This window comes from Callorhinus ursinus, unplaced genomic scaffold, assembly GCF_003265705.2.
Source record: "Callorhinus ursinus isolate GAN/ISIS: 27379988/994484 unplaced genomic scaffold, GSC_fseal_2.0 scaffold18, whole genome shotgun sequence".
Taxonomy (NCBI): Eukaryota; Metazoa; Chordata; class Mammalia; order Carnivora; family Otariidae; genus Callorhinus; species Callorhinus ursinus.
In genome coordinates, this window is record NW_027397080.1 from 36744497 (window position 1) to 36811739 (window position 67243).

The following is a 67243-nucleotide window of genomic DNA, read 5'->3' on the forward strand; positions in this document are numbered from 1 at the left end:
AGGGGAGGGGCTGCCTCAGCGCCAATCTCGGGAGCACTCTGACATTCCTCAATGTGGAGGGGCCAACGTTCAGGTCCTGAGAACCGCATTTCAGCACCTCCCTGAGAAAGGGCCCAGAGTCTCACGGGCACAACAGAATGGCCTGGGGCAGTGGTCTAGGATGGCCGCCCACTGGACAGGGATGCCACCTGCAGGCCGGCTTGAGAATGTGCCGTTCCCGGGGGAGTGGGCAATCAATCGGGTGCTGGCTACAGCGATCCCATGGCCCAAGTGCAAAGCTGCCCCAGCCCAAGGGGAGGAAGTGGTCCCCTTTCAGCCTTGCAGCAGGTGACCGGGTGAGGCCCTGCAGACTGAGGATGGAGGTCACCAGGGCTCTCCTGCAATGTGCCCGGGCCCCAGCTCGGGGGTGACCGAGCCCTAAAGGCAGCGTGACCTTGGTCTTAGTCCACCATGGAGGTGGGACATATGCTACAGAGGTTTGCTGATAACAAACAGGATTACTGGCTTCCCTGCAAGGCTGGTTTCTTGGGAGTTCCGAGAACATTCCAGTAAAGGCTGAAATGCTCTTTGGCGTTCAGCTGTGAGCAGGGAGCGTTCAGGGCCCAGGGGCTCAGCCTGGCAGGCACAGCGTCATGAGGCCAGCACCCTCGAGGGCCCATCCCCACCCAGCCCTGTGGCCAACTCAAGCCCTCTTTTTGTGCTTTGCCAGGTGACAGGTATTCACACTGTGTCCTCATAGCCCATGGCTATGAGCACCCCGGGGTGTGTGTGTGTGTGTGTGTGTGTGTGTGTGTGTGTGTGCGCGCGCGCGCGCGTGTGTGTGTGTGTGTGTGTGTGTGTGTGTGTGCGCGCGCTGTGTGCTGGGTTCCTGCAGCAGGTCCCAGGCCTGCTGGTGGCCACAGGTGAGTACACATGGGTCCCCTGGCAAGGCCTTCCCTTACACACCTGAAAAGCAAGGATAAGGTAGGGCAGTCTGGGGCATCCAGCTTGGCTTCCCCCCAGGGTCTCTGCACAGATGTCCACCACACATCCCACAGCCTAGGGAAATGGGCCTGGTTGAGGACGGGGTGGGGGGGAGTTGTAAATGTGACAATTAAGGCCTCCTTCTAATTGCAGGCAATTAATTAGTTGATAATTGAGCCTCCCCCAGCATTAGGTTGTTTGGGAAGAGCTAACGACCTTCACCTGCTCCCTGTGCTGTGCTCCTGCAGGTGGAGGGTGGATGGGGACACCAGGCAGGCTGAGGGTCCTGAGCCTGCCTGCATCAGCGCACGTCCCTGAACAGCTGTGTGGAAGTTAGAGCACCTTCCCACCTTCCCAGTAACTGCGGAGAACACTCCCAAAGGAGCCGAGGAGCTGGGCGGCAGGGTGCGGTTGGGGGGGGGGGGGGAGGCCTGCTCCCACCCACCAGGAGGAGGAGCGGTGAGCTCAGGCACCCCTCCTTCCTCAGGCTGGCCCAGGAACCTGCCTTCCTGGCAACATCAGAAAGGCCTCAGATGGGAAGCTGGCTGTTCCGCTCAGGCTCCTCTGGGACAATCCTGGCCCCAGAGAGTGTGGCTAGTCTGGGGCTCTGTTGGCAGCTCCGTGAGGCTTTCTCCTCTTTCAGAAGCTGCAGGCCCCCTTTGTCTGAACAGCCACGTTATAGGAAAAAGCTGAGCCTGAGCAATGTCCCTCGGTGTCAGGAGACAGGACAGAAACCAAAGACCCAGAGGGTAGATAAGCAGCAGACCTTACGGAGTCCTGCGTGCTGGCCACTCAGGTTCCCCCCGACAGAAATAGCTTCCTAAAGACGTAGTGCACATCACTGTTGAGAGGGCACAGTGCCGAGGCTCCTCCGCCGTCCCCCGTCCCTGGAGTGTGGGTTGCGCTGGCCTTCCCTGCTCCCAGAGGTGGCTCCAGGACACAGCTTAGAGATGGCGAGGTGTTGACAACAGCCGCAGGGTAGGTGTGACTGAGCCCATTTAAGGCCTCTGCGTGAACTTTGGAAGATCTGGTGCACCGGTGGGGGGTGGGGGGGGCATCCATCTTGCTGCCGCCCAAGACCAGCCTCATGTGTAAGTTCCTTTGTTTATTCAATCTGCCACCTGCCAACCTGGAGCGTCCTGCCTCTTTCTTCTCTCTCCTGCCCTCCACACTTGGGGCCGGTTTCAGATTTCAGCAGGGAGGCTCCTAGGAGCTGGGGTGCCAACCATCACCACTGGGGTGCGACACTGGCACACAGTGTGTGTATTCTGCCGTTTGATCCCCGTGTGGTTCCTGTGACCACCCTGCCATCAAGATTCGGGCTGCTCCACCCCACAGAGACACGTCTTGCTGCCCCTTCTCGCCACCCCCCACCATCCCTAGCCCCTGGCGACCACTCTTGTCAGTTCTCCACATCCATAATTCTATTTCAAGAATATTAGGTAAGTGGAATCACAGCATATTGGACTGGATTTTTGAGATTGGATTTATTTCACCCAGCAAATGTCCATGAGATCCATCCAAGTTGTATTCAGCATATACATGGGTTATTCCAAAGTGTCTCTTAACTTTTCCAACACTGTTGGGTTTCACCTTATAACACCAAGTCTAAGAAGTTTCCTCTTGTGAACAATGACTCAGTGGGAAAGCTGACCCTGTCACCCGATGAGTTCTCTTCCGCATTACAAGCATAGAATGTAAAAACAAAACAAAACAAATGTAGAATGTGTCCTGATTCCATTTCAATGCCACAAACATTCGTGTGGCTTATTGACTCTCCCAACCTTCCCCATACTGAATTTGAAATCTCTGCAGGGTAGAATGGTGTCCATGCAGGGACATAGCCAGCCCAGCAGGCCAAGGCGGTGCCCCTGACCCCGAGATTTCTGCGGGATGCTGGCGGGATCCCCTCCCTGACCATGGTGGGTTTCTGTGGGCACCAGCCCATGTCCCATATTGTGTTGCTCCCTGTGGCCTGCAGGGAGCGTCCCCCACATGACTGCTGAATGGGATTTTGCATTTTTGTGGCCCTTGAGATAGTCAAGTAAATATATTTTTTGTTTTAGTCTAGAGAATTTTAACTTGATGGGCTCCTTAAGAGATGTCCTTATATTATGCACTTAACCTAATAAAATCTTGCATTCTTTCATCTTCTCGGCACCATCTAGCTCATAGGGTTACTTAGAATGTTCTAAGAACATCTCTCTTAGCCTTTTCTGGGCCACAGGGGGCCACCCACCATCAGAACATTTACCTGATGCAGACTTTTCCTCCATGTTTTCTGGGTGCCCTCACTGACAACAGCTTCACAGGTCTTGTTGGGCTGCCCCTGCCTGCCTTACACAGTACACAAGAGGGAGTGGCACTGGGAGGGGGTGGGGGGGGACAGCTGTGCACCACCAGGCAGTTTCGTGGCAAGGGGTACAACAGCCTGGGGTAGCCCAGCCCCGACACTGGGGAGAAGACCTCCCTGAGTGCCTGAATGAGGGAGGAGACAGGAGATACTTGGACAGCAACGTCTAGGCCACGCCAGGACACATGGGGGACAAGAGAGTCACCCAGGACCCCAGCCAGAGGGCAGGGGGCGAGGGGCAGATGTAAGTTGACCCCCTCTTGGGGGTCAGGCTCCCAAGGGATGCCCAGGAAGGCTGGGGAGGAGGTTTGAGTTGGGAGGTGGGGTCTGAATTTAGGAGATGAGCTGAGGGGGTGGGGGCAGAGAAACAGTCAGTCCTGAGCTCTGTCCTGCCACTCTTGGGAACACGTGAGCAAAGGGAGCACCTGTGGGGACCAGCAGTGATGGGGCTGGGGTTGACTGGGTGACGGGGGCTCCTGCAGGTCAGGACCCAGCTGGCTGGTTGGGAGTCGGCCTGGCTTACAGCACAGCCCCTGCCAGGGTCCCTAAGGCCAGTTCCTGCCCTTGGGATCCTGCCCTCAGAGCCCTAAGCCTTAGGTGGATCCTGGGTATGGCTCCTGCATGGGACCCCTCCCCCCACACCTGCAGCAGCTTCCTGGAGGTGTGAGCCTAAAAGGGTTTAGGCCCTCCCTGGGCCTGATCTCGCCCCCCAAGCCTGGAACCAATCAGAACCAGAATGGACAGAAAGGTGGAAGCCCACCACTAGGCCCAGTAGGAACTTTCCCATGGCAGCCTCCCTGGCCAGCTCCATCAGCCCCCAGGGCTCTTGTGGCAAGCCGTGTCCCCCAGTCTCCCTGGAACACTGGCCTGCTTAGCTAACAGCCAGGCCTGTGACAACTCCTGCCACAGAGGCCCCCAAGGGGCAGCCTGGGCAGCACTCCCACCTCCCATTAAAGAAGCTGAGTGAGTGCTGTCCTCCAAGATAGAAACACAGACATGACTCTCCCTGCCGTTCCCAATACTCTTCTTGGAAATATCCCTATGCTGCAAGGCTGGCACCCTATTTCCACTGAAGACTCTGGATGTTCAAACTTGGGAGGGATGTCCTCAGGTGTGTGCCAAAGGGAAGCGAACCCCCAGGACTCAGGCACAGAGGCCAGCTGGGAAGGAGGCCACATGGACATCCCAGAGTTAGGGAGCCCTGGGTGCCAGAGGCCAGTGGTACCCACGCCCCAGCACACTTGCAACTCCTAACCCTAACCCACACTCACCTCTCACTCAGATACCCCCAGGGAGGCTGACAGGCTCCAAACCCTTTTATTAACACACAAGAGACTTATTGAATAATCGCAAAACTATGAATGCTGCAGGATGCACACAACTGTTCTTTTTGTCCAGGGGCAGCTCAGAAGCAGAGCCTGAGACCACACTCGTGGAAATTCCACGAGCCACGGTGTCATCCTGTTGGGACAAAGCCAAGCCTAGGTTGCTAGACAGCTCAGTCACCTACATAGACCCCGGGGACTTTGGAACTAATTGTGGGGAGCATTCACAGCCCCCTCCCCATCCCTGAGGCCTCATGGCTCCAGGCGTAGTTCCGTGTGAAGACAACCCGCCTGACCGGCCCCGCCAGCTCAGAGGAACCCAGGTCACACCTGTCTCCTTCCCATCCATCCCTATTGATACGGAAGTGCCAAGTGCAGGTGAGACCTGAAAAGCCTGTGTCAAAGCCCGCGCTGGAGGGTCTGCTCAGGCACCTCCTTGTGCTGGGCTATGGCTGCCCTTTCTGGTTCAGGCCAAGGTCACGGATCTCTCTGCTCACTTACAGGCCCTCGAGGAGGGCCAGCGCCAGCCCCACGGCACCGACAGCGGCCGCTCTTTACTCACAATGACACCCCCGAGCGCACCCAGCGCCCGTGCCTGTCTGCGGAGCTCCGCGGGGCCAGCGCATCCCCGGGAAGGTGTCCCCGCGCCGGCCACGCAGGGCGGGGTGCGCAGTCGTACTCTCCGTTCCCTGGCGCCCACGAGGTGCTGCCAGGCCAGCCCTGCCGCGGGCCGGGCACCGGGCACCCTAGTCCATCCCGACCCCACCCCGCGCGAAAAGCTGCCGCGGGTCTCCGAAGTGGCAGAGCCGGTCGGCAAGGTGAGCCAAGGCCGCAGCTTCCTTCCCAGCGCCGCACACCGACGCTTCCGCGAACGGCGACCGCTGCGCGCTCCTCGCCGGGACGCAGCGCTGGCCTCTCGCGCAGGCAGCCAGGCTCTGGGGTCGCCCCGCGCCTGAGGCGGGCAGCTAGGTTTCACGGCCGGCTTCTGAGACACGCCTCGCCTCCCGGAGGGGCTTCCGCTCTGCCGGGGGTAGGGGCTCCTCCCCAGGCACGGGGTGAAGCGGCCCCGTCCTGTAACACCGAGCGGGAGACCGCGAGTCGCCGCGGACGGGGGCTTTCCACCCGCGCCTACAACCAGCAGAACGCGATAAACGCCGTGGCCTCGGCGCGGGCCTGCGCTCTTCTTTTCCGGGCTGAAGCCCCGGTTGTGTCCCTGACTCCGGGCGCCGGTCCGGGCTGGCGCCGCGCCGCCGCGAACACCGCCTTTCGGGCGCCGCCCCCTGCTGGCCGGCGCGCCCCGGCTTCCCGGGCTCCCGGCAACGCCAAGGCCGGCCGGCGCGCGTGGGCTCCTGGGGAGCGCGGCTCTTCCCCTTGCCAGCTTGGTCTGCGGCCCCGCTCTCGGGGCCGAGGCGGCCTCGCCTACACTTCCTAGGTTGCTCCGCGCGCGCCTCCCACGGCCTCGCGAGAACCCTGTGCCGGAACCCCTCTGGAGAGAGGGTTTTTCTCGCGGGCACCGCCGGGAGTTGTAGTTTGAAGCTGGGAGTCGCGCGGCCTGGTACCGGGGTTGAGGTGGCAGAGAGACTACAAATCCCAGGGAGCGCGGCGCGACCGCCCGCAGGGCGGGGGGTACGAAAGAGGAACGCGAAGGGCGCCGGGGTGAGTGAGGGGCCGGGGGCGGGCGCGCGGGCGGCCGGGGCCGGGGGCGGACCGGGGGCGGACCGGGGGCGGGGGCAGGGCCTCGCGGGGCGGCCTGGGGGCGCGGACGCCGGGGCCGGGCGGCCTCGGGCGCGGCGCGGGGCTCGGAGCCGGCACAAAGGTCCGCCGAACGTCCCGCAGGCGCAGCCGCTGGGAGAGCCCGTCGGTCGCCAGCCTCAGGCACACGCCCCCGCGTCCCCGAAGCCGCGGCGCCCGGCGGCCTCGCCCTCAGGCCCGAGCCCGGGCGGGGCGAGCGGGAGGCCCCCGGATGCCCTGGAAGCCCTCTCCCTGGAGGCGTCGGCCCTGAGTCCGTTTATCGCCGTGAAGGTTGAGGCGTAACGTGGGTTTTCGAGGAGCGTGTCGCCACCGTAACTGTCCGATACGTTAGTTCCGCTGGAACTTAAGACCAGGCCGTTTGGATACGTTTGGATAGGGCTTTTCAAGGGTTTCAGGGAATAGCATTTTGGCAAATGCAGCTTCTCCCCCAAAGAACTGTTTTGTGACCCTTCTTAACCGCTTCGTCCTGTTGAATTCGAAGGTGTCAAACTTGGCCCCGTTTTCTTCTTGTTTTTCGTAGTACGACTACGCTCTGCGGAGAAGGCTGACTTGGGGCCTCGTGCTTCTCGTGGTTTTTAACCCCGGGGGGGCCCTGGAAGAGGCCCGGGCTGGGGAAGTTTAATAGCCCACCTGGATTGTTCCCGTCCCACTCCCGGCTGAGAGCCACCGGATAGTAGTCTGTGTTCAGCCAGAATCTTAATGGCCACATTGTTTTCAGAAGTTCCTAAAAGGAAATAAAATCTGAATTATCCGGAAAGTTTGTTTTCCTGGCACACACACACTCCCGCCCCTGTGCTGGTATATTCCTCCCCAAAGCAGAGCGAACAGATGTCTTGGTGGGCTGGTGCACAGGCAGCGCCCCAGGACCCCAAAGGCACCTCCCCAGCCTTCACTTACTCTTGTACTTAAGGTAAGCTGTGATTTGTCGTCTAACTCATTGGAAGAATGACTTTAGTCACCGTAGCACTGAGAATTCCGCATCCCCACGGCCAGGGATGCCTTTGAGTGGTTTTCCAGCATGCAGACCCCTCAGGTAGGCTCCAGGGGCTGCACACCCCTCTCGGGTGTGTGGAGTCCACACGGTGGTGCGCAGTGGGGGCCCACGTGCCGTTCCTGGCATCTGCCATACATGTCAGCTGGCTGGGATGTTTCCTTTACGTCCAGTCAAGTCATCACCGTTGATTTTCCATCCCAGCATGAGATGGGATTTTTAGATCGAGAAGCATGTTCTTATTTTTTTTCCTGAGAGTCAGATTCCATGTCTGCTTCCTTTGCTTGCTGAGAAAATAACCAGCAGTACCTCCTTTGATGGGGGGAGGCCCAGTGGGCCTGTGTCGTGCTCCCATCAGTGCATCAGACCCAGAGCTGAGGACCAGCCGTCCCCCGCTGTCCTGTCCAGCCACAGCTGCCTGAAGGCTGGGGGCCAGGGCTGCAATGAATATTGGTGTGGTCACTCGGGCAAGGCTTCCGGCTGGAGGGCCTGTTTACAAGGTTGTCCTGTCAGCAGTAACCCCTTATTTACCCACCACACATAATTCCACCCAGGTACGGGGCGTCTGGGTGACTCAGTCGTTGGGCGTCTGCCTTCGGCTCGGGTCATGGCCCCAGGGTCCTGGGATCGAGCCCCGCATCGGGCTCCCTGCTCGGCGGGAAGCCTGCTTCTCCGTCTCCCACTCCCCCTGCTTGTGTTCCCTCTCTCGCTGTGTCTCTCTCTGTCACATAAATAAATAAAATCTTTTAAAAAAAAAAAATTCCACCCGGGTAACCAGGATGCATTACTTGTTTAGAATCACAGCAACCTGGAGGCTTTATTTCTTCATTGAAACCAATTCTAAGGAAAAAGGAATTGTGAGACAACATATAGTACAATTTAAATTCTCACCAAATTTTTCATTACCATGTAGGAATATTTTTACCCAATTATTTAACTTTTTGGCTCCAGGACGATTTTCAAAATGAATCCCACCTATTCAGTTATTGAGGTGTGATTCACATGCAGTGAAATGCATAGGTCCAGTCTGGCCAATTTTGACAAATGCATCCAGCTATGTAACCTGCACACCTGTCATGATAGAAAACATTTCTGTCATCCCTGAAAGGTCCCTTGTGTTGTGGGCTGAATGGTCGTGTCCCCCAAATCCGTAGGTTGGAACCCTAACTCCCAGTGTTTTGATCTTTGGAGGAGTCTTTGGGAGGTGGTTATGGTTACATGAGGTCATGAGGATGGGCCCCATGGTGGGATTAGTGCCTTTATGAGAAGAGAGAGAGCAGTCTGCTCACAGGCCCAGGGAAGGGCTATGGGACGCAGCAAGCAGGCACCACCTGCAAGCCGGGAGCAGCCCACGCCAGACAGAGTCTCTGGAATCTCCCCGCACCTGGACGTCTTGGCCTCAGACCCTGGGTGTTGCTGTGTTGGCACTCCTGGGATGTGCCACCGTGCACCTATAAGTCCTGTGATGGCACTTGGTGGGGTTTCTTGGGTTTGGTTTGTGTGACTAAAGAGGTTATGGACAGTCTTGTACACATTTTCTGTGGGTGTGTTTTCCTTTCTCTTGGGAAAATCCCTGCGAGTGACCCTGCAGAGCAGTGTTTTCGTGGTGGCTTTAATTTGCATTTCCTAGAGCTTAGTGATGCTGAGCACTTTTCCACCTGTCACCATTCATACCTCTTTTCTGAAATGTCCAATCAAGTCTTTTGTCCTTTTTTAAAATTATCAAGTTGTAAAAGCCCTTTTTATCTTCTGGATACATGGCTTGTCAGATACATATTGCAAATATTATCTCCCATTCTTTGACTTGCTTATTCATTTTATTAATGGTATATTTTAGAAATGCACTTAAAATTTTTTGGAGTAGTATTAGAGTTACAGAAAAGTGGCAGAGATGGCCGGTTTTCCCTCATACCGACATTTAGGTAACCACGGTGCATTTGTGGAAACTGAGAAACAGCAGTGCTATGTTCCTGCTGTCTACACTGCAGATGTGAGATTTCACTCGGTTTGCCAACATCCCTGTCCAGGTCCCACACCGCGTTGAGTGTCACAGCTCCTTTGTTCCCTGTGGGGTGGGCTGGTGTCTCAGACTCTCTTCCTTTTTCATGACCCTGACTGTTTTGAGGAGGACTGCAGAGGTGTTGTGTCGCATGTCCCTCATTTTGGGTTTGTCTGCTGTGTTTTCTGGTGCTTAGAGTGGTGTCGTGGGTTTGGGAGAGAACACCCCAGCGGTGGTGAGGTGGCCCTCTCATCACATGCTGTCGGGGGCGCTGGCATCTGTAGGACAGCACGGGGCACGTTGGCCTGGCCACGTTGGCCTGGCCACCTGGTCCAGGTGGTGCGTGCCAGGTGTCTCCTCGCTCCCTCCTGTCTTCTCTAGTGGCCGCTCAGTGAGGCAGTCGCCCTGCAGGGGGTGGGAATGAGCCGGGCCTCCCGCGGTGTGGGGGTGGCAGGGGAGATCCACTGTATCATTTGGAATTCTGTAAGGAGGCTTTCTCTGTCCCCCATGTGTGGATTTATCGGTCGTTTCCTTCCGTCAGCTGGGGCTCCTGGATGTTTGTCGTGTACTTTGGGTCCGGTCCAGCCCTGCGTGGTTTTGCTGCGCACATTGTTGGGAGCTCTTTCATTTGTTTGTTTTGGGGGCACTTCCTTTCTTGTTGGCGCTTCCAGATGCTCCAGGTTCATCTTGTGTGCCTGCCTCCGCCCTGAAATCAGCCATTTCTCCAAGGAGCCCTGGTTTCTTTCATTGGAGGATGGTGTTTAGAAGCTGGGATCTGGGCACTGGTGTCCGGGCCTGAGGTCCTCCCGGTGGGCGGGGCTAGATGACGTGTGTGTCTGTAACCTGTAATCTGTAACATGCTTATTTGTAACCTTCCTGTCAGAACCTACTTCCCACCATCCACTGTCCATTTTCTTTTCTTTTCTTTCTTTTTTTCTTCCTTTCCTTTCCTTTCCTTTTTTTTTTTAACTGAGGGAGAGAGCGGTGGGGGGTAGGAGGCAGAGGGAGGGAGAGAATCCCAAGCAGGCTCTACACCCCACACGGGGCTTGATTCCAGGACTCTGAGACCACGACCTGGGAAACCAAGGTTGGGTGCTTAACCAACTGTACCACCGAGGCACCCCCCCCACTATCCATTTTCATATCTGTCCAGCCCAGCCCCAGTGTGCACATAAAGCAGTTTCAGAATTGTTCGCCCACATTCCATCCCCACACGAGACAAATTTATCAACTAGAGTACAGTGTTTATGTGTGGTTCTTTCTGTCTTTAGCCTCCCAGTCAAACATCATTTTCCAGAGGTGCTGAGGTCAGCTCCTTCTTTCCCACCCCCTTCAGTGTGTTGATGTCATACGCTTCTGACACAGTTGAAATCAGTGGTCACAGTCTGTGTTTCATCTTGAGATCCCTGACATTCTGTTTAATTTTTTTTTGCATACATTATACTTTATTCTCTGTGCTATATGCTTCTATGGGTTTTGAAAAACGCATAGTCTTGTATCCACCATAATGGTATATTTTGATGAGACGTTTTTGTTATTGATAAAGTTTAATTTATGAATTGGTTTTCTTTTTCAGTTCATGCTTTCAGTGTCCTTTCTAAAAGTCTTTGCCTAAGCAAGTCACAAAGATATTCTCCTGTATTTTCTTCCAGAAGCTTTATAGATTTTGTTTTTGCATTTAGCTTCATGATCCATCTCTAATTTTTTCGTATGATCTGAGTCTAGTTTTTATTCCATGTGAGTAGCCAGTTGTCTGGCACCATTTGTTGAAAAACTATTTTTCTCCATTGAATTGCTTTGGCATCTTGTCAAAAATCATCTATGTTATGTCTGGATTCTCTGTTTTGTTACATAGATCTGTTTATACTCTCATCAATCCAACTGTCTTGTGACTTTATAAGTCTTCAAGTAAGGTCATGTAAATCCTCCATCTTCTTTTTAAAAACTGCTTTGGCTCTCCTAGGTTCTAAGCATTTTCTTATACATTTTAGAAACAGCTTGTGAAAAAAAAAAAGAATCAGCTTGTGAATTTCTCAAAACAAAAGGCTTCTGTAATTTTGATTGGTATTGAGTTAAGTATAAGATCATGTAGGGACAATTTACATCTTAATAATATTGAATTCTCTAGTCTACTGACATGGATTAATGGATATTTCCATTACATATAAAATGGTGTGTGTAATATATGCCATTATGGTATGTCTTTCCCTTATTTAGATCTTGAATTTCAGCAGTGTTTTATAGTGTTCAGTATACAGGTCTTACATATATATATTTTTTTAAAGCAGGGGAGAAGGGGAGGGACAGAGGGGGAGGGAGAAGCAGACTCCCTGCTGAGCAGGGAGCCCAACGTAGGACTCACGAGACTCGACCCCAGGACCGTGAGATCACGACCTGAGCCAAAGGCAAATGCTTAACTGACTGAGCCACCCAGGCGCCCCAGGTCTTACATATTTTAAAATAAACTTATCCCCAGGAACTAGCAAATTATGTTTTTGAATGCCACTGTAAATATTTAAGTTTCATTTTCCAATTAGTTGTTACAATTAGTAGAAATAACAATTGATTTGTATATTGACTTTATATTCTTGGAACATTGCTAAATTCACTCATAAATTATACTAGTTTTTTCCTGTAGGGTTCTTAGGATTCTCCATGTAAATAGTCATGCCATCTGCACAGAGACAGTTTCTTGGTTTTCTCTCCTTATTGCATTGGCTAGCACCTATAGGACAACATTGAATAGAAATGCTAAGATTGGATATCCTTGATTTCTTCAATCTTTAGGGGGAAATGTTCTATACTTCATTGTTAGTATGATGTTAGCCACAGGTTTTTTTTTTTTTTTAAAGATTTTATTTATTTATTTGAGAGACAGAGAGAAAGAGAGAGAGAAAGCACATGAGAAGGGGGGAGGGTCAGAGGGAGAAGCAGACTCCCTGCTGAGCAGGGAGCCCGATGCGGGACTTGATCCAGGGACTCCAGGATTATGACCTGAGCCGAAGGCGGTCGCTTAACCAACTGAGCCACCCAGGTGCCCCTAGCCACAGATTTTTTTATAGATGTCTTTTATCAGGTTTGCTGTATTTCCTTCTATTTTTAGTTTGCTGAGAGTTTTTAGCATTAACTTTCTTCAGAGGAATGTAATCAAATCTAGAGTCTCCACAACATAACATTTGCAGTTTATAGGATACAACCCAAAATTACTGAACACATGAAGAACCACAATAATATGAGCCATTCTCAAGGGAAAAGATAATCAGTAGATGCTAATTATATTATGACCCAGGTGCTGGATGATCAAACACACACTTTTTTTTTTTCAATTTTTTATTTACATTCTAGTTAGTTAACATACAGTACAATATTGGTTTCAGGAGTAGAATTTGGTGGCTCATCACCAAATACAGCACCCAGTGCTCATCGTAACAAGTGCCCTCCTTAATACCCATCCCCCATCTAGCCCATTCTCCACCCACCTCCCTTCACCAACCCTCAGTTTGTTCTCTCGTTAAGAGTCTCTTATGGTTTGTTTCTCTCTCTTTTTTCCCCTCTCCCATATGTTTCTATGTTTTGTTTCTTAAATTCCACACGGGTAAAATCATATGGTATTTGTCTTTCCTCTGACTGACTTATTTTGCTTAGCATAATACATTCTAGCTCCATCCATGTCATTGCGAATGGCAAAATTTCATTCTTTTTGATGGCTGAGTAATATCCTATTGTATATACACCACATCTTTATCCATTCATCAGCTGATGGATGTTTGGGCTCTTTTCATAGTTTGTCTATTGTTGATAATGCTGCTATAATATCAGAGTGCATGTATCCCTTTGAATCTGTATTTTTGTATGCTTTGGGTAAATAGTCGTCCAATTTCTAGATCATAGGGCAGTTCTATTTTTAACTTTTTAAAAAAAGATTTATTTATTTATTCAAGGGGGAGAGGGGCAGAGGGAGAGAGAGAATCTCAAGCAGACCCCCCTGAGCATTAAGCCCAACACGGGGCTCGATCTCATGACCCATGAGATCATGACCTGAGCCAAAACTACAAGTCAGATGCTTAACCAGCTGAGCCACCCAGGCCTCCCGCTATTTTTAACTTTTTGAAGAACCTCCATACTGTTTTCCAGAGTGGTTGCACCAGCTTGCATTCCCACCAACAGTGTAGGAGGGTTCTCCTTTCTCTGCATCCTCGCCAACATCTATCGTTTCTTGACGTTAATTTTAGCCATTCTGACTGGTGTGAGGTGGGATCTCATTGTGGTTTTGATTTGTATTTCCCTGATGATGAGTGATGTTGAGTATTTTCATGTGTCTGTTGGCCATCTGGGTGTCTTCTTTGGAAAAATGTCTGTTCATGTCTTCTGCCCATTTCTTAACTGGATTCTTTGTTTTTGGGGTGTTGAGTTTGATTAAGTTCTTTATAGATTTTGGTCAAACACTTTAAAGCAGACTTAATAACTATATTCAGTGAGGTAAAGGAAAATACACTCATCATGAACAAAAATATAGGAAATCTCTGTGAGGAGATAATATATATATACACACGCATGCGTGCGCACACACACACACACACACTTTTTTTAAAAAGATTTTTATTTATTTTTTTGACAGAGAGAGAGAGCACAAGTAGGCAGAGTGGCAGGCAGATGGAGAGGGAGAAACAGGCTCTCCGCTGAGCAGGGAGCCGGATGTGGGGCTCGATCCCAAGACCCCAGGATCATGACCTGAGCCGAAGGCAGCCGCTTAACAGACTGAGCCACCCAGGCGCCTCCACACACATACTTTTAATGAGCCAGATGGAAATTTGAGAACTGAAAAACATAGCATCTGAAATGAGAACTTTACTGAATGGTCATAGTGGGAGTGACAGGAAATAGTTGGTGACATCAAAGATTAATAGAAATCATCTAGTCTAAAGGAAAACGGGGGATTGATTGGGGTAAATGTCTAGCACATGGGTAATTATAGACTCCAGAAGGAGAGGAGAGACACATGGTGGGGCAGAAGAAATACATGAAGAAATAATGACTAAAACCTTTCCAAATTTGGTGAAAGACATATAGGATAAATATGAATAAAGTCACACTTAGACACATCATTTTCAAATTAATGAAAACTCAAGATTAACTTTGAAAATCTTGAAAGCAGCGAAAAGCAACGGATCACGTACAGTATAGCATTGTAAAGTCTGTGAATCGGGGACCGTGGAGGTGAGAAGCGAGCGGGACTGCACCCTAAAATACTAAACGAATCCTGTACCCTCTAAGAGTGAATGCTAAGTAAAAGTGTTTTCAGAGAAAGAGAAACTGATAAAATTTGTTGCCATCAAGTGCGCAATGCTAAAAATGCTAAAGAAGTTTTTGTAGACTGCAGGTGAGTACCGAAGTGAAATTCAGATTTTATGAATGAGTGACGATCATCAAGAACAGTACGTATCTGGGGGAGATGTTTTCTTTCAAGTGCTTGTGTTTTGAAAAATTCAAACATTTCTTGTGTATGTAATGTATGCAGATGTAATAGGTATGACCATTGTAGCACAAAGAATAGTAAAGGAGACATGAAACTATAGAGTTTCAAGGCTTCTACATGTTAGAAGAAGCAGTGCCATATTCTAAGTAGGCTATGAAAAAGAGAGGGTGTATATTGCAATCTCTAGAGCAACAGTTATAAAAATATGCAAAGAAGTATAACCAAAGAACCAAAAGATAAATTGAAAGGGAATTTTTAAAATAAATAATATAAAATAAAGCAGGAAAGAGAGAACAGAGGGCCAAAATACCAGAGAGGCCAAAAGAAAACAATAGTAGCCCTAAATCCACCCATAGTGCCCTTGGACATTTGCCAAAGCCCATCTATACAACGTCAAGGGTGACCATAGTGTAAATATGGACTTTGGGTGACAGTGGTGTGTCACTATAGGTTCACTGATTATAACAAACGTACAGGATGTTGGAGGGGGCTCTGCTTGTGTGGGGGGTATGGGAACTCTTACTTCCTGCTCAGTTTTGCTGTGAACCTGAAACTGCTCTAAAAAAATTTTGTATATTATAAGCACCTGGATGGCTCAGTCAGTTGAGCATCCAACTTGGTTTCAGCTCAGGTCATGATCTCAGGGTCCTGGGGTCAAGCCCTGAGTTGGGCTCTGTGCTCAGTGGGGAGTCTGCTTGAAGATTCTCTCCCTCTCCCTCTGCCCTTCCCCCTGCGCTTGCTTACTCACTCTCTCTCAAGTAAATAAATAAATCTTTAAAAAATATAAAAATATTGTATATATTAAGACAAAACAAAACAGAGGGACAAGTAGAAAACAAGTAATAAAATGGTAGACCTAAGTCTAACCATAGTGATAATTACATAAATGTTAATGGACCAAACTCTCCAATTAAAAGACAGAGATTGTCACAATGAATAAATAAGCAAGACCTACTGCATACTGTATATAGGAGATTCACTTTATTTTTTATTTTTTATTTTTTTTTAAAGAATTTATTTATTTGAGAGAGAGAGAATGAGAGATAGAGAGCACGAGAGGGAAGAGGGTCAGAGGGAGAAGCAGACTTCCCGCTGAGCAGGGAGCCCGATGTGGGACTCGATCCCGGGACTCCAGGATCATGACCTGAGCCGAAGGCAGTTGCTTAACCAACTGAGCCACCCAGGCGCCCAGGAGATTCACTTTAAATATAAAAAACACAGGTTGAAAATAAGATATATAGATGCAAAATATATCTGTAGATCTAAGATCTATCCATCTATCTATCTTGCAAACAGTGAACATAAGAAGATTGGAGTAGCTGTATTTATATCAGATAAAATAGATTTCAGGAGGTTGAGTATCACCAAAGATAAAGGGGAAATGTCTAATGATAAAAGGCTCGTTTCATCAAGAAGACTTATCAATTATAAATGTGTCTAATAACAGAGCCTCGAAATAAATGAAGCAAAATTGACAGAACTAGAGAGATAATTAGGCAGTTCCACAATTATAATAAGAGATTTTAACATCTCTTTCTCCCACCAAATATTAGAACAAAAACCCAAAAGAAATTAGTAAAGACATAGAGGATCTGAACACTACTCTCAGGCATCCTGACCTAATTGCTATTTGTAGAAAGCTACACCCATCAAAGCAGAATACAAATTCCTACTAAGTGCATATTGTACATTCTCTAACATAGACCAAGTGCTGTGCCCTAAAACAAGTTTCAAAAAAAACTAAAGAAGTAAAGCTGGATTTTTTTGCAGATGACATAATTATTTATGTAGAATATCCTAAGAAATCTACAAAAAGTGCTAGAACTATCAAGTGAATTTCATAAAATTTCAGAAACTAAGACTAATAGACAAATTTTAATTGTATTTTTATGTACTGGCAGCAGACTATTGGAAAGTGAAATTAGAAATTCAGTTCTATTTACAATAATACCAAAAAATAAAATATTTAGTAATAAGTTTAACAAACTTATTTGTTGAGTAGTCTGAGCTTGTGTATAGGACTGGCTTGTGCAGAACCCCTTTCTGCTCAGGACCACCTCTTCACTGCAAACTTCAGAAGACAGCTGAAGGGAAAACTTGAAGAAATGGGAAGTGATAGCACATTCATAGATTGGAAGACTCAATATTGTTAAAATGTTGATTATCCCAGCCAAAATTCCAGCAGGCTTTTTTTTTTTTTTAAGATTTTATTTATTTATTTGACAGACAGAGAGAGAGAGAGAGAGAGAGAGAGCACAAGCAGGCAGAGCGGCACGGAGTGGGAGAGGGAGAAGCAGGCTTCCCGCTGAGCAGGGAGCCTGATGCGGGGCTCGATCCCAGGACCCCGGGATCACGAACTGAGCCGAAGGCAGACGCTCAACCGACTGAGCCACCCAGGAGCCCCAGCCCAGCAGGCTCTTTTGTAGAAACTGGGAAAGTGGTTCTAAAATATGGAAATGCACATAACCTAGACTTGACAGCAATTAAACAAAGCAAAGCTTATGCTACCAGTTTTCAAGATTTCAGTAAAGCTTTAGTAATTGAGACTGTGATGTTGGTGAAGGATAGACACATAGGTGAGTGGAGCAGAACAGAAAGTCTGGAAATAGACCCACATACATACACTCAGTTGATTTTCAACAAAGATGTCATGATAACATGAAAAGGAAAGTCTTAACAGTGCTACAACTCCTGGACATGCATATGGAAAAAATAAACTTTGATCTTTACTTCATACCATATACAAAAGTAACTCAAAGTGTAAAAGCTAAAACTCTAAAACTTCTAGAATAAAACATAGGAATGACCATGAGGTCAAGGCAGAGATTAACCCTAGGACACAAAAAAGCAAGAATCATAAAAGAAAAAATTGATGGGTTTGATTTTATTGAGTGAAAACACTCTTCTGGATACTCATGTGAAAATGAAAAGGCAAGTCACAGATGGGAGAAAATATTTGCAAAATATTTATATCTGAAAAATGCATATATCTGACAAAGAACATGTGAAGAACTATTACAACTCAATAATAGAAAGCCAATTAAACAAAATGGGCAAATGGTTGAAGAAGACATAAACACATGAGAGCTAAGAGCCATCATTGATCATCAGGGAAATGCAAATTAAAGCAACAGTGGGTTACCACCGCGCACCCACGGGTGCCATGCCAAGTGCCGGTGGGGGCGTGCTTGGGATCACCGCTGTGGGGGACAGATCGCAGGTTAGAAAGGTAAGTACACACTGACTTTGACCCAGCCGTTCCAGTCCTAAGTACCTACCCAAGAGAAATTAAACAAATGTCCACACAAAGACACATAAACAAATGTCCACAGCAGGTTTATTTATAGCCATTAAAATCCAGAAACAATCCAGGCGTCCATCAGCAGGTGGGTGGGTAAAAGCAACGTTGTACACCCTCACCATGGAATTATCATTCAGCCATAAAAGGAATGAAGTGCAGATGAATCTAAGGATCATTAGTTCAAGTAGAAGGAGCCAGGCACAAAAGTGTATATACTGTATGGTTCATTTACATAAAATTGTAGACAATGCAGGCTGATCTGCAGTGATAAAGAGCCTGTGGATGCATGAAGCCAGGCTTGGGAGGACTGCAGAGGGGCTCAAGCTTCCTCTGCGGGTGACAGAGACATCCCGCACAGTGTCTGAATTCACTGAATGTGTGCTTTACATGGATGCAGTTTATTGTGTGTAAATTATACCCCAATAACATCGCCTAACTGGCAGATGAAAGTGTTGATTAAAATCTGGGACTTCTGAGGGGCGCCTGGGTGGCTCAGTCTGCTAAGCATCTGCTTCTGCTCAGGGTCCTGAGATCAAGCCCCATGTTGGGCTCCCTGCTCGGTGGAGAGTCTGCCCCCCTCCCTCTCTGCCCCTCCCCAGACTTGTGCTCATGCTCTCTCTTCTCCCTCCCTCCCTCCCTCTGTCGCAAATAAATAAAATCTTTAAAAAAAAATCTTGGATTTCTGATTCCTGAATTGAAAGGGTAATTTATGACTTAATGTGACCGTGGGGATGCCCTCTTAACACAGAGTGAGCTGAAGGGTCCGTGACTTTTAGGGTTTCCACAAGGCAGAGAGAGATGGGCTCTGCTGAGCACACATGGAATACACAAAAGGGAAAAGTTTTGATCACACCCTGTAGGTGAGGGTCAGCGTGTCTATGACGTCCGCAGTTGCTGTCCTAGAAAGGAGAAGGTGCGTTTTGAATAAAGCATGCATTTCAAATGGGATGGCATGAATAAGGGGTGGGGAGGGGGCTCATAACAAGGCCTCATAAGTTGTTCCTGCTTCTGCAGGGCTCCTAGCATGAAGTGTATAACAGGACAAAGCCCCAGCCCCTGTCCCAGTATTGCTGTCATGCATGTGTCCCCTCCCCATGCTCGGAAGTCTGGGGCCCACAGCCTAAGGAGGCTGTCTGACATCCTCGGCAGTGGGGCTCATCCCCAGGACCCCCAGGCTGGAACTCTCCCACCACCTGGTCCTGCTGGTCCTGAGGCCAGATGAAGGAGTGGTTTCTCATTCCCCAGCCCAAAATGTGTTCCTTGCTGACCCACCTTGCCACCATGGAAGCTTCATCTCCAGGAACCTGAACAGGTTCCCTGAGTAACAGCTCTTTTTGTCCAGTAAGAAGTCTTTATAGAGGTGACTTTTATATGTCAAAATATTTAGCCAGCTGCATTTCGGACAGGTAATTATGGTTACCATGTTGCATGTTAACAGAAATTTGTTTAAAACTTTAACAATTTACTGCAGGGTTTGTGCAGGTTAGTTTTCTCTGGTCACACTGGAAATGTGACAGCTTAAGTCCTAAATCACATGGGCTGCCGAGTTTTGAGTTTGCTAGTGTGGGGAAATGCACTTGCAGTGTGTGGCGCTGTCTGCTGTTCCTTCTGCCTGTTACTCCATCAGAAGTCCTCTGCTCTGGGGTTTTCCTCAGTCGTGGCTTTAGATGGTACTTTTATCACCCAAGATGACATTGTTCCTGCAGTTTCCATGACAAGAGCAGGGTGAATAGTAGAAAATTATAAGGCTGAGGGTCCCTGACTGGCCTGTGTTGGCCCCAGAGGTGTTTCACTGCCTAGGTGTTCTGTCTCTTGGTGAAAATGCTTGAATTGGGGTTTTCCTAGGACAGAGCAAGATGGCAGATGGACAAGTCCCGTCCAAGCTCATGAGCAGAACCCCCTTCTGCTTCATCCTTTCAGGAGGCAATGAATGGCTGAAAGCTTTGGAGGAAGGAGTAGTCCATCTAGATCCAGATCCAGATCCAGATGGGTTGAGCACAGACCCTCCAGTCCCTCAGCTCTGGGGGCTCCTTATGGTAAGTCAGTTGAGCCTACCAACAATGGGCCTCACCAACTGCCTTGATTTGCAGGCCTGGGACCAGGGATCTGCGGTTTCTTAGCAGCCCCGCCCTGCCAGCTAAGCCCTGGGCTCCGCCTCTGGATGTCTGCAGCTCCCATCCCAGAGGGCCAGGTAAGGGTCCTGCACCTCGGCCCCCACCTGGTGCCCTGGAAGGAGGCGCCCACATCTGCACAGTGCCCCTATCTGTTGCAGACCCTGTGTTCTGGAACATGGCGCTCCAGCGTGCCGTCCTCCTGGCAGGCCTTCTGGTGGAAGTTGCCAGCAAATCCTCAGAAAGTGTGGTAGGTGTCTGGTCACACAGCGGCGTGGGTGCCAGGAAGTAAAGTCAAAACCCTCTCTTCCCAGCCCCTCATGGAGGCAGTGGGCCCTTCACCTGGCAACCTTCGGGGGTCACCCTTGCCCTGGCCCCAGGGACAACCAACTGTGCCTGCTGTTGGGGTCAGGGAAACCTGTGCCTCACGGAGAAAAGCAAACACATGCCCCCCAACTGGCACCTGCTCTGTGACGTCCCCTAGAAGCTTCTTTTTCTCTTTGCCAAACTGAACCTGTTACTGTAGCTGGAAAAGGGTCTCTGCACAATTGCCCCCACTGGCACCGAGGGGAGCCTGCAAGCTGCCTGCCCAACTTGGGGTGGATGGAGACTGCGTGTCCAGGCAAGCAGCAGCATTAGGCAGGGTCTGCTGCAGGCCTCCTGTGGCCAGGTACCCTGGCTCTCCCAGGCCGCTGACACGGGTATGCTGTGCCCTGGCCATGCCCACGTGCACCCAGCTGCACATCATCCAGGCCTTCCAGAGGGCGAGGCCTTCCAGCCGCTCTGCCTGTGCCAGGGTTGGGTGGGATGGGATGTGGCTGGAGTGTCCCTCGTGGGCTTGACCTCAGCCACGAACTGGCCTTGGACCCCTCCTGTGGTGGCACAGAGTGTCCATGCCGTTCCTTAGACACCCCTCACTGTTCACTGTGTTCTCGGCACAAGAAACAAAAGCTCGGCTGTGATAAACACACACTGAGCCAAACTCCCACGGGAAGCCCCTCGAGTTTGGTCCTGTAAATGCCAGCACTTGGCACATCTGTTCCCCACTCAGTACCCCCCCCTGCATATGCACACAGCAGGCATGAGTTCCTGCCCCACAACCTGCCCTGCTCTGGGCACTTCCTCTGCAGGGGCCCTGCTAGAAACCCCTTGTGGAGGGCAGCCACAGAACGCTGAGAAGAGCAACCAGGCAGGACCCATGGGGTGACTTTTCTGGGGCACAAAGGGCAGACACGCCTCACCGGGGAGGCCATGGATGTCTGGGTTTATCTTCATATTTTATTACAGTCTAGAAAAACGTGTGTTTCCTTTTCCTGGGAAGGAGTCCACTTGTGGCGCTGGGGTAGGGTTTAGCACCTGTAATTGTTTAATTTTCAAAGCCACTGTCTGGCAAGTGGTGAGCAACATACAGGCACACGTCGTTCTCACAGCCTCTGTGCCACGTGTTGGTAATCTTCGCAACATTTCAGACGTTTTCATGACTATCCTATTTGTTAATGGTGACCTCTGATCAGTGATTATGACCCGCTGAAAGCTCAGGTGATGGTCAGCATTTTGTAGTGGTAAAGTATTTTAAATTAAGGCACGTACATTGTGTTTTAGACACAATGCAGTTATACACTTCAGAGACTATAGCATAAGCGTAACTTTTACATACACTGGAAAACAAAAAATTCACTTGATTCACTTTATCCTGTACTGGGACCGAATCCACAGTATCACTGAGGTATGCCTATAAATAATTTTTTGGATTGAAGTGCCCCACCCTATATCCACTTGTGTCCATGGGGCTGAGCAGCAGTAGCTCTGCCCCGAACCCAAGAGACCCACCTTCGGAAAGCGCCACAGCTCCTACCAGCTCCCAGGCGAGGCCGTGTGGTCAGGCAGGCAGGCAGGCAGGGGAGGGAAGTGGCTGCATAGACCGCCGAGCACCCACAGGCTGGCAAGTGTCCCCAGGACCACTCCCTGCCCCACCAGGCTGCCCCAGCCCAGTCCCCTGGTCAGAATCTCTGGGTGGGCCCCCAAGGGATCCCCCTTCCTTGCTTTTGGGAATCTGAGTGCTTAGGAACATGCTTGTGTTTATTCAGTCATCAAACACTCACTGGGCACATGAAGTTCTGTCCCGGGAAGTGTTCATGTGGTGTGACTGTGTCCTCACCTCGCTCTGGGTAAGCAAGAGATGGTCACCTGATTCGGAATTTTGTTTTTTTTTTATTTGGAATTTAGAAGAGGCCAGGGCCATGGGCGTTGGGTCAAGCTTGTGAGGTACCCCTTCTGCGGATGCCATTCTCAGCCTGGCCTGCTTGTCCTGCCCGAGCCCCAGCTGTGGGGTCTGCAAACTCACTGCCCTCTCCCCTCTAGGGCCAGCAGCCTGAATGTTGTGTGGATGTGGTGGATGTCAACACCACCTGCGGGGGCACAAGCCTGTGTGGTCCAGGTAAGCTGCTTTGGCACCAGCCAACCTTGACCAGCCTTGGTGATGAGGACAGTGCTCTTGCGAACCCTGTGGGGGTCAACATAGCTGGTGTGAGCAGGCGGGCACACAGGCCCCTCGGGAAGGATGCTGGAGATGCCTGGGAGGTAGGCGAGGGGCTGGGAGAATGGGCAGAAGCAGCAGGAAAGTGACAGGACCCCATCTGAGCCTCCCTCCTGGCTGGCAGCCTGTCCGCCTCTTCTTGGGTGGAGGTGGGTAAGTCCGCCTGGCCGTCGGTCTCTGGCAGTGAGTGTGTTTCTTTCCTCCTGCTGTGTGGGTGACCTTCATGTGGGGCCTTTGTCTCCTGCTTCTCAGGGAGAAAAAGGGAGGTCCAGGCCCTTCTTGCTCCTGCTGTTTTTTAAGAGTCTTTAGCTGGAAATATTTTTGTGTGTGAAGAGGCATATTCTGGTTTCCCTCGGTCCCCCATTTGAAACTTTACCCTCAGAAAGTTTTACATATTAAAAGCCAAGCTGCAAAGAGAATTGGGTTGGAAGTTGGGAGATAAGGGACCGGCAAAGGGGGAGAGAGGCGTAGATGGAACCAGAAGAAAAGAACAGGTCTGAGCACGCTGTCCTGCGCCTCACCAGAGGGGCCTCTAGTCCTGGCAGTGGTCAGTCCGGTGAAGCTGATGTGCAGGTGTCAGGAGCCGGTGTGGCAGGTGGGCCTCCCCGAGAGTGACGCCTCTGTGGTGGGAGCAATCGGGTATTTAGTAAGAGGCATTTCTATGGAAACCAAAGAAAAACAAATGTTAATGGTTGCAGCAAATTTTAAGTCTAGTTTCTCAATCTAGAGGGCAGTCAGCTAAGTACCCTTCTAGATGGTGGACTCAACGCCCATTTAGGTGGAGTGAGGATGGCAGAGGCGGTGTCTGACAAATTCCGGGGTTGTACTGCGAATGTGCTGAGGCCGTGGGGCTGCTTGTGAACTTTCTGAGAGGCCCACACGGGAACAGGCGTGAGGCTGTGTCCACACGTGAGGTGTCGAGGTGATTTCTCCGAAGTTCATACCCACACATCCAGCCTCCACTTGCAGGGCTTTGGGGAAAGGGCAGTTTTAGTTCTTAGTGATTCCAAGTCAGGAGGGTGGGAGGGAGGAAAGTGGAAATGTTAGTTTGAAGAGTCATAGCCAAATATTGGAAGAGACTGGAAGGTTTCAGGCGCCGGTGCAGCTTACAGGTAGGTAACAAAACCTCAGACACGAACAGGAGTGGAGTCTGATACCCACATAGATGCGTTACAGACACCGTCACCCCCACTTCTACCAAAGACAATCACAGCGAGACGTGAATTGGCTTTTAAAATAAGTCTAGCCTCACTAAATGTGGCCTGATCATCTACATAGTGCAGCAAGAATAGTGATTGACCATTCAGACTCTTTTTAAGTCTGCCTTGCTGGACCTTTCCACAAGGAATCTTAGATTGGACTCCCGAGGCCGGGAAGCCAAGCCAAGGACTCGCCATCAGCCCTAACCCTAATACATACAGATTTTGGTGAATCCCTCTCTTCTCAAGGTCCGAATACCCTCATTTCCTGGACTTCCCCGTAAGTGACCTTCCTTGCTCACCTGTGAGGCTGGGAAGCCAGTAAGCCAGGTGTCAGGTGGTTTTTCAAAGGGGCTTCATAAAGTCAACCTTAGCTCCTTAGTCTTTCTGGTCACTGGTCCTGGCTCTCTAGCTGTCCCTTGTCCCTGCACACAACAGCCCAGCCCGGGGCCTCCCAGTTACCTTGGAGCCAGCCAGAGGGGTGCTTTTCGGGAGAACTGCTGCATGGGCGCCAGGTGCATGCCAGGCCCCCCGGTTCCCAGGCCCCCTGGTGTGGTGCTAGGCCTGTCTGCCCACAGCATCACAGGCACTGTCACTGGTCAGTCTTCGGGCCCTGCCGTCCACTTGGTGTCCCTGCAGAAAGGCCTTCACCTCACAGTGACATTGTGTGTGGATTAAACATCAGTACAATTCATCATGAAGGACGTGTCCCTGGACACTGCCCCAGGGGCCAGCGCTAGCATTCAGGGCCAGCTCAGTACCTGCACTCAGTATTGATCGAGCATGTGTTTGCTCAGCCGCTGTGCTCTATGTTGGGGATGTTAAGAAGCAATAAAGGTTATAACACACAATTCCTGCCCTTAAGGGGTGCCCTGGCTAGTTGGCAAAATGGACTGTCTGCAAACCACTGGCCAGTGGGAGCTGCACTGCTCCCAGCGCCGGGGGAGCCTGGGGCTTTGGGCAGTGGCGTCAGTCTGGGACCTCCCAGGGAAGGGGACGGCAGAGGGCAAGTGTCACAGCTGGGCTGGAGACAGTGCCTCTGAAGGGGGTGGCCGTGTCCCTGTGGCACCTGTGGAGGCAGGGTGAGGGGCCGGTGGTCAGGCTGCTGGGGTCCTCCCCGGAGCATGGGGCCGCGCACGGCACCTGCCTGCCTTGGGTTCCCTGCCTCTCCGACTGTTTTACAAGACGTCCAAGAAAGGATCCCACAGAGCCCCTGGGTGAGAGCTCGCTGCGGCTCCCGCCAAGTTTGTGTCTTTTTCTGAAATCAAACCTGCCCTTCCGTCCAGACTTCCAGAACGAGCTAATTAGCATTCTTGAGCGAATTCTCAATTTCACAAACTCAGGATATGGGAAAGCCCCCCGAAGGCAGAGCTGAGTCACTGTCTCCCGCACAGGCTGCTACAGGCACCGGAACGAGAACGGGAGTGTCAGCTGCGTCCGCTGCAGGAACAGCACCTTCAGCCCCCACTGCCGCGGCCGCCCCGTGGCCCCGCCCGCCAGGCCCACCTGGCCCGCTTCCCACCGAGGGGCCACGTCTCCAAGTTCAGGAGGAACGGGTGGGAGTTGCCCTTCTTGTCCCCACAGCAGCGGGCGGCCCACGGTTCCCTGGACCACCGTCCGTCGAGGGGATACCCCCCCCACCCGGTCCCCTCTCTCCCTGAGTCCTGGTGTCCATGTGGACGGCTGTGGGGTGAGGGCGGCTCTTGTCTCCAGGCCTCCTCCCTTTCTGGTTTCTGGCCCGTGATTCCCCACTGGGCTGCGTCTCTGGCTCCCTGGGAGTCTCAGCGGCGTCCCCGTGCGTGGTCCAGACCTGCCCGGGGAGCCGGCCGCACTGACGTCTCTGCTTCCCCACAGTCGCTGGCTGGGGCGCCCAGTTCCCACTGAACAGGAGCACAGGAACGCCCGGGCAGCCAAATCTCGGTGAGTCTCTGGCTCACCAGTTGGGAGCAGGGCCTCTGCCCAGGTCCTGGTGGAGGAGGGGGTCATCATCTGCCATTGCCAGTGCACACAACCACTTATGCTGGCCTCAGTAGGGCCACAGCCACGGCCAAGGTCACGCTGCACCCCAGGCAAGAGATGCATGGACAGGGACCCAGCCTGACCACAGAGCAGGGCTGGTGGAGTCGGTGGCCCCCAGGCCGGGGCTTACTGGGCACAGGCAGGAGGCCCTCGCACATGCCCCTGAGCAGTTCTAGTGAGTGGAAATGCTCACAGCTGCACAGCTCACCCCTTGCCACAGTCCTGGCCCACCCAGCACCTCGGTGCACGGGAACTTGGGACGTACGGTTGTCTGGAGGTGGGAGGGTGCCCTGAGGCCCCCTGGCCCCCATCCCCTGAGGCTCTTCTGAGGATATAGGGCTCAGACTGCAAACACTGCTTGCCAGGCAGAAGAGCCCACCACACCGCCTGGTCCTCATGGGGAAGACACAGGGCCCACCTCCTGCAGACTCTGTCCTCAGCTTGCATCCCATCCTATCTGAGATGTGGTCCGCCAGCCGCGGAGGCTTAGCTCCGCCACAGGGGCCACTGCAGTCAGGGAGCAGGACCGACCCCAGGAGTGGTCACCTCCTGTCAGGTGACCAGGTTGTGATGGGGGTTGTGTGTCCCCCAGACACTGGGCCTTCAGCAGAGGGCATGTTGGACCTGGACTGAGGGCTCCTGCTTTCTGCACAAGTTTCAGGACCAGAAGCGTGTGGCCTTGTGCTGACCTGGAGCACCAACGCCGGCCACCAGAGCAGCAGAGTTTTAGGGTGGGGTCAGCACAGACGGCCCCGACCTCCTGTGACACCATGCTGGGTCTGGCAGTGGGGGTACCGATGGAGGAAGACCGGCTAGTCTGGCTCTAGAGCCCATTTTCATTGTGGCAAACTTGGGTCAGGACATGCCAAATTAGCCGGAATTCATCCCCCCCTCTAGGTTCCAACGTAGCCATGGCCACACCTCCTGCCTGTGTCTCAGGGTCAGAAAGCCACCTCCCCACAGGTATCTAAGAGCACTTTTCCCACAATTACCATCCAGAGCCCCCAGCCATGGGCCCGCCAGCCCATCCTGACCCCGTGTAGGTAAAGATGGGCAAGCATCATGGTGCTAGGAAGGCCAGCTAGGGGCAAGGAACGAGCTCCCACGAGGTGAGGGTGTAGTGGCAACCCCTGCCTCTGAGTTGAAGGTCTGACCTGGCATGCCAGGGATATGGGACCCCATAGTCTGTGCTGAGCCTTCAGGAGGGAGATGGGGACCCCAGGGCCTGCTGTTCTTAGGGGCTGGAATCTTGAGCCCCCTCAGTGCCCCACCTTCCTGTGACAAGCCGGAGGCCTAGGAAACTCGAGCACCTCAGACCCCACAGCCAGGTTCTGGGTCTGCGGGGCACCCGAGCCCTGAGTGTGGAACCCCGTGAGGGCCCAGGCATGTTCGGGGAGCAGGGGCCTGGGAGGTCCTCTGAGGCCCGCCCAGGCTTGCCACTGGCTGCCATGCACTCTGCTCACAGGGAGCCCTCAGGTGGCAGCCTCCCTCTTCCTGGGGACGCTCTTCGTCAGCTCTGGCCTCATCCTGTCCGTGGCTGGGTTCTTCTACCTGAAGCGCACCAGCAAACTCCCCAAGGTCTTCTACGGGAGAAACAAAGGTATTCCGGCCAGAAGGGTGCCGGCCAGTGCACACCCCCGGGGAGCCACGGGGACTGCCTGGGGGGCAATGGGGGCTGGGGCTGGGGTGCAAGACGCAGGCTGTGCAGCCGTGAAGACTCCTCACAAAACAACAGGAAGGGGACTGGGTTGCCACGTGGCTCTCGTGTCAAGAGTAAGAGGGGCGGCCACGTCCTAGGGAAGCTCCCACGTGGATTCTGTGGGGCTCTCAGAGTAAAGGTGCTGGTGTGACTCCATCGTGGGGCATCCTGGCGGGGTTGCTGATGAGGGGGGTGGGGAGGAGATGACACCCCTGGTCTGGTGGCCGCCTGCCCGCAGCTCCCCTGCCCCCCTGGGAGTGGGGGTAGGCAGGCTGGTGCAGGGACCGTGGGGCCCCCGGCCACCCCAGCTTACCCTGGGCCTGGATGCCGGATCCGCCCCCCTCCGGAAGAGACGGGCATCACCCCTGCTGTGCCCCCGGGTGTGCCAGGCAGGTGGTCCGGCCACCAGATCGGACCCATCCGTGGACCGAGCTAGTGGGTGATTAGCCAGAGCCTCCTCACCTGGCCTCTGTGAGAGCCCTGTCCACCCACCCGGAGCCAATGCTGGGTGCCTCAGTGGGGTTGTTAGAGCTCCCAGATCCTGACCCACGCCAGTCAGGGTGGGCCCTTCCGGGTCAGCTGTGGGGGGCTGCTCCTCAGCAGTGGCCACAGGGGTCCTGGTGTGTCAGTGCAGGGGCTGGGGCAGACCCACTCAGTGTCTCCTCCCGAACACCCCCAGAGCTGGGCTTGGTCAGCCTAGGTGGCCACCAAGAGTGCAGGGATGCATAGCAACCTCCCCAGTGGAGGTCTCCCTGAGGCCTGCCCCCAACGCTGGGCCTCCCCTGGGGCTGAAGGCATGCTCTTGCCTGTTTTCCTGGTGGTGCTGGAGACCCAACAGCACTGTACCTTCTGAGGGCTGGCTTGTCGCTCTGCCAAAGGGCCTAGGACGGCGGCTCCCCCTGGGGTGCTTGGGGGCCCACCACCCCAAGAGCAGGTGGGAAATGTGGCAGGACAGACAGCTGGGCCCCGGGCACTGCTGGGCAGTCGGGGAGGTGGGACTGGGCTGAGCCTGGAGTGGGGGAAGAGCCTCTGCAGGCCCCGTGGACCCCCTCCCCAGGCGAGGGACCCCTGCCCCAGGTGACACCCGTGTTTGCCCGCAGCCCCTGCCCTGCAGCCTGGCGAAGCCGTAAGTAACCTGGAAGGATGGGCCAAGTGCCCCCGTGTCGTGGGCCTCTGTGCTGGGGGCCGCCCGCTGTTCTCACTGTGCCTTTTCTCCTTTTCAAGGCTGCCATGATTCCCCCGCCACAGCCCTCAGGTATGTCAGCCCTCATCTCAGGGTGAAAATTTCAAAATGATCTTGCCCATGGGATCGGCCACTCTCCAGCGACACTGCAGGGCTGGGCTCTGCGGGCACCTGGCCCTGCAACTCTTGGGACATGGGCCAGGTCCTCCCCCAGTCAGCCACAGCTCTCCTGCCTTTTCCCATTTGTCCCTTTTTGTCCCTGACATGCTGAGTCTGTTGGGGGAGAATGAGAACCCCCCCAGCACAGCGTCTGGGGCCACCCTTGAAGCCTTCGCTTGGCCCTCACCAAGTCCCAGCTCTACCTGGGTGGTGGGTGTGGGGAGCAGGCTGGCCCAGGCATAAGGCCTTCCCGTGGTCCCTCCTGAGTGGCTGGCACTTCAGTTTTGCTAGGTCAGGCGTGCCCCACCTCAGATGATTCCAGGAATAGGCGCCCATATCAACCCCGTTACAGATGACACATGAGCACAGAGAGGTTAAGTGACTGGCCCACGGTTACACAGCTACAGGCCTTGGAGTAGGAGCCTCCCGGCTTCCCCAGTCTGTGTTGTTGGCACTGTGCAGAGGTCTGGAGTGGGGACAGGGGAACATGTCCCTCTTCTTTGGGGACAAAGAGGTTATTGGCCGAGGCTGGATCTGCTCTGTTCTGTAGAATACTTGTCTCTGATGTCTCTAAAGCAGTACCATCTACAAGCATCTTGAATTTCCCTGCCTTAGTCTCCGAGGGCCGCCGTAACAAATGACCACAAACTGGGGGCTTGGAAACAACAGAAGTGTATTCTCTCACAGTCCAGGAGGCCAGAAGTCAGAAGTCAAGGTGGGGGTTGGGGGGCACTCCCTCCAGAGTCTCTAGGGGAGGGTCCTTCCTGCCTCCTCCGGCCTCTGGTGGGCTTGTGACCACACCACCCCAGTCTCTGCCCCCATCTTCACGTGGCTTCTCCCGGGTCTCCTCTCTCTGCCTCCCTCTTGTGAGGACGCTGGTCACTGGATTTAGGGCCCCCCAGATAATCCAGGAGGATCCTTAATCCCATCTGCAAATACCCTTTTTCCAAGTAAGGTCGCATCTGCTGGCTCTGGGGCTTCAGACATGGACTCATTTGGGGGCCACCGTCCAGCTCTGCTGTGCATCATGGGACCTGTTGCCTCTGTGTCTCTTGAGAGCAAGGCCCTCACCCAGGCCAAGGTGCTTGGGGTGCAGGGGCACCGAGTGTCTGCAATGAGTGGAGCATTCATCAGACACTCTCTGTGCACAAGCTGGGGCTCAGTGGGATCTCCTCCCCCGGGCTGCTCCACACCCCACTCCCAGGAGCTCTGGGGAGGGCTGGGCCCTGGGGCCATCGCGCCTGTCCCCGGCCCCACTCTGACCCTGCCTGTCTCTGACCCTGTTTCAGTGCGGAAGCCGCGCTATGTCAGGCGCGAGCGGCCCTTGGACAGGGACACGGGCCCCACTGCCGTCTCCTCGGTGGAGGCCCGGGTCAGCAACGTCTGACCCGGGGACCCACCCACAACTCTGCACACCGCCTTGGAGAGAACCCAGCACACAAAGGACAGGCACTGCCCAGCAAGGCCTCAGGACAGGTCTGGACACAGCCCCTGACTCAGCGTGACTATCTCCCAGCAGCAGGTGCTGCCCGAGGGTGCTTCTTCCCTCCCCACAGCTGCTCAGTGTGATGGACTGGGAGCCGCGTCCTTGAGCCAGGCTCGGGAGTGTGGCCAGGTGGGGTCTGGGCCCCTCGGGAGAGACCACTCCCAGCGGCCAAGAGCCTACAGGGACTGCTGGGCTGCTCCATGCCCCTCCGCCTTTCCGAGCCCGCAGTGGGCAGACATCCCCCACCACCAGGCCGGTTGGCCTCCTGGCATCCCCTCCGGGACGGTGTCCAGACAAGGGGAGGCGTGGCACGAGCACCGGCCCCTCCGAGGGTGAGGGGCCCACAGGACTGTCCTGTAGCCAAGACCCCCCACCCTCACTCCCCCAAGCCCAAGACCACACATTTCCAGGAGCTGCAGAGGCGAGGTTCCTGGTTTCTTACTGACTTCTGTCAGTTTTAAGCAGAAAAGCCAGAGAGACACTGCTTTCCTCCTCTGTCGCCTGCCCCTGACCCGCTCCCCACGTTGGGTCCAGGTGCTGCAGGTTCTCGTCCACCCAAGGAACGGACGCTGGCCTGAAGCTGTTGGAGATCAGGGCCATGGCCGTCCAGGATCACATTCGCCTGTGACTCCTGCCCGGCTAGCCTGGTCTCCATGGACCTGTGGAGGGCTGGGCTGCCCGTGGTCCTATCCCAGCTCCCTCAGGCCTGGAGACGCATTGCTGGCCCTGGCTGGTTACAGATAGACGGGGGTTCCCAAGAGAAAGGAGCATTCGTGGCCACCTCTCACGCACTGGGCCCAACACTGACCTTCCCAGGTTCTCAGTCGGGACTGGTGTCTCTCCTTCAGCGTCCACATCCCAGGGGCCCGAGGCAGGCCCCGTGTCCCTTCCACACCGTGGTGCCTGTCCCAAGCATTCACAGTTTGCGCATACTGGTCCAGCAGCTGAGAGGGGCGCATCAGCTTCAAATCGGTGTCAATAAACTATTCAGGGCTTTCTTCCCCCAACCTCCCCGCTCCAAGGCTCGTCTGTTCCTCGGGAAAGGTGAAGCCCCACCTGCCCTGCCGTGGGGGCGGCCCCTTTGTCAGCCAGGCTGACGTGGACTCGGTCACCTCAGCAGGAGCAGTGATGCGCCCTCGTGGGTACCGTCTCTCGTTCGTCTGTCCCCTCGGTCGGAGGGGAAGGGAGGGGACCAAAGGGGAGGTGGGGAGGCCAGGGTCCCCACCAGCTTCGGGGCCACGGGGGAGGGGAGAGGGCACTCCACTGCCGAGCTGTGCCCATCTGGGAGGCTGGGCTTGGGAGCCAGGGGAGAATGTGCAGGACCCTCCAGGTGCCCTTGGTTTCTGTAGCCCCCGAGGTCAGGGGAGCCTCTCCCACCCTGTGGATCCTCGTGGGGAGGGAAGCACACATGGGAGGAGACTCCCTTGCCCCTGTTCCCACTTTGCACCAAGCCTGGCTGCTAATCTGGGGAACAAAACAAAATGCAGAGCCATGTTTGACCAGGAGAGCGGGTCCAGCCAGTCAGGCCCTGGAGGCCCAGGCCAGGCCCAGATGGGGGCCCCCGCACCCCAGGGCTTCTCCATCCCCTCCCACCCTGAGGTACAACCTGGAACCCTGGGGTTATTCCAACATCTCCCTGCCCCTCCCCCAGACCCCCCCAGCCCCCAGCCTCAGCTTTGCCCCACTTCTGGCAGCAAAGACAACTCTGAATTTGACCCTGCAGCCACCTCTGGCTCCCCCACTCGAGATGTGCTTCCCCTGACCTTCAGGCCTGGGGGGGGCCTGGTCTTTGGGGCCCTCAGCCCGCCAGGCTTCCCCCTGCCACTGGGCACCCCCTGGGCCTGGGTGCCACTGTCCTTTAGGCCCCCAGGTAGTGGGGAGTAGGGTCACGGGACTTCCCAGCCCCGGGACCCTGATGGGCCTTCAGGCTAGAGAGCATGTGAGTGGGTGCAGTGGGGCACAGGGGCACCTGAGCCGTTGTGGGGCGGCTGGTAGTGTCAGGCATCTACGGTGGGGCTCCATCCCGAGCTCCATCCTCAGCCACCCTCTTACCCACACTGCAGCCCTCACGTAGGAGGCCAAACTGAGACCAATTTAGGGGGCCATCGGCTTAGGCCCAGACAGGTGCCCCTTCTGACCCCCCACCATGTCAACTGCTGTGGGGCTCCCCCACACCCTCGGAGGGGAGCATGCTATGGGGGATGGGCGGTTGGCACAGTCCTGGGCTCACAGCCGGCAGTTCATTCGTTCATTCGTTCATTCACTCGGCACTAGGAGAAGCACCGAGAGCAGAGGTCGGAAGTCAGCAAGAGGAAGAACGGCGGCCTCAGGAGGCGGGCGCACAGCGGAGGGCCGCGTGGGGCCTGAGGAGGCGATGTGAGGGCAGATGTCCTGGCCAGGAGCTTGGGCACAAGACCGCAGGAGGAGCTGGCCACAGCGAGATGGGGAGGGGACACCAGTTGACCTTAGGGGACCTGGCTTTCTGTCCTGGGCATGGGAGGGGCGGGACTGGCTGAGTGCACTGGGTGTCGCGGCAGGGCTGCCTCACGCCCGTAGGGCAATGCTGAGCCTGTCCAGAGCCCGGCGCCCGGTCTCTGCCCGTGCCGGGTTCACAGCCTGCATGTGTCCCAGTCTCTCCCGTGTCATCGTCCCCGGCTGACAGGTGGGGCAGCAGAACAGCTGACAGATCACCCAGCACGGGGCAAGCACAGGTGGGGGGGCTCAGCCCTCACACCCCCAGGCCACCTGGGCCCCAGGCGAGCCCTGAAGGGCCTCTTCATGCCATCCTGTGTGTCCTTGGCAGCACTCGGGGTTTGAAACCCATTCTGCCCAGTCCTGGGGTGGGCATAGCCAGAGTGGGCCTTGGGGATACAGTCCCCTCACCTGGCCAAGGACAACTTCTGTGTCCAGCCCAGGACTCCTGGGTGTCTGGGGGACTCAGGACCCCCACATCTCAGAGCCATGAACGGACAGGGGTGGGGTGCTCACTGGGGACCTTGTGTTCTCTGCAGCCAAGTCCCAGGGCTGTGGGGTCACACACTGAAAGCCATGCTCCCCTCACACGTGTGTGTGCACCTGCACCTGAGTGGACACATTCATGCTCAAGCACAGGTTAACCTGCTGGTGCGCGACAGCCTCTTACACGGGGTACGTGTGCACCCACACAGCACGGCTGCCCACCCGCCAGGAGGGAGGATGAGCTGGTGTGTGGGGGCAGGTGGGTCGCCGGGTCCGGAGCCGCCAAGATCCCAGTGCCGGGGGCTGGGCGCTGCTCCCGTGCAGGAGGCCTGGCTGCCGCCCCAGACAGCACATTCCTCAAGTCTTCCCTGTGCCTCTGGGCACTGACTTGTCCACTGAGGAGGTCAAGTGACCTCAGAACTTGGATATTCCCAGGAGCCCTCGGGAGGGTGTTCTCACAGCAGAGGCACAGACAACACTTCCTGGAGGCAGCATGTGACCCCGAGTCACGATCCCCTTGGGAACCAGAACCCTGTCGCGCACAAGCTGGGCCTGGCCCACAAGGCAGCTCCCCACACTGAGCACCCAGCCCCCTTTCTGGGTCCCCACCACCTCTTTGAGCACCCCCTCCCCTGGCCGTGAGCTGGATTCTCCGGTAGGCTTCCCACTGTCGGAACAGCGGCAACATGGCTGTGAGGGGCACAAGCCCCAGCCTCAGCCCCCACAACCTCCGTCCAGACCCCCTGCCTTAGCCCTAGGCCTTTGCAGTGGCTGCTCCTGGGGCTTGCAAGGATCCCACACTGACTGGCGGGAGCCGCTACCCCTTTGCCCAGGAAGATTTCCGGACCCCCTGGCTGTGTCGGGGGCTTCCTTGGGCTTCAGTGCCCCTGCCCCATGTGTGTAACTGAGGGTGCCCCCAGCAGACACTCACCCAAAACAAGTCCCGTGGCTGGTCTGATCCCTGACTCACTCTCACCCCGACTCCACCCCTTGGGGGTGCCCAGCCCTGACCTCTCACCCGACTCCCTAGACCCAGAGCAGGAAGTTCCCTCGTGTGGTGGACTTTGGGGTGGCACACGCATGTAAGCAGGCTGTGTGGGGGGTGACAAGCTAGGCTGAGACTGGGGGTGCTCCTCGGAGGGGCCCTTCTGGGAGGCCCACCTGAGCACTCAGGTGCCACTGGGGCCTTAAATAGGGTTAGTGAGCGGATCTGTTTCTGGAATGGCTGCCCCAGCATCCCAGGGGCTGCCAGGGGGAGGTTTTACCCAGGACTCCAGCACCCCAGACCTGCCCAGGCTGTGGAAACCCACACTGACCCCCCAGCCTCACCCCAGGCTCTGATGTCTCACCTCTGACTTCCTGCCCTCCGCTGCCCAGCCTGCCAGGGCGAGGACGGGAGGCCAGCCAGTCCCGAAGGCCCCAGGCCACGCCCCCGGCCTATATGACTTCGAGTATATAAATACACCTGCCGAAAGCTGACACCCAGAGAACTCACACCTGCTCCGGACAGGGCTCTGCGTTTGGAAGAGCGCACGCATCCCCCTGAGCCCCGCTTGCCTGAGACAGAGCAGAGGGCACGCCTGCCAGACCAGTGCCCCCAGGAAGGACAGCTGCTGGTAGTCAGCCCCGTGGAGGGACACCTGCCAGGTGGAGCACAGGTGGGCCCAGCCCAGAGAAGAGGGAGCGAACACAGCTGGACAGGAGAGCTCGGAGCCTCACAGCCTGGTGGTGGCTAGCCAAGAGGACCATGCTCAGGCCTTGCTGACGACCCCCGGCCACCAGGTAAGGCCAGCTCAGGCACTGCCCTCTCACTTGTATAAGCTCAGGGTGGGGTGCCTCTGCGGAGGGCTGGGACCTCAGTGCCAAGGGACTGATGGTGTGGGGCATACGGGCCCGGAGGAGGCTAGCCTGTGGTCCCCCCCAGACTATGCTGAGGCTGCTGCCTAGCCTGCGGCCACCATTGTCCCCAAATGTGGTGACATCTCATGTTGCAATGCTGGGAGCACCCGTGACATCACAGTGGTGTCACTGTGACTCACGGTGGTCAGAGTCATCATGCAGCAACACCCAGACCTTCACGACACATCACCACAAAGTCATTGCACTCACCCACCAGGACTAACCAGCAAGGTAGGGTCAGGGTCACCTCTGGGGGGTCCTCCTGGGCTCCACGGGGTCTGGCCACTGTCCTCCTTACCTGTCCTCCCCCAGGCGAGACCCATGTGGCAGGGCAAGGGGCAGGGCCGGACAGGGCCCTGGTCAGCAGGCAGGTCCCGTGAGCCTTGCCAGGGAGACAAAGGCAGGGTCTCCTGTGGAAATGGGAGTGGGTCAGGAGGACGGCAGCTGTGTGACCCTGCAGGGTGGTGGTCGTCCCGGAGGATGGCTGGGGCTCCTCAGGCTGAGGTGCACTTCTAGGTCCTGAGGGCCAGCAGCATCACCAGCCAGACAAGCTGGCCCTACCGGTACGGGCGAGGCTGGGAAACAAAGCCTCCTTGGGACACCGGCCCCCACCCCTGTTCAGGCCCTCCTCGACTTCCCGCAGCCTGCCAGCTCACCCTGGCCCCCAGACAGAGTCCTGACCCTCACCCAGCCAGGCCTGGCACCCCACCCTCATTCAGCTGCCTGAAAACTGGGTGTGCACCAACCACATCAGGTGCCCGTGCTGGGACCCATGTCCAAACCCACTTCACCCGACCCAGAGTCACACCCCTCCAGGGAGAGCCCAGGTCCTGCTGATCTCTTGGCCAGGTGACCCCAGCTGGTCACCCCACCCTCTGAGCTGCCTTTTCTGTGCTGTGGCTCTTGTGTGTCCCATGACGTGGGCCCAGCCTGGCAGAGCCCGGACGTCAATAGCAACTATTGTGGGCTGTTGTCGTCGACTTTATTTATGCCCAGGTGGCACTGCCGGGTAGGACAGGCCCAGCAGGAGGTGTCCACTGAACGGTCAGCACGACACCCTGGTGCACATGGCCTCCGTTCTTAGACCCTCCTTAGAGCACCCCCGGGATGCTCACCCCTGTCTTGGCATGTGAGGAGGTGGGGGGGGGGGGCAGGCTTACAACTTGAACAGAAAGACCTTGACTCTGGTATAGATGGGACTTTCCCGAGGTGCCCACAGGTGGGCAGTGTCCTTCCAGAGATCTTTGGGGCTGGTGCTGCGCAGAAGAGACACAGGGTGAGAACAGCAGACTGTGCAGAAAAGGGGCAGCCTGCGGTCACTCACAGGGCTCTCCATTTGTCCCACAGCTCAGAGTCATGTCGTCAGGCCAGCAGGTGTGGCATACAGCCACGCCGGCCCCCGGTCGGCCCAGCCCTACAGCCACGGTGCCCAGGTCCCCCAGCACCCCCGGCTCAGAGAAGGTGGCCTCCCCGCTGGAGTGCTCCATCTGCTTCTCAGGCTACGACAACATCTTCAAGACGCCCAAGGAGCTCTCCTGCACACACGTCTTCTGCCTGGAGTGCCTGGCACGGCTGGCGGCCGCCCAGCCAACAGGCCGGCCCGGCAGCGAGGCTGTGCCCTGCCCGTTCTGCCGGAAGCCCACGGCTGTGCCGGCTGCCGGGGCCCCCGCCCTGCGCACCAGCCGCCAGCTGCAGGCCAGGATGCCGGCACACCTGCGTCGGGAGGAGCCCGTGTGGCTGGAGGGCACTAAGCTGTGCTGCCGCCCGCCGCCCTCCACACCCGGCCTTCCAGCGCCTGGCTTCGTGTGTGTGGATGTGGGCCTGAGCAAGCCTGCGGAGCCCACTGTACCCACACCCGCCCCGCGCCCTGCCCGCCGCCAGGGCCGTCTGGCCCGCTGCTGGGCGCGCTGCAGGGACTGGAGGCGCGTGGCGCTGGTCACGGCCCTGCTACTGGTGCTCTCCTGTGTGGTGCTCTGGCCCGTACAGTGCGCGCTTAAGACTGGGAACCTGCACTGCGTCCCCCCGCCCTCTGCCGCCATCACCAGCGCCGCTGCCTTCTCTCCTGGGCCCGTGGCCGACCGCTAGGCTCAGTCACCCCTGCCCCAGCTCCAGGTGTGGTGGGTCTCTGGCCCACAGTTCGGGTCACAGGTGTGGCAACCCCAGAGGGGCCCCAACGTCTCTGAGGACCCCATATACCCATTCAGCTAGCCTTCCCCCTACTCTGGGGGGCTGGATCCTGATGGCACGGACAGGAGGGTCCCTGAAGCTTCCAAGAATCACAGGCTCCCATGGGTCCCAGAGACCACCTCCCTAACCCCCCATCACGGAGAGACAGCCTTGATGAGGCCCCCTCTGTATTCACTGTGAATTACCTGCATTAGCAGCCCTTTGCTGAGAAGGGATGGCACTCACCATCTTTATTTTATTTTCACATTTCACCCACGGCTCCCTCCCCAGGCCCCTTCCCCAGGCAGGGCTGGCCCCTCCCATCGGGTCGGGGTGCTAATCCTGCCCTCTGACTAGGGGGACAAAGGGCAGCAGCAGGAGGCCCAGTCCTCCAGTGCCCAGCCTGAGCTGCACATTTTAAAATAAATTCTTTTGTATCCACATTTGATAAGGGGTCCTCTGCCTGTGTGCCCTCCTCCCCACGCCACTGAGCCTCTCCCTCCCGAAAAGCCATGGTCTGCCCCTGTCTCACTCCCACTGGATTGAAATCCCAGCAGCCTCTAGGGCAGATAGCCCCCAGGTTCTAGGGTGTCCAACTCCTGTTCCCTGTGGGCTGTGGGTAGGCTGGAGCAGGGTGGGGTGGGCAGGAAGGGGTGGGGGCTTGGCACGGTCCAGACCCCTCCTCCAGCACGCCCGAGCTGGACCCCCCAAGAAGTCAGGACTCCACAGCCCTGCTGAGAGTCCTGACAAGAGGGCCACAGAACCCCAGGACTGACTCTCTGCGAACCAAGACCTAAGGACGCACAGAAGCAGAAGTGGTGACAGCCAGTGTGTCCTGAAGATCCTGAAGACCTCCAGCAGATCCTCGCAGGGCCAAGTGCAGCGGCTCGAGGGATGGGCAGGAGTCCTGCCAACCCCCACTGGCTTCTGCTATCGATCCCAGGAATCTTGCACCACCAGTTAGCATGGTGAAGAGAGGCCAGGCTGGTTCTGGCTCCCCAGACTCCTCACCCCTCACCTCGAGGTGGGTGGGATGGCTGGGCCTCTGGCTGGGCTGGGATGGGGAGGGTGCTCAGGGAGACCCTTGGGAAGCTGGGCCCCAGACCCCAACAAAGACACAGACCTGAGAACGAGTCATTTTATTGAGGGTACCACAAAGCCACAGGGCCATCTGCGATGGGAGGGGCACAGACTACATGCCAGTGACGGAACACCCGTCACACACCAGTCATGCACACACGTGAGCCTCACCCAGGCACACGGGGTCGCTCACGTGTTCGCAGGAGCATCTCACATGCACCTGCCCTGTGGGCAGCTCCAAAGCAGGGGTGGGTGCCTAGGATGGGGGTAGGGCAGGCAAACACTGATGGTGGCTACAGTCGCGTCAAGCACAGACTGGCCACTCATGACATACGTGGTCACTGTGTTGTGCGGGCCATGACTGGTGGCCTCCCATACCGAGAGACAAACCACAGCCCTCAGGCCCTGCCTTCCCGCTCCTCCCTCACCTGGGAGCCCCAGCAGGGGCAGGGACACTCGGGTCTCCCGACTGCCCCTCCCCATTTCTAGGCGTCCAGGCCAGGTCAGGAGGGACCCCTCCCCCGGCACTCAGGGACAAGCTCCAGCCTGTATGTCCTAAACACAGTCCTGAGGAACGCCACGGCCCGCCTTTCGGGCTCCCAGCCTCCAGTGTGGCTCCGGCCCCACCCGGGGCGCGCGCACGCGGAGCCCCCGCACTGCGCGGGGTCCCTCACCGCGCGAGGCCCCGCAGGTTCTCGTACTCGCCGCCGGAGGCCTCCGCGGTCCTGCGGGCGGAGACAGGGTTAGGCGGGCGCCCACGCGGGATCCCGCCCCATACGCTGCCCGCTCCCGACGGGGACCCCGGCCCGGTCCCGCTCCCCGACGACCCTACTCACGCCGCCGGCGCCCGAGACGACAGGGGTCCAGCGTTGCGGCCGGGGTCCGCCGACCCGATGCCCACGTCCAGATAGTCGCGCCCCTCCCGCGGCTCGCGCTGGGAGGAGGACCTGTCGGTCACCATGTGGCGTCCGCGCGAGCCCCCCGCCCCAGCCCGGCCCCGCCCCCACCTGCTGGCGCAGACGCAGCTGCTCGCCCTGGATGTACCGCTGCAGCGCCAGGTACACGAACTTGTACTGCGCCTCGGTCTGCACCATCCCCGAGCGCGGCCGCCGCACCAGCTGGATCGTCTTGGGAACGTCGATGTCGCAGTCCAGACCGGGGCACGAGCGCGCTCAGGGCCGGGCGGGGGCCGGGGCTAGACAGGAGGGGCGGGGCCGGCAGGGAGGGGCCGGGGCGGCTCACCCTGCCGGCGGAGGAGGTCCACCAGGATGTCAATCACGATGATCGTGCCAGTGCGTCCGATGCCGGCGCTGTGGGGACCGACCAGGAGGCCTGTGGCGAGGTTAGGCGAGGAGGCCGTGGCCCTGCCCGGGGTTGCACCTGCACTGCCCGCCCACCCCGTCCCCGATCGCACCTGCAGTGCACCACCATGGGTCCGGCCCCTGGCATGCTGCTCTGGGCCCTGTTCACCTCCTCCAGGAAGCCGAGGACGCCGGAGGGCTCGGCCGGGACCCCGTGGTCTGGCCAGCTGAAGTACTGGTAGTGCTTCACTGTGCGCGGTGGCTCCTCCTGGGCAGGGTGGGTTGGTGAGCGTGAGCCGGGCCAGTCTGGGCCGTTCCCAGGTGGGGCCAGGCCGCAGGGTCACAGTGGAGCAGCTGTGAGCCCCACGGTAAGAGGGGCAGGGGGCATGAACCGGGAGGAGGCAGGCAGAGTTTGCCAGAAGCTGTGACCAGCAGGGTCAAGGCCGAGAAGGGGATGGGAGGGATTCAGAGCTTGGGGGCTCTCAGATGGCCCCGGGTGGCTCAGACCCCTGGGGAAAGGAAGAGGGAGCAATGGGGTGAGGCGGCAGGTTTCAGGGACAATGGCCTCTATTTGGGAAGATTCAAGTGTGAGGGCCCTGCAGGGCCCCCCAGGTGGTGAGACATAAGAGACAGGGTGGGGGTGGGGGACATGGGAAGGAATCTGTTCCTGCCACAGAAATAGGTACCACTGGCCTACGAAGGACCTTGAATCTGCTGAGGTGGCCCAGGGAGAGACTAGGGAAGGAGAGGCCATGTGGGTGTGAGGCCACCCTGGAGCCAGGCAGCTGGGACCTGGGGCCTGGGGTTGAGAATGTGACCTGCCTGTGAGCACGGCCCAGCAGAGCCCAGACCGGGACTGTGCCCACTGGGTTAAGGGACATGAATACCACTGAGGCCAATGGGATTGGGTGGAGCCACGAGGCAGGGGGCAGCACAGGACTTCCTCACCCCCAGCACAGACCTGGGGACTTCCTGACTACTGTGACTCTGGCCCTCCATGTCTTGTGGCCCTCTGGGCTCACCTGATCTGGCCGCCACACCTGCAGTTCCCGCACACAGTAGCCCTGGGCCTGGTACTCCGCCAAGTTGCAAATAAGTACACGGCCATATTCGTGGCTGCCATGTAGCTCTGGCCAGTACCGGAAACATTTGTTCTGCGAGGGAGGGTGCATTGCATCAGTTGTGCTGGAAGACCACCAGCACCCTTGCCCCTGTGCCCCGTGGGGACTCACACATGCACATGCATACACAGGGGCTTTCCAGAGTCCCTCCCCCTCCCACAACACACACAGGCACAACACACACACACACACACACTTCCCCCCCTAGCATCCCGAAGGCTAAAGAAAAAGCAAGGCTGGGCCAGCCACCAGCACAAATCCACATGAGCACATGGTGGGGAGGGGGCTGTCAAGCCCAAGCTCCTACCCGGCCTCGCTCCACCTCTCTTGTGGCCATGATAATGACCCGCGTGTTCTCCTGGTGCACCATCGCCCAGAAGGCAGCTACTGTGGTTTGCAGACAGCCCTGGGTGGCGATGTACACCTTGCCCAGTCCATGACCTGGCTTCTCCTCTGGATCACTCTGTAAGGGGGTGGGGGCCGGGGGTCCATTGTTTCCAGGATTTAAAATGCCAGAGGACAATGCAAGTCTATGCAGATGACATACAACGTAGCACCAGGTGGCTCACAAACAAATGATGTGCAAAGCAGCACCAGGTGGCTCACACACAGCCCCTCCTGCCCTAGGCTAGGGAGGAGCTTAGGACCAATATTCAGTGCAGCCCACTCTGAGGGCTCCTTGGAAACCTCCACGGCCCCTCTCCCCCAGCAATGTGTACTGTCCTGCCAGGGCCCACGGATCATTGGGGCACCTGGATCTTCCCGGGCCTGCCAGCAGGAGCTCCAAGTTCATAACGGGGGATAGGGTGACTGGTGTGTGGCCAGGCTCGAGGTGTCCATGCTAGGCTACACAAGCAGCTGACCACACCCGTCTCTCACACACCCACCCTGATATAGTTGGCGTTGATGTAGTTGGCACCAGGCACACTGTCGTCCACATCATGCAGAGTGACACGGGTGGTATCAACTGGGAAGGGAAGATGCTGCTCAGGTCTGGAGGGGAGAGGGAGGAAAAAATGGACCTCACCCGTCCTCTTGCCGGCAGACCCCATGGTGAGCAAGATGAGGGAGGAAGGGGCCCTGAATGCGCAAAAGGGGAAGTCACCCCAGTGGTGGGACACAGCACCCTGCCGCAACCTCCACAGGCCCCTCCTTGCCAGATGGGCCCCCCCATGTAGCGGATGGAGCCCTGGCTCCCCAACACGGCCCCCCCGCCTGGCCCTCACAGGGAAGGATGCTCTTGTAGCGATTCTTGGGCTTGTTCTCCAACCGCTGCCCCTCCTTCCGTGGATACAGGAGCCGACATTCCTGCTGCTGCAGCATCTGGTTGCGGGTGGGGAGCTTCAGCCTGTTGTCCCACACTTGCCCAGAGCCTTCAGTGACCATCCTACCTCCCCTAAACCTCACCCCTCTGCTGGGCCTCGCGCAAGCCCCTAAGGACGGGAGTCTGTGGGAGAGTGAACAGTGGCGAGGGGGGCGGGCACCTCAAATTCTTCCCAGAAGCCCTGCTTGGCCTTCTCGCTGGCTTCAGTGGCCCTGCTGAGCTCCTGTACTCGGCTCTCGATGCTTGCGGCATTGATCCTCGTGGCCTTGAGGGGCTGGCCGGGAGAGGTCTGCGTCCACACTTGACAGGGTCCAGCAGACCCCGCGGCGCCTTCCCCCAGGGGGTTTCCCTAGGCCACCCCACCCCAGCACTGCCTAGCCCCTTTTCCCTGGGTCCCGATGTCCCTTAGGCTGTCCCCACCCCAGGCGCGAAGCTCACTCTGGATCCCAAGGGTCACATGCCTCTGGGCATACCTGCTTGAGATGCACCACAATCCCTGACTGCTCCACCAGGTCTGTGAGGGTGTCGAACTGCTCCCCACCTCCCACGTCATACTTCCCATCCGGCTGTGGGGGCCACAATGAGGCGCCTGGCCACTGCCTGCCTCCCCTGAGTCACACCCTACCCCTGCTGCCACCTCCCACCTGGAAGTGGACCATGACGTGTGTGACCCGCGGCCGGCGGTCAGCCTTGTCTGGCTGCTGTGTGAGCACAGACAGAACCAAGTCCCCCGGTTTGCTCCGACTCTCCCGCACCAGGAAGGTACCCGGACGTCCTTTTTCCATCAGCAGCTGCTCGGCCTCCTTGCCAGACAGGTGCCCATGGTACCACCTGGCCCAGCGTGGTGGGGGTGGGGTGGGGGAGCCCAGGTGAGCCTGGGGGCCATGGCCTGGCTGGGTGAGGGGACACAAACCCACATGCAGCCAGAAGGCTCCAAGACAAGACACAGACACAGAGAGAAACAGACGGACCCACCCAGATCTCAAGGGTCCGGGCAGTGCCCTCACCCAGGCCAGCCTCAGTTGGCCCTGCCCGACTCTCTGATTCTCCCCCTGCCCAGGAGCGGGCAGGCTGGAAGCAAGACAGGCGGGCCCTGCAGGGCCGAGGGTGGCCACCAGGTGGCAGTCTGGTCCCCAGAAAGGAGGGACAGGGCCCCCTTCTCAGAAGAGCCCCACAACCCCTCCCTGGCCCATGCAGCTTTTTCGGGTCTCGGCAGTGCAGGCAGGGAAACTGAGGCTGGAGAAAACTGCTCACCGGAGTCACCAGGCAGGAGGGTAGGTATAAGGCTGGCTGCAGGGCTCCTGCTGCACACTTTCACCCTTGTGGCCAGTGCCCCAGACCTAGAGGAAAGGAGGCCCCAAGCCCCGGGTAGGGGCATGCAGGACACTCCCTCAACTTTGCTCTAGCTGTGCCCAAGCCTGACCCTGAGCCACGGACCCTGGCATGCACATGGTCACACACATGCAGGCGTCTGCAGCTCACCGCTCGGATACGGGGTCCTGGCAGCCCTGCGGGTGCCGGAGCTCAACTGGGGCCCCCGCTGCGCTCGCGGAGCAGCGCCCCCTGCTGGCCCGTGTCGTGCTGCACCAGCTCGGCGAGCGTTGCGAACTCTCCCCTCCGTAGAGATGGTAGTAGTCGCCTGTGTTTTGGATCTTGATGTGGGTCACCTCATCGTGGCGCCTGGAAGGCAGGTGCACCAGGCACTGTTGTGGGGGGGGCTGCTCCCACCAACCCCTTCTTCCCATCACCACCCTCAGTTTCCAGAGCAGTCCCAGAGCTTTTCCTGCCCTGACGTCTCTGCCTCTGCCCTTCCCCTGCCAAGAACAGCCAAGGCCCTGCCCCATCAGCCAGTGTGAGAGTCCCACCCTGGGCGATGGGCATCCCCCCCACTGCTCCCCCTGTGAAGTCAGGACTGGACTTGCAGACCACAGGCCTGACTCTCCATTGGCCTGGAGGCGGACACCGAAGCAGCCCTCCATGATGGGCTCCGCCTCACCCCAGACGACCTGCCTGGGAGCTCCTGAGGACCAGCAGCAGGGCCCTCAACATAGCTTCCCCAGGCCTCACAGCATGGGAAGCTATCAGGAAAGCCCCAGGGGAGGACCTCAGCCTCTCCAGTGTGAGAGAAGTCCATCCTGAGGGCTAACCTCAGTCCCACCTGCTGCCTCAGCTTTAGCAGAGACTGGAAAGACCTAGAGGCGTTTTGAAAGCCCGCTCCCCAGATCACCACTCTTTCTCACAGGCTGACCCCTTCCCATCTAGGCCCACACGGATCTGGCTGTCCGCTCTGCTGGTTGCAGCCCTTCCCCATCCCTCCTCCCCACACAATGGCCCTGTCATGCCCTCGGGCCAGACCCCCCAGGGGGCAGCATCCCCAGGAGATGGGATCCTAATGACAGCCATTGAGGCCCCCTGTCCACCACACCAGACTCCTCAGAGGGCAGGGGGGAGGTCCTGCCAACTCCCTACCTCACTGAGCCCTTCTAAATGATTCCCTCCTGTCCAGAAGCCACGTGGTCAGGAATGCCAGATGTCCACCCACCCTTGCCAACCTGGTGGCTCCCACTCCTCACAAAACCCAGATTCTTAGATGTCCAGCCCCCAGCGGGGACCCTCGCTTCCCAATGTCCTACACCCCTCTGGGAAGACGGAGAAGACCGATCCCCACCTGTCCCCCAGCCTAGGGTGGAGCCTCAGGCTGGTCCACACCTGGCCGCAGCACCCACCCCCCTTCACCCACCTGACAGACAGTGTCAAGCCCCCTGGGCAACTCTTGCTGGGTCTTGCCAGGAAGCTCCCATGCTGGCCCCTGGACAGGAGCAGCTTCTCGGCCTCAGCTCCGCTCATGTTGGGGTGAAACCATCTGGAACGAGGACCACAAGCTGGCAATCCCAGAGAGCTGGGGTGACACTGAGCATACTCTGGGCTCCCCCCCTGAAGTCCTGGCCCACACCCAACCTCCACCGATGGGGCCTGTGGTGGGCCCATGCTTACAACCTGCCACGGGCAGTGACCACTGGGTCTGAGGTCTGTGGGGAAGGAGGTGGGCTATAAGGTCCCAGGGACACAGATGAACAGAAACTTTCCTGCCGCTGGGGGGGTGGGTGGGGGTGAGTGGGACAGACAGCCTCCAGCACCCCCACACAGCCACCATCAGGAACCCCACCTCACACTCTGTGCCTGGTCCCTCTGGCCCTGCATCGCAGGGCATCGCAGCTTGGCCAAAAGTACTCGGGGTGCCCTAGTGTCACCCAGGGCCTCCTTCCTGCCCGCAGAGCCCCGTCAGCAGACCCCGTTCTACCCCTCCTGGTGTGGTGTTGGCCACCACCTCCTCTCATGGGGCATGTGCCGCAAGCCCAGGGACTGCCCCGCCCCCATAACGTGTCAGTCACTTAGCCCTCCCAGGGCAAGAGCACATCTTCAGGTTCAGCTCTCCGCCCCACCTGGACCACTCTCCCCGGCCCTGGCTCCACACCCACATGAGCTCACTCACCACAGAGCCGTCGTACGAGCTGAGCGCTGGCCCCCTGGCCCACACTCATAGGGCTGGGAGACACCTCGCACTTCTCATTCTTTACCCCTTATTCGGCTTTATTTTTCTTCATAGTATTTGCCTCCTTGGCATATATGATATAAGCTGACTATCTCCCACTCAAGGGTTTAAGCTCCAAAGGGCAGAACCTGTTCTGTGTAATGCAGTATCCCAGGGACGAAAACAGTGCCTGGGTATTAGTTAGGAAGTGAATGAATAAGGGGGCACCTGGGCGGCTCAGTTTGTTAAGCTTCTCACTCTCGATTTCCGCTCAGGTCATGATCTCAGGTTTGTGAGACTGAGCCCAGCGTTGGGCTCGGTGCTCAGTGCGGAGTCCGCTTGAGATTTTTCTCTGTCCCTCTGCCCCTCCCCCCACTTGTGCTCACGCTCTCTAAAATAAATACAAAAAATCTTTAGAAAAAACAAAAGAAGAAGAAGCGGATGAATAAGTAAATGGATGGTTGGGGTACAGGTGGATGGATGGGCTGCCCCTGAGGGGACGGCCAGGGTGGCTGGCAGGTTCTGCCAACTGTAGGGCTTGATACAGGCTGATCCTATTGCTGAAGGACTAGAGGGGGACTGCAAGCTAAGAGGGACTGCAACCCTGCCTCTGTCCCCAGCCTTGCCTCCCTGGGACTGTCCCTCTTCACAGCCTCCCCCATGAGGTGGGGGACAGCCCCAGGCTCCCAGAGGGACTGGCCAGGAGGGCCCTCACTCAGGGCTGTGCATGAGCCCATGTCCAAGTTCATAACTGCTGGGTTCTTTCCCCTGGTAGCTTTTGCTTCCTCTATTAGGGCAGGAATTTCTGGCCCAGGTTTATATCTGACCCAAGAGATGGCAGGAAGGATGATCCTGCCCTGTAGAGCTCTTTCTAGAATGGAAATCAGATCACGTGTCTAACGCCACCCTGGACGCTTCTCCCTCCGGGTCCTTCTCTCCCTCCAGGCCTCCTTTTGCCCCAGGCCTTCAGCCTGTCCTTCCTCCTCCAAGGACCATCTGTGCTCATAGTCTATACCTGCGTGCCCAGCACAGCAGCCTGTAACATGTGTGAAATGTGAATGTAAATGAATTAATATTCAACAAAATCAAAGCCCAGTTCCTTGGCCACACTGCCATGTTTTACTGCTGAGAGCCACGTGAGGCTAGCAGACTGCTGACAGTGCAGGTAGGAAACATTTCCATCACCACGGAAAGTTCTGGTCTGCACTGGCCTACGCTGCCCATCCTTGCCTGAGTCCTCACAGATCTGTTTCCCTCTGCCCTCCAGACCTCTGCTTTCAGGGTGCTCATCCGTCTCCGGGGCCCGTGGCCAGGCCTCACTCTTCAGCAGCATCGGACTGACCCATGCCTCCACTCGGCCCTTCTCCAGAGCTCCACACTCCCCTGCTTTTCTGCCTCACCTGGTCAGGACCCTTTGCTGGGCCCTCCTCTTTCTGACCTCTCAATGTCAGAGCTCCTCACCTGTGCTGGCCATGTGTCTACACGGCCATGTGCCTTTTACACCTCTAGCCTCACCTGGGATCTGAGCTTCAAACTCACAGATACTTCTCTTCTTGGCACCTCCATTTGGAAAGGTAACAACATTTCTATCTTAACATTTGCAAAATTTAGAACTGCTGGACACACTCCAAAAGCCCTGCTCTTTTACCCGGTCCCCGCCCCGTGAAGGGGGCCACTGCTCAGGCATAGCTCAGGTCACCAGCCTGCAGCCCCTCGGCACTCTCTTTTCCAGCAACCTCGGGTCCTACCTTCCAAATGCACCCAGAACCAACCCCTTTTGCTGGGCATGGTTCACATTCCCTGCATTTCCCAGCAACCCCACTGCTGCCCCTACCGTGTTAACAGCCCATAGACACACACATACTTTTGTGTTTGTCACCCTGTGTCTTCACTGAGGGCAGGCTCGGATCTGACCCTGATGGCTCCCCAGGGTCCATGTGTTGGTCCAGAGGGGCCTGGAAGCTCAGATGACCTCCCCGGGGCCACCCAGCCTGAGCAACTTGCCTGCTCACACTTTCCCCGGGGGAATCGGGGTTACCGTCATCCAGGCCCTTCCTGGGCATGTTCTGAGCCTAGTGTTTTGAGCCCTCTCCCATGCTGGCTTGTAGGGGGGCCAGACCTGGGGGCAATTTTTGGTCAAGTGGTCCAGCAGGTAAGGTTGCCAGTTTCCTAGAGGAGGAGATGCCACATGGTGACCTCCAGAGCCAATCACCGGAGAGTAGGCGAGGCCACCAGGAACAGGGCAATGGCTTCATGCTGTCCTTGGACCCATGCTGAGACAGTGTGGGGCAGGGGCGGGGGGCGGTGGCGGGGAGTGGAACCCAGAAGAAAGCTTCCAACTCCCCCTCCACCATGGGCCACCTACCCCGCTGAACCACATCCTGTGCCCAGATGCCCGCTCCCCGCCCCCCAGCCACAGCAGTCTCAGATTCCAGTTCAAGATGGGCAATGCCCAGAGTGTGGGGCAGGGGTGCAGGGTGGAGGCCCAGAATCAAAGCCACAGAGAGGGGTGAAGGGCACCCTGTGGTCCTTTCAGGGGCTCTCAGTCATACTTCCCTTCCCCTTCTCCTCCCCACAAACTGCCACTGGGTCTATCAGGTGGGAATCTCCAGGGGTGGGGCATCCCGAGAGGTTGCAGCCACTCACACCACCACCCTCCAGAATCCCAGGCTGATGCAGGGCCTCACTACCCTCCAACCCAGGCCTGAGGGTGGAGCTGAGAGCCCAGCAGGCCAGTGAGGCTTCCTGCCCCTGGCTGAGCGGGGGGTGGGAGGAGGTAGGGAGGCTACAGGTCCCCATCCCCAATCCCCATACCCCTCTGTGCCAGGGCCCAGGGTCACCTCTGTGCCAAAGAGCTCCCTGCTCTGTGATGGGTCAATGACTCAGCTCTGCCTTGGCGACATGGCCTTGCAGTCCCAGGGAAGGAAGACAGGTAGGGTGAACAGGGCATACTGGGCTCCCAACAGGTCTCATGGCCTCGGCCCTTCGAGGCCCAACTGAACCCAGTCAGTGCTCAGGAGCCCAGGAACAGCCCACCTAACCAATCAGCCTGAACCCATACTGGCCACTGGCTGGCCTAGCTCCCTGTGTGGCCTTGCTCCGACCCTGGAACCTGGGAGTCAACACACCTATACCCGTGATACGGGGGCTGGAGACTCCTGCAGGGCAGACACTGTTGTGATGGTGGGGAATCCACAGGCCGGTGGAGAAGGGTTCCTGGTTGGAATTCCAGGCCTGAGGGCCCCAGAGCATAGGCAGTGTCCTTCTCCATCTCCCTGCCCCCAGGCCCCAGGCCCTGACCCTTCTGGCCCAAGAAGAAGCTAAACCAAGGGCCACCTGTCTATATAGAACCAAATTAACCAGAGATACACTGTCCTCTCCGACCCCTGGAATAGAGCGTGAGCCTGAGGGGGCTCTGCATGCCCACCAGCCCACCATGGGACCCAGCCCCCTCCCAGGCATCAGTATCAATGCACCTACAGCCAGCCCTGCCCCACAGTGCCGCAGGCCCCTGGGAGACAGTGCCGCTGGAAGTGCCCATTGACCCACAAACCACAGGGCCACAGGAAGGGGACTTGAGGTGGGGATGGACACAGGGATGGACTTCACTGCCCAGGCCTCATAGGGGTGTAGGCCAGAGGAGTGACAGTCCAGATGGTCAGCACAGGGTGGGGCAGAGAGGGGTTGGCAAGGGCGGGCAGAGCCTCACCAGGGGCTTTCCCAGGCTGGAGCAAGGTCACGTGCACATGACACAGACATGGCCTTCTCTGAGGACCAGAACTTGCCTGGGGGACAGTTGAGAGTGAAGCTGAGGGGAGTCTGAGGGGTCATCCAACCAAACCTCAAAACCCCCTCCTCCCTGAATTTGGACTGTTATCGCAGATAAGTTCCTGAGATCCAACTGATTTCCACTATTCCTGAGCTAAGAGGGCCTGTGACCTTGACGGAGGCCACTGTGCCTAGTTGCTTCCTCACTACATCCCTCCTAGGGATCCTGGGACCCTCATCACTGAGGTGTTGCTGGTGGGAGATGGGGGGAAGCAGGGGTCTCTGCCTGGGGCTAAGGACCTTGCTCCCTGGGTCCAGAGACACCCTGGGGACCCTGAAGATCAGACCTTGTCCAGGCCCTCACTGATCTAGAAAGTCACTCAGGGTCATAGCATGACCCCTCCTGTGAACTCCTGCCTCACCAAGCCCCCAGGGATATGTGTCTCACACCTGTATGACCCCCCCATGGACATCCACATGCAGGCTACAGTCTGAGCTCACACGTGTGTGTGCTCATGCCCAGAGAGCAGGGGTCCAGCAGAAAGGGCAGGAAGGGCCCAGTTCCTGTCACACTTCCCATTTTCCCTCCCCATGGAGGCAGGAAGCTGGTTTGACCTGCAGCTGCCTAGGCCCTCACATCCGTACCAGGGAGCTTGTCCCCTAAACCTGGCCCTTAAGAGGCTCTGGAGGAAAGAGGAGCCCATCTAGCGAGGGCTGGTCCTTGTAGTCAGGGTCTAGGGACCAAGACTAGAGCAGAGGAGACTAGAGCCTGCCCCGAGGGGCCCTAGGGAAGCAAGAGTTACCCCGCGCCTGGCAGAACACAAATCCAGTGGCCAGAAGGGAGCCTGAGCAGGGCAAGGAGTCCAGGGGAGGGAGAGTGGGAGGGTCTGGCTTTGTCCTGACACCTGCTGCCCATTCTAGGCTCCAACCACTGCCACCCACCACCTGCAGGGCATATTCTGTTCCTTAGGGCTAGGGTACCTCTGACCTCCACCGTGGCATCTCCCACCCCCATTAGAAAGATTCAACCGCCTGGGTGAGGCCCGGCCTGTAGGCCTGGGACCCCGGGCATCAGGCCCTAGCTGTGGAGAGAGGTCTGTGCCAGGAGGTCAGGCCTGGGGCCATGTCTCGGCGCTATCCGTCGGTGCCCATGGGGCCCGAAGCACATCTCCAGGGGTCGCGGAGTCCAGCCACCTAGCCGCCCTGGCTCACCTGCGTGAGGTCATGTCTGCTCCGCGCTGGGCGCTTGGCGGGTCCAGGCGGCCGCGCCCTCGGGCCGCTTCGAGAAGGCCCCGCCCCCGAGGGCCCCGCCCCCTCAGGGCCCCGCCCACCCAGAGCGTTGTCCGGGAGCTTCCTTAAAGGCGCCGTGTCCACACGTCTCACCACCGCGTACGAGAAGTTGCGATAAAAATAACAGTTTTCGAGGGCGCCAAACTTCAGAACCAAGAGATTCACGCGGGCGTCCCGGCCTCGGAGGGCGAGGGCGCGGGGCAGCCGGGACCGAGCGGCCCCCAGCCTGGCCGGCCGCCTCCGCACAGCGGCGCCCGAAGGTGATAAACTGCGCGTCAGTCCCACCGCGCGCGTGTCCCAGAGCCTGCCGGCCTTTCCGCATTGCCTCCTTAATGGGAGGGGGGCGGCGAGGGGCTGCACTCCCTTCACGGGGAGGTGGGGGGATTCGGAGCTAGAGGAGGAGACCCCTGGGGGTAGGAGGTGGGAGGATGTGTTGCCCTTGCGATGCGATGACCAGGTAACCACCTCTTACTCTTTCTACATTGGGGGCCTCCCTCCTTTCCGGCCCACCTCTGCCACTGGACAGTGCCCTCCCTTCCTAAGTGATGCTGACCCCCCTTCAGCTTTGCTCCTGCTACAGCTGCCCCCCATCTGCTTGCTTCCTGCCCCCCACTGGCCAAACCACCTTTCATAGGCCAGTTTCTGGGGAGCAGCACCCTAATTCATCTGGGCTCTCAACCTTGAGATCCCGGGTTAGGAACTTCAGGGCCCTCCCCCGTCCAACTTCTCTCTACCACCTTTCCAGGAGTGGTGCACCAAGGCATGGAAACTTCTCCTGAAGCTTCCAGCCCTGGAGCCCAGATCCCCATGCACCGCTGTGGAGAGTGGGTCCGTGCTGACTGACTGCCCTGCTTCCTTCCTCTCCCACTCACCCGGCTCACCTCACTAGCCACCTGCAGGTCCTGAACCGCAGCAGCAATTGCCCTGAGAGCCCCCTCCTTCGGGAAGCATCAGCTCCCAGGCCCTCCTGGCCCCACTGGCCCACCTTCTCCCTGACCTCCTGGTGCGAGAGCCTCTCCTCCCCTCACTTGACTCCCAGAGCCCCCCACTTGCTCCCTTATGTTCAGCATCCCCTCCGCCTGGTACTACATGGCTTCCTGGTCTCTGGTGAGTTGGCTCTCAGCTCCTCAAGCCCAGCCCCTCCAGATGCATCAGGGTGGTACACCCAGGTGCTCCAGTGCCTTCATCAGGGCCCCACTGCCCAGCCCCGCACGGGCCTATCCACTCTGCTCCCAAATCCTTTCTTCTCTTTATTAGTACTTGGGCCCCAGCACTCTGTCCTATACAGCAGGACATCTCGTGAAGTCTGACCGACTCTGGCTCAAACCCCTCCAGGAGCTTCCTGCAGCTCTTCAGACAGATCCCCAGCCTAGCCAGGTCCCACAGGATCCGTCCTGCCCATCTTTGCCTGCTCCTGCCGGGCCTCCAGCTGTTTGGGCTGGGCCTGCACTTCCTCTTTCTGCTCAGAGCACCTTCCAGCCGCAGGGTACTTGCACTGATGTAGATGCCTCCTGCCCCACCTCAGGCCTTCACACCCTTGCTCCAGCAACTTGCTTACCCTCAGGTCTCGGTCGAGTACCAGGTATTCCTGGAGCCTCAGGCTAGTCCTGCCGCTTGTACCCTGCATCAGCACCTGTTTCTCTCTCCTTAGCACCTTGGGGTTTAGGGCCATGCTCCTCCCCCATCCACAGCACCTGACAGCTGACAGCATCCATTCCACATCTCCTGAACAAACAAGTTAAAGAATAATGGATGAAAGGGTGAATGCCCATGGGCTAACAGGTCCCCCGGGTGCTGAGTGTCTGGGTATTTTTGTTTTCTCATATTCATTTTCTGCTTTTTTTCTATTAACAAACAAACAAAAAAAGAACAGTTATCCTTTATAAAAGTCAGGAGTTCCAGGGAGGAGCCACTCACTCTCCCTTCTTCCCCTGCTCCTTCCAGCTCCACGGGGCCAACCCATCTCAGGGCTTCCTGCTTCGGGTCTCCCAGCAGAGTCAACAGTTGCCCTCCTACCTGGGCCAATGAAAAAGGCTGCCTGCCCCACTCACCCTGGCTGCACCCCCAGGCCCTCGTACCCCCCACCTACCCTGCCCTTAGTACAATCTTCCCACTCCCCTCACAGCCCCCCTTCCCACCCTGTGCTCACGTACTGATGTAGAAAACATGTGTGCAAACACACACATGCACATGCACTCATAGGGGGTTGCTGCCTGCAAGACTGGTCACCTCCAAGGCCACCTGGTGTGCTGCCTCCATGGGCCTTACCCCCATGCATAACAGTGTGCACTCTGCAAAAAAGCAGACCTACACCCCAGTGCAAGGCCCTTTTCTCCATCCAGGGCTTCCTAAGGGAGCTTGAAGCCTGTGCTGTATCACAAACTTGAACAAGAAGCCACAGGAAAGGAGCCAGCCAGGTGGGTGGTCCCTGGGCCAGGCAGGGCTCAGGGATGGTGTAGACAGATGCCAGCACCTCTTTTAAAGTGTTCAGACTTTATTTCATGGTGATTGACACAGACACAGACACAGACCGAAGTTAGTAACATGACATATGGGGTTCCCTTCAGCCTTTGGGCTCAATGGCCCATTCCCTGCTGTGGGAGGGTTAGGGCTGCCACCCCCACAGGAGGGCAGGGTGTGTGTGTGGGGGGGCAGGTGGGATGGGGCGTAATATTGCAGTTTTCTCTGCTGCCTCTACACCCACCCCTTGGCCTTGGTCTTGGACAATGACACCCCTCACACCAGAACCAGAGAGAGAGTTTGCTGAATGGTGTGCTCAGCTGCCGGGACAGGAAGGATGATGGCCCTGTCACCCCAGGTATCAACTAAAATCAATGCATAAAGGTTGGTGGTCAGGCCCGGACACCCATCCTCGAGAGGGGGATGCCAGCTACCCAAGCAAGGAGGCAGTGGGCATCAAGCACAGCACACAGCAGCCCTGCTCCCTCTCAGGACTGCTAATGAGAGCTGGGGTATCTGGGGGGGGGGGGCACGGCTATGTCCAGGGTGGCTGGGTAGACAGGCAGGGCTAGCGAAGGGCCAAGGTGTGCTGACCAGGTCTGGACCTGGCCTCTGTCCCCCAGCACTCTGGGACTGGTGGACATGGTTGAAGGGAGGGGTACAGTATAACCCCAGCAGTAACATTGCTGCGAAGTCACAGTATTGGCACGGGAGGCCTGGGAGGGGCCAGTCTGGACTCGAGGCTAGCCCTGGCCTAGAGCACAGGCAGGGAGGAGCAGCAGCTCAAGTGGGAGCCCAGGAAGGCCCCTTAGGGCTTGCATGGAGCAAGGGCCCCCTCAAGCCCCAGCAGCGCCTTCCTGCACGGGTGGACACACGGGGAGGCAGAGCATGAGGGGCCGAGACACAGTGGCCCAAGGCAGAGGGACACATCCTGAGGCTGCCGCTGGAGTCAAGCCCTCCATGCTGCCTGCGTCATCTCCCCCTGCAAGTCCCGTGACACAGAGTTTGTCTCTGCAGCTTGTCTGCTTGGACGGTAGGGAGGCTGGTCCAGCAGTCCCTCTGGCCAACACATAGGCAAGAAAACCATATCAAAAAAGCAATGAGTTTACAAAAATAGAAAATAATGACAGCAGGGTGGGTGGTGGGCTGTGGTGTGTCTCATGGGGTGGCGCAGGGCCGAAGCTCCGGCTTGGTGACAGCATCCTCCAGCAGGTGCAGCGGGCGCTGACCCACCACCACGTCCCGTAGGCAGCCCACAAAGCCTGTGCTGTAGGCCTTGGGCAGGGCCTGGCCCATGGGCAGCTTCTCCAGGCCACCTGCAGGAAGACAGAAGGCCACCCGGTTGTGACTCAGGGATGGGCAATCTGGGGCACTAGCCAGCAGAGAGACCCACAGGTACTTGAAAGACCAAGTGAGTTACCCGAGGCCTGTCAGTGCCCTGTGGGGAGGGGGAGACCACCTGACCAGGAGACATGCTCCGGCCTCCTGGCCCCATAGGCACCCAGGGAAGAGCAGGGCCTAAGACAGGAGGGGACAGGGCCCTACCCTGGCCAGTTGGTCTGCTGTCCTGGACGGGGTGACTCAGGTGGCATTCCCAGTTTGCAGCCCCAGGGGATAGGGTCTGTCCCTCAGAGATTCTGAGACCCTTGGGTACTCCTCCCCTGGCCTTCCCCCAAACACTCACCCAGCCATAGGGCTCCGTCTGTGTCTAGCTGTGTGGCACCCAGCGGGGAAGAGCCAGTCACAGGGGCCTCGTTGCCCACCTGAAGGGAACCTTCCCTCTGTTCCCTGGGGGTGGGGTGGGGTGAAGCCATCATCAGGTGGCTCCAGAGGCACTCCTGCCACCCCCAGATCCTGAGCCCCACATCCCTCCCAGAAGTCCCATCCTGGAGCCCACCACCATCATGCCTGGGGGCCAGAATGAGGTGGCACTGATCCCCAGGAGAGCACCCAGTGGCTAGGGCAGGGGGAACTCATGTGGGTTAAACTTTGCTGCAGGGGATGACCAGGCTCAGACCCCATGGGCAGGTCTCCAAACAGTGTGCGGGCAGAGCAAGGCCTCCCTTTTCAGATCAGGAAGTCCCTGGCCGTAACCGCTTCTCCTTTGTCCTCTGGCCCCTCCCCCATCACTGGCAGTGGCCTCGAGTCGGGCACCTCGCCCTGCCCCCACCTCAAACCTGGGCCCTAGCTACAAGTGACCGGGCGTGCCCTGGCTGGGCAAGTCCAGGCACCACCCGCCACTATTCTTGGTGTGCCCTGGGCTCCCCGCTGACCTATGTGCCCTGACCCGCAACCAGCGGTTGGTGTTGACTGGCACGGTGGAGTGCAGCACCACAGGCTGGGAGCCCAAGTCGTAGGTCAGCTGCAGGCGCCCATCCACAATGGCCAGTGCGATGTAGTCCGCCCGCTCCGTGGCCTTGCCGCTCCACAGCACCAGCCCCTGTGTGGACTCCGTGCGCAGACTCAGCTCAAAGTGGTTGTCCTGCAGGGCCTTCTCACTGCGGGGTAGAGAGCCGGTCAGGGCCTCCAGGAGGGCAGCCAGGGACGGCGTGCGGGAGGCGGGAGGGCAAGGGCCATGGCGGCAGCTGTGATGAGACCCGGGGAGACTGGATGGGCCGGTGGGTGGACACCCGCATGGGACAGACAGGCCGAGAGATGGATGGTAGGAGGTGGGACCGGACAGGCGGACACACAGCAGACGAATGAGGCAGACAGACAGCGGGGGTTGGGTGCCACTGCTCACCTGGGAAGGGCCCCGGAATCCGGAGCCTCAGGACTTAGAAGCCGGAAGAGAGGGGAAGCAGGTGAGCAGGGGACAGACAGGCTGTAGTGCAGGGTCAGAGGGTGGGGTACCCAGCAGCCCTTCCCCATGTCCCCTCCCCAGCAATGGAGAGTGAGAGCAAGCACCCGGGAGAGGAGACACAGCGCCCCGGCGCGGAGCCGGGGCAACGACCTGTGTGTACACACAGGGCTGGTGGGCATGACCCAGGCCAAGTGCAGAGACCAAGAGGCGAAGCTGAGGGCTCACCTGCCTGGGAGAGGCCCCTGGGTGTCTGAGCACACGTGTGCACGTGAGGTGCACGCACACAGCGCATGTGCATCACACTCAGACACGCATGCACTCTAATGCACGCCTGCACACACACACGCTATGCTGGTGCTTTGTGTCGAGGCAGGGGCTCCGGGGGGCGTGGGGTGACGGCTCCCCGCTTCCAAGCCAGGGAACTAAGCCTTACACGGCACAGACACCCCCCAACCCCATTCTCCTCCACCGGGGTGGAGGGTTCCGCCCTCCGTGGGGGTGGGGGTGAGGCTCGGGACGTGCTGCTGTGGATGAGAAGCTGAGAATGGCGGAGAGTGAAGGTGGCGGTGGGGGCCGAGGTGCTACTTACGCTGGGATCTCATTGCTCAGTTCGCTTGGAAACAAAGAGACAGGTGGTGGGTGAGAAGGAAGGAGGGTGGAGGAAGCTGGTGGGCGGGGGCCGAGCTGGGCGGACACTGGGCCTTCCCCTCCCGGCCACAAAGCAGAAGGCGGGCGTGGAGGGTCCGGCGTCTCACCCTGCACAGCACGCAGATAGGGCCAGACAGGCGGAGGGGGCGGGGGGCGCCCAGCTCCCAGGTGGCATGTTACCTCTCCGTCACAGCATTGAGGTATTCGATGTAGGTTTGTCCGTCAAAGGCCAGGGCGTCCACGTCCCCTGCCGACTTCTCAATCAGCCCTGAGAGATAGTCGGGGTGAGGGCGGCCTCGGCTGGGGCTCCACCCCAGCCAGCCTCAGCCAGGTGCTGGGCACCGCTCACCGTCCTTACCCTTCTCGCAGTGAAGCCCCGAGAAGCCCCCGGGACACAGGCACTCGTAGGAGGCCTCCCGAGGGAGGCAGGAGGCCCCATTGAGGCACGGGTGGCCTGAGGCCTGGGTACAAGGGTGGTGGGCAAAAGACGAGACATCCACGGACCGAACCACGTGCTCCTGGGTCAGCAGCTGCTGGCCTTTCAAGGAGACCTGGGGGCATGAGAGGTAGAGAACCTTTGTCTGGCCTGCCGTCCTCCCTGCCACAGTAACCCCCACTCCAGGACAGAGGCCCCTCTGGGGTGGGCCCTCCCTCGAGGCTCTACCACCCCTGACACTGCAGAGAGCCCCTGGCTGGGATGGGCCCCACCCCCACCCCAGGTACCTGCTGGATGACGCCGTCGAAGCCGGAGGACACTGCGGCTGCCCGGGCCAGCTTGCTGAAGTCAGGGGCCCCTCCCACATAGAGCGGCTCCTTCAGGTTGAGGACAGTGTGTGGCACCTGGGGGGAGAGGCCGGGTGAGGGGGCTGTGGAGCCTGCCCCCCGGTCAGAGACAAGGACACTGGGCCCCAGATCAGCGGCCCCACGGGCCGGCAGGGACCCACCCCCTCGCCCACCAGCCTATCTAGGAGGCAGAGTTAATCACACAGACGTGGCCGAGGTGGAGACTTAGTGGGGGCAGGAGCTACTCTAGAAGATGCACGAGTGGGACGAGAGCAGAGACCAGTACCTTGCGGGATTTCTGACGTCCGAAGAGCAGGGTGGGGGTTGCAGAGCAAGGGCCAGAGAGCAGTGGGGGCAGAGAGAAGACACACAGACAGAGGGCACAGGACAGGTGGGGGAGAACACTTCAGTGAGAGCCGGCCGTGGGGGGGCTGCCGCGCCCCCCGGGGGAGACGGAGGAGGAAGGAGGCAGGGGAGCCGGTGCGAGGCCCTCGGCCCCGGGGACACTCACCGGGGACTCCCCCAGCACGCGCGGCCCGTCACTGACCCGCATGGCGCCCTTGCGGCCATTGCGCTCCAGGAAGACCCTGGTCCAGGTGTCCAGGGCCACGGGCTCCTTGCTCCTGGGGAGCAGGGGGTACCGTGAGCAGGCTCTGGGCCCACCCCAGAGCCTGAGTGACACAGCCGAGTGCCCCCAGCCCCACCCCCATGCCCACGGGTGAGGGTGCACCTGATGACCGCCGCCCCCTTGCCCAGGTCATAGCGGAACTCCAGGAAGCGGTCTCGCAAGGCGAGGGACACGAAGTCCCCCTTGCCGTCTGTCTTCTGCCCATTGTAGAAGAGCAAGCCGCTGGGGCCACGCGCCAAGAACACCACCTCCAGTACCATCTTCTCCCTGGGGGTCCGGTGGGGTCAGGTGGGACCTCTCACCGGCCCCTCACCCCACAGGCTGGACAGGGGTTGGGGGGATGCTTCCGCTCACCCCCCCCTTCCGCCCTACTGACCCCAGGTCCCGCTCAAAGGTATGCAAGCCTTTCAGCTCCAGGTAGGAGAAGCCGCTGAAGTCAGCCAGGAAGGGCTGGGCATAATCCCGCTCAGAGACTGTGGAGGGTAAGAAAGCAGTCACACGGAGGGGCCGGGCCCTGACCCCTGGGGTTCCCTGTAACTCCACTGACCTGCCAGCCCCAGGCCGAACTCAAGCCCTAACCTCAACCCCGACCCTAACCCCAATCAGAACCCACACCCTAACGCTTAACCCTGACTTCCTCATCCCCACCCTCCGCCTGTACTGACAGCCCAATGCCCCCACCTGTCTGGCAGATGGTGCCCGCCCGTCCCTGGGGGCATTCGCACTTGGCCTCTCCCTCAGGCAACACGCGGCAGGGGGCTGCCCCATGGCAGGGGTTGGGCTCACAGGGGTTCTTGTCATCACTACACGTTGGACCTGGAAGGAGACACGATGGGGTCCCATGCCCACAGACACACAGGCAGGCCCCCAACCCCCACACCCAGCCCAGGCTCCACCCTCACCAAAGCGGCCGGGTGGGCACTGACAGTGGAACATGCCAGCCTCCAGGGCCTGGCATGGGGCCCCGCCGAGGCAGGGGTTGGGCAGGCAGGGGTGGTCCCCGCACTCGCCCACACCAGAGCTTCGGGTTACAGCCCCCTGCCAGCTGCTGAGCTCCAACCGCTGATTATTGACGTCCAGCAGGCGGATGCAGCCCCTGAGGCCAACACGGATGGAGGTCCTTTCGAGCACCCTGCCACCAGGAGGAGGGTCAGACACCGGAGGCCAGAAACCACAGGCCCCCTCTCACAGCCAGCTCTAACACTGCACGCCCCCAACCAGCCAGGATCAGGGCTGCTCCCCGCTTTTGGTGCTCCCAGGATGGCCAGTCCCACATACAGGACAGAACCAAGAAGTGGGCTGAGGGTCAAGGCTCAGGACTGAAGGTCAGGGCCAGCCCAGCCCCTCCTTGGGGGTCACACGGCAGCCTGGGGCTGAGGGATGCCACCCAGGAGACAGAATCAGGATTGGGATCGAATCAGGGTCAGTGCCATCATCCACACTCATCCTTGCACCCACTCTGCTATTCACAAGTCGCTGGGGCCTCCTGGATGCCGCCCACAAGAGTCAGGGGTCAGGACCAAGGTCAGGGGCCCAGGGTCTGGGGTGCCCCACCCTCCTTGGTGCTCACACAGCAGCCTGGTCCGCCGGGACGCCGCCCACAAAGAGGTCTGTGTCCAGGTTGAGACCATCAGTCCCACTGGGGCTGTGGCCCAGAACAGGGGTCTCCCCATCCACTGAGAGCGAACCCCGGCGCCAGTGCCTAGACAGCTCCAAGCGGTACCAGCGGCCGGGCTCTACAGGCACCGAGCTGGTCAGTACTGCAGGCCCTGAGCCGGTGTCAAACCTGGGGGATGGGAGCAGGCACTCAGGACAGCCGGACGGGCCCAGGACCACCGCCCAACCTCAGCCTCCCGCCCTCACTTCTCACCGGCCTTGGCTCCGTTCCTGACCGCCCCCACCCCTACAGCCCCCTCCGCCTGGCCTGCCCTGGCCACTCACCGGAGCTGCACACGGCCCCCCAGCAGAGTCAGTGCCAGGAAGTCCTTGCCCTGGGCGTTGCCATTATAGAGCAGGAGTCCCTGGGGCTCTAGCGCCCGAAACTCCAGTGCCAGGCGCAGTGTATGGTAGGCACGGAGGGTGGGGAAGGCCAGGAAGGAGTGGCCCCCGAAGGCTGGCACAGAGGGATGCAGTGCTACAGGGAGACAGGGAGGGAACCGCTGGAGGGGCGCAGAGGAGCCCGGCCCCGCTCGGGGTTCTCCTCTAGCCTGAAAGCCCCAGCCCTGAATCCCCAAGCTGGCCCTGGCCCCAGCTCTGGGGCAGGGAATCCAACCTGCCCCTCACCCCAACCTGGGCCCCCTCTGCCTGGTCCCCAGCTCTCCACCGTGGCTTGGCCTGGCCTGGCCCCAACCCTAGCCCACCGCCCCCCCCATCTGCTTCCCCGCCTCTCTCTGGCATGGATGACCTTTACCCTTCTCGCAGACAGCACCCCTCCTGCCCACTGGGCAGCTGCAGGTGAAGCCTCCAGCTGAGTCCTGGTCCTGGCAGGTTCCCCCGTGGAGGCAGGGCTGGGAGTCACAGGGCTTTGGTGGCTGCTGGGGGCCTGAGGGCAAGGGCCGGCGTCCAGGCACGCGACGGGGGGCAGTGGTGGGGGGCTGGCGTGTGGTGGGCAGGGCCGTGGTCCTGCCAACAGGCCGGCTTGTGTGACTGGGGTAGAGGGCCCGCTGGGTCACAGCAGAAGGCACGTGGGCCACCGTGGTGGCTCTGGCCGTGGCTGCGGCAGGTGTGGCTCCTGTGGTGGCTCCCATGAAGAATGCGGGAAACCAGTCTGAGGGCAGAGGGACAGTCAGGACCCACAGAAAGCAGAGCACAGGGAGGGCCAGCCGGGGCAAGGGTGCTGTGGGTAGCAGGGGAGGGGACAGGCAAGCAGCACTTGGCCAGACTGTGCACTCACCAAAGTCCATAAAGCGTATGTGCTCCTGCAGGGGCCGCCGTACCCCCAGGGACCGGCGCCGGGATGCCTGTATCTGCCGGAGCAGGGCCTGGCCCACATCAGACGCCCTAAAGGTTGTGGCTGAGAAGGAAGGGACATGGAGCATGGGGGAGCCCCGCACAGACGCCTACTGCCTCCTGGGAGGGCCTGGGGTAGGGGACTCACCAGGGTCGAAGTGCACGTCCACAATGGCTCGGACTGAGCTGCCAGGCCCCAAGTCCCGCAGGCGGACACTTCGGAAGTCCTTCTTAACATCCGAGTTCCGGAAGAGGTCATCCAGCTGTGGGTGGGCAGTGGGTGAGGGCTCTGGGGAGCTGCCCAGGCCAGGCTGTCAGGCCCTCCCTCTCCAGTGCCTCTCTGGGTCTGTCCTGGGAGGGAAGCTAGTGGCTGAGCAGGGCCGCACCCCTGCCCTGTGGGCCCTGCACGTACTGTGCTCTCGATGCTCCTAGCGGTCTCCCCAAAAAGCTCTGACTTGGGGTCGGCCATCTCCGGTGTGTAGAACAGCTCTTGCCCCTCGACCCCCTCGAGCTCCAGTACACCCTGGAATGCCTTGGTGGCTGTGGGGGAGGGGGCAGTGAGGCCCTGCCTGGCACCTGCCACAGGCACAGGCCCCAGCAGCAAGCCACACGGGGTGCAGGGCAGGTTAGTCAGATGGTCATGAGGTTAGTGGGGTCTCGGGGCAGGGCTGGTATCAGTTACCAAACATCTTGGAGCAGAGCTCCAGGCCGGCTTGCAACAGGAAAGACAAGTTAGCCGCAGGGTCCTGGGCACCCACACGTGTGCACGCCCATGCTGAATGCCCAAGACCACGCACGTGTGCGTGCCAAATCAGAAAACCGTAAGCCCTGAGCGCCCACCTGCCAGGCAGGCCTCCTGCCTAGGAGGGGAGACAGCGTTCCTGGCGTGTCCAGGCCACGGTTCACGTGCCACCCCAGCCACCGGCTACGCACTCACCAGGACAGTTGGAACCCTGTGTGTCCAGCGAGGGCGTCTTGCCGTCCGAGCAGCAGCCCAAAGGCGCATTGTAGCAAGAAGCCCTCTCCACGGGTGGCCCAGGGGTCGCAGCACTGCCACCTCCGGGGGGCTCGAGTCCTGGGGAGGTGCAGTCTAAGCCTGGCCCCAGAGGTAACCTTCCTGGGCCCCATCCCCCACATCCCTGAGCCCACGCTCACCCCCTGAGCCAGTCCCACTGGCCTCCAGGTCACCGCTCAGTCCCTCATCACCGCTCCCGTCAGCACTGCCAGATTCGCCAAAGGCCGACGTGGCGAGGCTGGCCGTGGTAGCGGCCGTGGGGGGCATGGTCAGCACGGGCCCCGGGGTTGTCCTGGGGATGCCGGCAGTGGTCCACGGCCCCGGTGAGGGTCGAGGCGTGGGCTGGCTGGGAGGGGTACTGCTGGGAGCCCGGGGCAGGGCGCTGGGGGAGGGTGGCAGCGCCTTGCTCATGCTGAGCCCTGATGTGGCCACGGGTCCAGATGTTGGGGGGGCACCAGGACCAGCAGCCTCTGCGGGAGGAACAGAGTCTGAGCGGAGGGCCAGGTCAGGCAGTCAGCCCAGAGTCAGGCCCTCTCCGTCAGCTCTCCGGCGGTGGGTGGGGCCTCACCCCGGCACGGGCCAAGGCTCTGGATGGAGATGTCCAAGCCCTGGCGGCAGGCGATGGTCCTCAGCTGGCACTCGTTGCCGTAGGTCACTCCGTCCGACCCACAGACCTGGGCACAGGGCAAGGTTGCTGGGGGGGGGGCCCCTCCCCACCCCACTACCCTCCACATGCCCCAGCCCTCACCTTGGTAGCATTGGCCTCCGGACAGGTGGATGTTGGGCACACGCAGTGTGCGGAGCCAGCCTCCTCCACGCAGGATGCCCCAAACTCACAGCGCATCTCAGCACACGTCTCAGGCACCAAGGATTCTGGGGCACACACGGAAGACCCTGCTGGCTCCGGAGGCCTCACTCCTATGACGGCCCCACCCCTGGCATGGGGAGCCAAGGTCAGCGCCAGGCTTGGCTCTCACCTGTTTCACAGCCTCCGGGGCCCAGGGCGTGGCCTTCTGGACACTGCCCGCACTTGGGCCCGGCCACCCCGGGCTTACATGAGCACAGCCCAGTCATCTGCTCACAGTCGTCCCGCACCGCGCCCCGGGGGTCACAGCTGCAGGCTGGGAGGCAGGGGGAAGAACCTGAGCTCTGCGCCTGGCTTCCCCACGGGCTCCAGGGCCCGGCCCAGTTCCTGCCTGGTGTAGGTCAGGCCAGGGTCTGAGCAGGTGAGACAAGGGGCGCAGTGACAAGATGGACAGGTGAGTGTGCTTGGCTGGGGACTGACCATGGCCCCTGTCACTCACGGGTGCAGCCGCTCCGGCCATCAGTGACAATGCCACGGAAGTTCCAGAAGCCAGGCTCACAGCGGTCACACTTGAGGCCCCCGACACCTGGGCGGCAGGAGCACTGACCCGTGGCTGGGTCACAGGTTCCACTGTAGGAGCCGTGTGGGTTGCAATGGCAGGAGCCTGCAAGGCCAGGCAGGATAGGGTCACTGCAGCCACACGGCCCCACGGGGCTGGGGCTGGGGCTGGGCCTGAGTACTCACTGGGGCAGCCGGCCAGGCCCACACCCCGGGCCGCAGTGATGTTGTCCTGGCAGCAGCCGTAGGGGGTCTGGGTGCAGTGCGGGGGGGCTGCAGGTGGCAGCGGGGCCAAGGTGGGGCCTGCAGGGAGGGGCGACACGCAGTGCCACATGTCCACCTTGGGCCTGGCCACTCCACCACAACCTCCCCTGGCTGTCGGGACCTGGTACCTGGAGCTTGGGTCACAGGTGAGGACCCCACACCACTTACAAAAACACATCTGTTCACGTAGTACTGAAAACGTGCAGAACACCCAAAGATCGTGAACACGCTGCCACGTACATACACGAACAACCAGAACCCAGTGTGCTTGGTTAGTATGTTTTTACAAGCTGGCACACACATATACAAAACACACGTAGACACATTTACCCGCGTTCCTCCCAAACCGCACACGTCAAACACACCCACAGATACACGTGTGCGTGCACGCATAAGTCCACATACCCACACGAGCACCCGTGCACACATGGAAGTAGAGTAAATGTGGCGTATCTACTGGACCACCACCCGGCTCCCCCCAGAAGAAAGACCGTCCAGAGGGTAGGCCTCGCTAGTGCACGAAGCCGGGTCCGGGGCACCACAGGCTGGTGCGTCGTGCACCCCTGCTGCTTGGAGGCACTCGTACCCACAGGCTGCAACCGCATGGACATGCACCGCACTCCTTGAACCCCACGTGCTCCATGCCCCCCACGGCACACACAAACCCCCGTGAAGAAGAGACGTGCACACACAGGCTGCACACCTGTGCACACAGGCACACAACGGCAGCCGTGCACAGGCCCACTCACCACGGCAGGCTCCCTGAGCTGTGACGTACAGTTCTCGCCGCGACTCACACCTGGCCTTCTTCAGCTCACACTCGGTGCCATAGGTGACCCCATCCGAGCCACACACCTGGAGGGGCGGTGTCAGTGTGGGTGGCCACAGCCACTTCCTTGCCGCCGGCCCAGAGCCGGAGGGAGGCGGGGGGGGGGCGGGCGGGGGGCTCACCGGGCTCCGCAGGACGCCATGGCAGCTGAAGTCACAGACGCATGGCCCATCCTCCGAGTCCTCGTCCCAGACACCGTCGCGCTGCCGGCACAGCTCCTGCTCACACTCACCGTCCTCTCCAGAGCCGGAGCCCCCAGAGCCGCACTCAGCTGAGGGGAGGGGGCTGGGTCACTTGCGGGGTCCTGTGTGAGGCTGGCGCGCAGCAGCCCAGGCCGGCCGGCCCCAAGCCTACCCTGCTCACAGGGCCCCGCCCGGGCTTCCTGGATGTGTGTCTGCCGCCGGCAGGCTGCCTCCCGGAGGTGACATGCACTGTCGTAGGTGACACCGTCGCTGCCGCACACGGGGCCGGGTGGGGGCTGCTCACACCGGGGACACACACAACGCCCAGCCGAGCACACTGCCCCGAAGGCGCACACCGCGTCTCCGCAGGCCTCTGGAGGGCGGAGCGAGGCAGGGGTCAGGGCAGCCCCAGCCGAGGGAGGCGCAGGACCCCACCTGCCCCGCCCCACAGCCCCACTCACGGCAGTGCCCGGCTGAGACCACGTGCAGGCTGATCTGCTGTGTGCAGGCGTGGACATGCAGCTCACACTCGCTGGCATACGTGTGCCCGTCAGAACCACACACGGGCTGAGCCGAGGCCACGCACTCGGAGGGGCACACGCAGCGCCCACTCTCGGCCTCACACAGAGCTCCAAAGCGGCACTGCCCGCAGCGGTCTGCGGAAGAGGCTCCATCAACACGGCAATCAGGACTCGCCACCCCCTAGCAAGACTCACTTGCCCACCACTGACCACAGGGTCCTCTGCGGGCCACCCGGATCTCCCGTCCAAGGGCGCAGGCCGTGGCCTCCAGCTCGCACGCGCTGCCGTACGTGACACCGTCACTACCACACACAGGATCATAGATGCCCGAACACGCCTGCCGGCACACACACTCCGCTTCCCCATTCTTCACAGCACATGACGCCCCAAACGGGCACTGCACCCCGAGGCACGGGGACAGGGGCTGGTCTGGGGAGAACAAGGGCACTCAGTGGGCTCTTCCTGCTTCCCCAGGCTCACGCACAAAGCCCCCAGCTCCACGCAGCAGACCCTCTCCCAGGGTGGGGGCAGTGGAGGGAAAGTGGACGGGGAGAAGAGCCGAATGCTCAGGACACAGCAGAGAAAGGGACAGACACACGACGGACGCAGACAGGGACACAGACCCAAACAGCCTCAGCCCCCTGCCTGAGTGCGGGGAGGGGCTGCCCCCACGACGCAGGAACTTCCTGGCTGCCCACAGTGGGCTGAGGGAGGGCCAGGCTTCTGCAGCCATCCAGGCCACTGGCCACTGGCCACCAGCAGCCCTGGGACACCCGTACGTGTAGGGGGGGCTCTCTCCCCATGGGGGGGGAGGAGTCGTGGCCTGCGGTCACACCCAGGGCCACCAAGGGGAGGAGGTGTCTGTCCACTTGCTCTGAGGACTGCAAGGCCAGGCAGCAGCGAGCCACCCCCCCCCCCCGCTGTGCCGGAGGCAGACCTCGGGCCGTGGGCTCCTGGCGGCAGGCGCGGTACCTCATCCTGCCAGCAGGTCAGGCTGGAAGACACAAGAGGCGGAGCAGAGAGGGAAGGAAGGACAGAGGAGAGAATACAGACGCACAGAGAGCGTGGAAGGACAGACCGACTGACGGACACAGAGTGGGGGGCTGGCAGAGCCACTGCACGCCCCATCCCCGTACTGAGCCTGACTGAGACTTTGCCTCCGTGGGGGCCCTGGCGTCCCCAGAGTGGGGGGCCTGGGGGCCTGGGGGGTGACGGGGCAAGACGGCCTCACGCGGGCACCGGGGAGCCTGCACAAGGACCCCCATCTCTGCCAGGCCCCCCCGGTGCTGCAGGCACCCCCCTAACAGAACCCACTGCCCCAGAGCCTGCGGATGCACAGCAGCCCTGCGGCACCCCCGGGAGCAGTATGAGTCGGGATGGAGATGGTAAGTGATGACAGGCAGCAGGGGCGATGCAGGGCTGGCCCACGGCCAGCACGGGCCCCCCTCCGGTGCTCACCACACGGGCCCTGGTGCTTGGCGGGGATGGCATGCTGCTGCTGACACTCAGCCTGGCGGCGCCAGCAGTCACTGTCATACGTGTGCCCGTCGAGCGCGCACACGGGTCGGTAAGCCCCGTCACAGACGACGCGGTCACAGGAGCAGCGGGCACGGCCTCGGCGGGACAGGCACACGGCACCGAACCTGCACACGTCTGCACACTGGTCTGGGAGGGCGAAGCAAGGAAATCAGACAGCCCGGGGAGCCCCGCCAGCCCCCACCTCGGGGCGTGCAGGGCATCCACGAGCACACGAGGTGGCCGAGTGGGCGCCGGGGAGGAGCGCAGAACAGTGTGGGCACAGGCAGGC

The 67243-nt window shown here is 58.6% G+C and overlaps 4 protein-coding genes across 42 annotated transcripts in view; 2 read left to right on the forward strand and 2 right to left on the reverse strand.

The window, feature by feature from the left end:
* Positions 1 to 6153: 6153 nt before the first annotated feature.
* CUNH1orf159 (chromosome unknown C1orf159 homolog) lies at positions 6154 to 31559 on the forward strand. 29 transcript variants are annotated; one of them, XM_073903533.1, is made up of 15 exons: positions 6286 to 6297; positions 7304 to 7426; positions 20081 to 20150; positions 20251 to 20351; positions 20433 to 20521; positions 22633 to 22708; positions 25401 to 25562; positions 25861 to 25926; positions 26923 to 26988; positions 27491 to 27625; positions 28825 to 28850; positions 28949 to 28979; positions 30022 to 30147; positions 30356 to 30542; positions 31087 to 31559. In XM_073903533.1, exons 6-15 carry the CDS (start codon positions 22647 to 22649, stop codon positions 31294 to 31296), a joined length of 1071 nt encoding a protein of 356 aa, XP_073759634.1. In that variant the 5' UTR covers positions 6286 to 6297; positions 7304 to 7426; positions 20081 to 20150; positions 20251 to 20351; positions 20433 to 20521; positions 22633 to 22646; the 3' UTR covers positions 31297 to 31559. The 29 variants fall into 29 exon arrangements, 24 of the variants coding, with proteins under 24 accessions (XP_025712014.1, XP_073759649.1, XP_073759644.1 ...); XM_073903534.1 differs by lacking the exon at positions 7304 to 7426 and having other exon boundaries at positions 6280 to 6297; XM_025856227.2 differs by having other exon boundaries at positions 20081 to 20351.
* Positions 31560 to 34436: 2877 nt separating this feature from the next.
* On the forward strand, positions 34437 to 38018 carry RNF223 (ring finger protein 223). Of its 3 annotated transcripts, none has more exons than XM_025856244.2 (2): positions 34437 to 35292; positions 36757 to 38018. In XM_025856244.2, exon 2 carries the CDS (start codon positions 36766 to 36768, stop codon positions 37492 to 37494), a length of 729 nt encoding a protein of 242 aa, XP_025712029.1. In that variant the 5' UTR covers positions 34437 to 35292; positions 36757 to 36765; the 3' UTR covers positions 37495 to 38018. The 3 variants fall into 3 exon arrangements, with proteins under 3 accessions (XP_025712029.1, XP_073759742.1, XP_073759743.1); XM_073903641.1 differs by lacking the exon at positions 34437 to 35292 and adding an exon at positions 35632 to 36143; XM_073903642.1 differs by lacking the exon at positions 34437 to 35292 and adding an exon at positions 35632 to 35972.
* Positions 38019 to 38699: 681 nt separating this feature from the next.
* Positions 38700 to 50982, reverse strand: LOC112811828 (tyrosine-protein phosphatase non-receptor type 11-like). The gene is given in 17 exon segments (XM_073903553.1): positions 38700 to 39380; positions 39492 to 39589; positions 39700 to 39809; positions 39896 to 39965; positions 40070 to 40224; positions 40979 to 41110; positions 41385 to 41540; positions 41965 to 42044; positions 42304 to 42400; positions 42562 to 42675; positions 42875 to 42967; positions 43046 to 43232; positions 43884 to 43933; positions 43935 to 44011; positions 44014 to 44081; positions 45142 to 45264; positions 50914 to 50982. Coding segments are annotated over 17 exon segments (1794 nt in total). The 5' UTR covers positions 50928 to 50982; the 3' UTR covers positions 38700 to 39210.
* A 2483-nt stretch (positions 50983 to 53465) lies between these two features.
* AGRN (agrin) overlaps positions 53466 to 67243 on the reverse strand; it is a 34329-nt gene continuing 20551 nt past the window's right edge. For 2 of the 9 annotated variants that reach the window (XM_073903554.1, XM_073903561.1), the window contains 31 exons: positions 66895 to 67101; positions 65647 to 65865; positions 65377 to 65571; positions 65088 to 65288; positions 64856 to 65004; positions 64654 to 64759; positions 63827 to 63943; positions 63582 to 63746; positions 63255 to 63398; positions 63026 to 63150; positions 62846 to 62951; positions 62418 to 62765; positions 62200 to 62337; positions 61675 to 61802; positions 61411 to 61525; positions 61207 to 61326; positions 60724 to 61080; positions 60255 to 60447; positions 59884 to 60099; positions 59216 to 59445; positions 58995 to 59129; positions 58690 to 58786; positions 58416 to 58580; positions 58197 to 58308; positions 57972 to 57983; positions 57626 to 57742; positions 57261 to 57453; positions 57083 to 57170; positions 55725 to 56036; positions 55136 to 55239; positions 53466 to 54767 (listed from right to left, as the gene is read on the reverse strand). In XM_073903554.1, coding sequence (XP_073759655.1) covers positions 54610 to 54767; positions 55136 to 55239; positions 55725 to 56036; positions 57083 to 57170; positions 57261 to 57453; positions 57626 to 57742; positions 57972 to 57983; positions 58197 to 58308; positions 58416 to 58580; positions 58690 to 58786; positions 58995 to 59129; positions 59216 to 59445; positions 59884 to 60099; positions 60255 to 60447; positions 60724 to 61080; positions 61207 to 61326; positions 61411 to 61525; positions 61675 to 61802; positions 62200 to 62337; positions 62418 to 62765; positions 62846 to 62951; positions 63026 to 63150; positions 63255 to 63398; positions 63582 to 63746; positions 63827 to 63943; positions 64654 to 64759; positions 64856 to 65004; positions 65088 to 65288; positions 65377 to 65571; positions 65647 to 65865; positions 66895 to 67101 — 5072 coding nt within the window. In that variant the 3' untranslated portion in view covers positions 53466 to 54609. The remainder of the gene's footprint in view (positions 54768 to 55135; positions 55240 to 55724; positions 56037 to 57082; positions 57171 to 57260; positions 57454 to 57625; positions 57743 to 57971; positions 57984 to 58196; positions 58309 to 58415; positions 58581 to 58689; positions 58787 to 58994; positions 59130 to 59215; positions 59446 to 59883; positions 60100 to 60254; positions 60448 to 60723; positions 61081 to 61206; positions 61327 to 61410; positions 61526 to 61674; positions 61803 to 62199; positions 62338 to 62417; positions 62766 to 62845; positions 62952 to 63025; positions 63151 to 63254; positions 63399 to 63581; positions 63747 to 63826; positions 63944 to 64653; positions 64760 to 64855; positions 65005 to 65087; positions 65289 to 65376; positions 65572 to 65646; positions 65866 to 66894; positions 67102 to 67243) is intronic. The other 7 variants (XM_073903556.1, XM_073903559.1, XM_073903557.1 and 4 more) reach the window with 6 other exon arrangements.

Excerpts from the sequence above, each read along its gene's own strand:
- CUNH1orf159 (XM_025856229.2), top strand. The coding sequence starts at position 22,647 with ATGTTGTGTGGATGTGGTGGATGTCAACACCACCTGCGGGGGCACAAG. Across the intron at positions 26,989-27,490 it reads AGAAAGCCACCTCCCCACAG|GGAGCCCTCAGGTGGCAGCC; the intron begins GTATCTAAGAGC and ends CTCTGCTCACAG. Across the intron at positions 27,626-28,824 it reads CTTCTACGGGAGAAACAAAG|CCCCTGCCCTGCAGCCTGGC; the intron begins GTATTCCGGCCA and ends GTTTGCCCGCAG.
- RNF223 (XM_025856244.2), top strand. The coding sequence starts at position 36,766 with ATGTCGTCAGGCCAGCAGGTGTGGCATACAGCCACGCCGGCCCCCGGT.